This window comes from Lygodium microphyllum, chromosome 9 (genome assembly GCF_053477565.2).
Source record: "Lygodium microphyllum isolate KBCC chromosome 9, Lygodium_microphyllum_v1.1.10, whole genome shotgun sequence".
Lineage (NCBI taxonomy): Eukaryota > Viridiplantae > Streptophyta > Polypodiopsida > Schizaeales > Lygodiaceae > Lygodium > Lygodium microphyllum.
The window spans coordinates 21,922,642-21,994,730 of record NC_141143.1 but is presented as its reverse complement, the minus strand read 5'-3'; the positions used below and the strand labels follow the sequence as shown (position 1 = coordinate 21,994,730).

Genomic DNA, 72,089 nt, shown 5'->3' with positions numbered 1-72,089 from the left:
ACCAAACTCAACTAACTAAGGTGGCATACTAACTGAGCCACGAACTAGAATAGATAAGGATAGCTATCATGTAGCTATTATTCATGGGCGGTGTACCAACCGCATCTGCAACTGACACGTCGGTGACATAAATACACAACGGTCACCCTGGCGTATCACGAGTGGAGCTCGATATCTCAACAACCAGCGGGTCTTAAACCTTCATACGCGATACGACCTTTCCTCTCCTTGGCTAAGGACCTTGTCGCAACTTCTAGGGATGACTTAATAACCTGCATTAAAATGTTAGACGAAACTTTCACTACATTTGCTAGAAGCTACGAGAGGCTAGATCTAGGCCTTCTTGACGAAACGCTTGTTTCGGATGTTCGTGCATTACCATGTTCTTGGGAGAAATACGAACTTATGACCACTAAAGTCCCCAAAATTGCTGCCGAACTGATAGCAAACGACAAAATCTCGAAGGATCAAGCTACCCTCAGAAGACTTATCACTTCGTATCGTAAGCCTCCTCATTCTGCTCCTGAATAGGAGTTGCACGAGCTCATGCAGATGGCAATCTCACCTTCCACATTCTTGCAGCAGTGGTTTACGCTAAGGATCCAATGGGAGAAAAAAGGTTGTCGAATAATGACCAATGCTGAGCAACGCAGGGCAGTTAAAACTATCGAATATGACCCCACTTATGTGGCACCTATCTCGTTTAGGGTCTTGGCCATCACCCATAATCAGCATTTGGACGACCATGTGCTCGCCTACCCCTACATTGACCAATTCTTCACCGAAGAGGAATTACATGTCGCCAGTCGCCTCAATACTGGAGATCTCTTCCACGATGTTTTGACCTATATTTCCCAAGTCTCCATCCAACCATCTACTCTTGATTGTCATGCCCAGCTCAAATACAATCCAAGCTTCTATGATTGGCTATTGGCTAGGTAAGTCAACCCACGCGAAACAACGCTTACCGCGTCCTTCCTGTGCTAATCCTAGGAAGGATTCCTTGAAAGATCCCCGACGGAGGGGGGAGCAATGTGAGCAAGAGTAGAGCAAAAATGAAAAGTTATGCTATCTAGCTAGCAGATTGTTATAATTAAGTAAGTTTCTATGGAAGAATACTACAAAGTAAAACAGTAGCAATGGTCAAGCCTCTAAGCAAGTGTACCCATTTTGGGTACATATATTTTTCTCTCAAACTGAGTTTTGATTAGAAATAAGCCGATTGTTAGGCATTAATGTTGGCCTGGTGTGTTGACAGGTCACCACCATGGCAGGACAAGACAAAGGGGGCAAACTCCCATTCTCTGAAGAAGAGATGACCAAATTTGGCATCAGCATCGAGACGCGAGGATTCAGTCAATTCACTTTCAAGCACACACTGAATCTGGACGAGGCCATCCTGGAGGAACCCGCGATCAAAGACTTGGTGGACAGATGCCACCTTCACAAGTACGTGGAAAAGGTGGGGTAGGCTGTGGATTACAGCATGTGTGCGGATTTCCTGAGGAACTTCGACAAGAGCAGGAACTGTGGCACTGTCACAGTAAGGACAGGGGAGCAGGAAAGAAGAATCGAAGTGCCCCTCAATGCAACAATCATAGAAAAGGCCCTGGGGCTTGTGCCCAAGAAAGAGAGACGGCCGAGATGAGATGTTTACACCATGCTGGGGGTCAAGAAAGAAGCGATGCACACCGTGGATGGAATCAGCTTGGCTGACATCCCGGACCCAGTAGTGAAATTACAAGCGAAGATGATCCATACCCTCTTCTCGGGCCAACGGTACAATGCATTGGATCGGGTCCCACTGTTGGAAAGCATAGCAGCAGGAGTCCCTGAAGAGATAGACTAGAATGGATTCGTACAGAAAACCATTCAAAGTCCAGCTGCCCTCCTCACTACTGCGGAAGCACCAGTAGGAGGAGAATCCCGTGCCTCAACCGCACGCTCCGCAAGGAAGAAACCTGCATCAAAGGCAGCTACAATCAGTCCTGACAGCCATCATAGATGAAGCAATAAAGGATGAGGGCGTCATGGATGAGGAAGCCGTGCATCAAAGCCTGCCTCACCACGAAGGAGGGGAATCAAGCGAAAGAACAATAAGTGACAAGGGAGAGTAGGAGGTGCCGCCTCCACAAGCGAGCAAATCCAAAGAACAAAGCAAAAGTGATAGGAGACAGAAGGAGAAGAAAGAGAAATTAAGTAAGGAAGAACGGGCTGACATCAAAAGGGCTCAAAGAGAGTCTCGAAGGGCTGAGGAAGAAAGGAGGAGGAAAGAGGAGGAGGAGCTTGCCAGGATAAGAGAGGAGTCAAAGAAGGCAGAAGAGGACAGGAAACGAAGGGCGGGAGAAGAAGCCGAAGAACAGCGACTAAAGGAACTGGCCAAATTGGCGGAAGCTACACGAAGATCGGTGGAAAAGACCCATGGGGACGGAGAACTCGAACCCATAAGCCCCCGCCATAAAGCAGAAGCCAGTGCAAGTGTGGAAGCAGCTCCAGTGGTCATAGGCAAGGACAAGTCCCTCCTACATCCACTTCCTCCCTCCTTTGTGCCGACAACGGGCTGAAACTACGACTGCAACCACTGCACAACCCACACCTCCCCTCGACACGGCACAGCTCATGACCATGGTGCAGATGCTAGTGAGCAAGGTGGCCGAAATCGTGCCTGAAACTAGATTGAAAAGGCCCACCGCTGCAAATGCAGAGTCACGGCAAGACCCTAAACGACAAAGGCTGAAGGCATCGACCACCACGCCCAATACTCCCATGCCTGCCGACACTGACTATGACGCATATGTGGCCGAGTTACTAACACAACTGGACAAGGCAAAAGAATAGAAGAAGGTGGCCTTGCTGGAACTAGAGAAAGAAAAGGAGATGTCAGCGGCCCTCAAGCTAGAGGTCTCAAGGCAGGAAGCCGACAGACGGAGAGAAATAAAGGCCCTGCAAGACCAACTAGTAGAAAAAACGAAGGAAGCCCAAAACAATGAAAGCTGCCTTAGACAAAGGCTGGAGGACGAGGAGCAGAGCCTGGTGGCGAAACAAAGGAACCTAAAGCTACTGATGCAACAATACAATTATTTACAGCAAAGGGTCGCCCAAGTGGAAATGCTCTACTAGGGGGTTCAGTAAGGTGAAGCCATTGTCCCACAAGAACATGCCACGTAGCCCCAGTCGTGGCAGGAGCTAAAAGAACAGTGCAGGTGAATAAGGGAAATCGAATTCCTGAAGAATGAAGGGCCAGGAGTCTCAGTAGAGCTGAAGCAAAACAGCTACAGGATGAAGTGCAAAGATTGCAAGATGCGCTGGAGACCTCCCAGGAAGACGTAGAAGCCCTCATGGCCATGACCTTCAATCAAAAAAGGCTATTCCTCGCTGAAATCCAAAGCCAAGAGCAGCTAGTGCACGAAAAATTAGAAATCTTAGCCGAGGCGCACCACAGGCTCAGCATTGTCGATCAAGCAAGAGGGATTGCTGAAGAACAACTCGCTCAGAAATTAAGAGAAAGAAACCAGTTATGGTTTTTATCAAATGAGCAGCAACAGGTAGTAACCACCCTGGCGAGCCAGTTGGAGGAACAAAGGAAAAGGATGGAGGAGAGAGCCATGGAGTGGGAAAGGAAAAACTTTGACAGGGTAAGGGACTTAACTAAATGCATGGCGGTGGCAGAATGCAAAAGAATGCTTGCCGAAGCTAGGGTTGAGGCTGCAGAAATAACCACTAAGACCCAGCGGCAGGCCTTCCTCAACACGGTGCTCCACATGATGCAAGCTGTGTTGAGATATCGAGCTCCACTCGTGATACGCCAGGGTGACCGTTGTGTATTTATGTCACCGACTTGTCAGTTGTTGCAGACGCGGTTGGTACACCGCCCATGAATAATAGCTACATGATAGCTATCCTTATCTACTCTAGTTCGTGGCTCAGTTAGTATGCCACCTTAGTTAGTTGAGTTTGGTTTGAGACCCATATATAGGGTTCTTCTATTTCTTTGTATGAGAGTTCTTTTGGCTTACACAACTAAGAAGAGGAAAAACTGTTTTCAGCCTCCACCTCTATGTGTATTCCCCCATTGTGCAAGCAAGAAAGCTACAAGTGAGACTCCTTCCTTCTCTCCCACAATCTTGATATGGTATCAGAGCCTTGTTCGTGGTAAGGAGCTCAAGAAAGCAAGCCAAGCTCGTGGTGTTCTGGTAAGAGGAGCAGTGTTGCTTTCATTTTCTGTTTTGGGAGCAGATCTCTACAGGTAGCACAGCTGGAAAGTGCAGGAGTGCATTGTCTTAGGTTGAGATGCCCTTCCCGGTGAAGCAAGAGGGCAGTATAAGCTGCGGGCAAAGGGCTTTAGCCCTTGGCGACCTTGTTTTTTTTATTTGAGGCCATTTCGGGGCCTGTTTTGGAGGCGGAAGTTTTCTGCACGCACTCAGGAATAGGCCCAGTTTTATGCTGTGCGACCACTGTTCTACATGTCGGTGAAAAGTTACCACAGAAATTGCATCGTATGCTTATGTGCAGAGACATTGGGAGTTACAGAATCATCCTTGGTTCCTGTTTATGCAAAATCGTCACTAGGAAGTGACTGTGTGGTCAAATACCACTTTCGCCAGTTTTGCAGATTAGCCCTTGTGAGGCTGAAGTTGTGTTCTTTGCAGTGACAGAACTTTTTATAGTGTTCTGTAATGGCGTCTGACTCTCTTTCACAGATTGTCATTGAAAAGCTTGACAAGAACAACTTCCAAGCATGGAAGTTTAGAATGGCGAATTTCCTTATGGGAAAAGGATATTGGGAATTTGTTGCATGAAATGAAGAAGAACCAGTTCTTCCTGATGTTCCCAATCAACAGCAAATGTAGGCATTTAAAGCATGGCATGAGAGAGCCAGGAAAGTTATGTACTGGCTGTCTATCAATATTTCAGACTCTATGATTGTGCATATTCAGGATGCAAGTACGCCAAAGGAGGCATGGGATAGTTTGTCAAAAATGTATAGCACAAATACGCAAGCCAGGAAAATGCAGCTCAAGCAAGAGTTGCATAATGTGCAAAGAGAAAATATGAGCATCAATGACTACCACATGAAGGTGAAGAAGATTGCAGATGCACTTGCTTCCATTGGGTCGCCAGTGGAAGATGATGATTTAGTTTCCGTGACCTTGAATGGTCTAGGAAAGGATTATGCACAGTTTCGGACATCCATTTCAGTTCGTGAAAGATTTCGTGATTTTGAGGAGTTGATTGCTCTTCTAATTTCTGAGGAGCAGAGAAATGGTGGTGCATCTTCTTCAGGAGGAACTTCAAAAGAAGCTGTCTTCTACTCAAATGCTGGAAGAGGTAGAGGCAGAGATAGAGGAGGCCGATTTGGAGGCCGTGGTAGAAATCAGAATATGCAGCAAACTCAAGAAAATCAGTCCTATGGAGGAGGACGTGGTAACTCTAGAGGCAGGGGGAGCCAAAGAGGTCGTGGTGGATGGCAAAGAGGCCAAAATGCAAACAGCAATGTTGAATGCTACTACTGTGGTAAAATGGGTCATATGGCTAAAGACTGCTATAAAAAGCAGAATGACATCATGAATGGAAAATTGCAACAAGGGAATTATGCATCTTCTAGTAGACAGGGTGATGACAGAAATGAGCACTTGTTTATGGTGCAGTACATGAACAATTCTGTGACAAGTGCAGAAGAAAGCAACGATATATGGTATGTTGACTCAGGTGCATCAAACCACATGACAGGTCATGCAGAATGGATGGAGGATGCAAGGAAAATGGAAAAACCAGGATTTGTGGAGACTGGTGATGATACTGCATATCCTATTGTGCAGATTGGAAAAATTCCCTTGTCTATGCAGGATGGGAAAAAGAAATACATGTCGGATGTATTTCATGTTCCGAATATCACCAAGAATCTGGTTTCTGTTGGTCAAATGGTTGAGCAGGGCTTGCAGGTCAGATTTAATCCTCATGGATGCTTTGTTGAGGATATGAAAAATAAAGGTCGCTTGATAGCAAAAGGAAAGAAGAAGGGCAGAATGTTTATGTTGGATGCAGACATGTCTGAATTGAGTGCAGCAATGTTTGCACATGGGACAGGTGTAGTTGCAGATATTGATATCTGGCATAAACGCATTGGTCATGTTAATGTACAGCGACTTAAATCAATGCAGGCCCAAAATATTGTTGCAGGATTGCCCAAATTCAAGGTTGTAGAAATGCATAAGGTATGTGAAGCCTGTCAGTTTGGAAAACAGGCAAGGAAACCATTTCTTAGACATGTTCAAGAGAGTGAGAAGCCATTGGAATTAATCCACTCTGATGTGTGGACTACTAAAGCTGCATCTCTTGGAGGCTGTCATTATTTTGTCACTTTTATTGATGACTATAGCAGAAAAGTTTGGGTGTATTTTATGAAAAAGAAAAGTGAAGTTTTTGGGCATTTCAAAACTCTTAAAGCTATGGTTGAAAAAGAAACAGGCCTGCAAATAAAATGCCTAAGGTCAGATGGAGGGGGAGAGTACCTCTCAAATGAGTTTGCAAAGTTCTTGCAGGAGCATGGCATAAAGCAGCAATATTCATGCAGTCATACCCCACAACAAAATGGAATTGCAGAAAAGAAAAACAGGCATATTGGAGAGGTATCTCGTGCCATGCTCAATGAAAAAGACTTGCCAGATTTTTATTGGGCTGAAGCAGCTGCTACAGCAGTCTATATAATGAACAGGACTCCCACTACAACAATACATGGGATGACTCCAGAGGAGAGGTATACTGGTAGGAAACCAGATATTTCTCATTTGAAAATTTTTGGTTGCATTGCCTATGTACATGTGCCAGATGAGCTGAGATCCAAGTTGGATCCAAAAGCTGAGAAGTGCTTCTTTATTGGTTACTCTCTGCAGCAAAAAGGGTATAGATGCTATAACCCTTCTACTCGTAAGTTTATAGTGAGCAGAGATGTTGTTTTTGATGAGATGAGTAGCTGGTATAAACCAGTAAATGTGATTGATGATGTGGATGCACAAAATGGTAATGCTGCACAGAATTCACAGCAGCAGTCACAAAATATTAGTGGACCTGGAGCGTCCTCTAGCAGTGGTTCACATTCTTCGCCATGGACAGGCAGATTGAGATCAGGAGAATCTTCTCAAAGCAATGCAGATAGTGGTATGCAGGTATCACGAAAAGGAAAAGAGAAGGTAGATCAACCCATATTTGATGTGAATGCAGGTCACTCTTATGTGGATGGTGAATCCAGTGGCTCAGAACAGAGCATTGATGATGAGTTGGGTATTCCTTCTATTGTTACACCTGGAGTAAGGAAGACCAGGGATGTTTTGAGAGCACCTGGGAGTGAACCTACTTTGCGCAGGTCTACCAGAGCTAGGTATCCTGTGGATAGGCTAAAATATGATGGATTTACAGCCATTCATTATGCATATATGGTTAAAGTGATACAGGAACCAGAACCCACTTCTTTTGAGGAAGCCATGGGAAAAGAAAAATGGGAGAAAGCCATGGATGAAGAAATGGATGCCTTGGAAGCAAATGCTACATGGGAATTGGTACCTTTGGCTAAAGGTAAAAATGCAATTGGCTGTAAGTGGGTTTATAAGGTGAAGCACAATGCAGATGGTTCTGTGAATAGATACAAGGCAAGATTAGTAGTCAAGGGGTATGCACAAACATATGGCATTGACTATGAAGAAACATTCAGTCCGGTTGCAAGGATGGCAACCGTAAGAGCAGTCATTGCTATGGCTGCATCAAAGGGATGGTCTTTACATCAGATGGATATAAAGAATGCCTTCTTGCATGGTGATTTGCAAGAAGAGGTCTATATGGAGCAGCCACCAGGTTATGTGCATGTTGTTTATCCTGAGTTTGTTTGCAGGTTGAAGAAAGCCTTATATGGCTTGAAGCAAGCACCTAGAGCATGGTTTGACAAGATAGGACAGTATCTTGTCACTATTGGCTTTCAGATTTCCAAGGTAGATTTCTCACTTTATGTGAGAAAAACAGAGAAAGGTATTATGCTACTTGTCATTTATGTTGATGATTTGATTATGACACGTGACAGTGATGAAGATATCCTTCATGTGAAAATGCTATTGAAGCAGAAGTTTGAGATGAAGGATTTGGGAGAGCTGCGTTATTTCTTGGGCATTGAGGTGATCAGATCACCAAGTGGGATACAGCTCTTGCAGAGGCAGTATGGATTGGACATGCTGTCCAAATATGGGATGACAGGCTGTAAGCCTATTTCAGTTCCTTTGGAGCAGAATGTGAAGCTGAGCACAGATACAGGTGAGCTTCTAGAAGACCCTACTATGTACAGACGCATAGTAGGAAGTTTGATTTATATGACTATTACCAGGCCAGATTTGAGCTATGCTGTTGGATTGGTAAGTCAGTTTATGCAGGCTCCAAGGAAACCACATTTGGATGCGGCTAGACGCATACTTAGGTATGTGAAGTCCACATTGCAGTATGGACTATTTTATGAGACTGGGGTTCAGATACAGTTGCATGGATACACTGATGCTGATTGGGCTGGTAGTATTTCTGATAGACGATCTACCAGTGGATATGTGTTCTCTTTTGGGAGTGCTGTAGTCACTTGGAGCAGTAAGAAACAGCCTATAGTTGCCTTGTCCAGCACAGAGGCTGAGTACAGGGGTGCAGCAATGGCTGCATGTGAGGTAGCTTGGTTGCATAAGCTACTTTATGATATGCATCAGTCTACAGATGGGCCAGTTGTCATTTATTGTGACAACATGAGTAGTATACACTTGGCAAATAACCCAGTCTATCATGCTAGAACAAAGCACATTGAGGTGCATTATCACTATGTGCGGGAGAGGGTTTTACTAGGTCTTATTGATCTAGTTTATGTCAGCACAGAGGATCAGGTAGCTGACATATTCACGAAGGCATTGGGCGCAGAGAAGCTGCGCAAGTTCAGAGACCTGCTTGGTATGCAGAATTGGGATTGAGCTCGAGGGGGAGTGTTGAGATATCGAGCTCCACTCGTGATACGCCAGGGTGACCGTTGTGTATTTATGTCACAGACTTGTCAGTTGCAGACGCGGTTGGTACACCGCCCATGAATAATAGCTACATGATAGCTATCCTTATCTACTCTAGTTCGTGGCTCAGTTAGTATGCCACCTTAGTTAGTTGAGTTTGGTTTGAGACCCATATATAGGGTTCTTCTATTTCTTTGTATGAGAGTTCTTTTGGCTTACACAACTAAGAAGAGGAGAAACTGTTTTCAGCCTCCACCTCTGTGTGTATTCCCCCATTGTGCAAGCAAGAAAGCTACAAGTGAGACTCCTTCCTTCTCTCCCACAATCTTGACAAGCTGAGGGCGATGATCCAGTGGAAAAGGTAAAAAGAAAGTTGGAGCTAACCACCCGAGCTCTAAGATACGGTCTTCAAGAGCAGGAGCTTCCAACAAGTACATGAATCACCAAAGAGCAACAATTCTACTACCTACGCTGTACGGGCCTTTCCACTGCTGAGCTCAAGGAGTTAGGTTTTCATGAGCAGGAGCAGCCACCACCACCACCACCAGTCATTCCCCCTGTGATTGAGCGAAATGTCGAAGAGGTTCCGGATTTCAAGCAAGATGATGATGAAGAGCCGCAAAGGATGCCGAGTCCGCCTCAACCCGAGATCCCACAAGAGGAACCTGCAGATGTCGATCTACCCAAACATATAGTTGCAGCAAGGAGAAGGAGACAAGAGTTAGCTGAGGAGGCCCAACGCTGAGCATGCACACTTCCACGAAAACTCCTTGAGGAGCCCATGCCACTGAGGAATGATACACATCCTATAGACTGGCCCCAGAAGTTGGTCATCTGGTGCCAGCGAGAGTTACATAAGAGGCCGTTCGAGCTTTCATTTGCTTTCCCATGCTCTCTGGACCGGGCCCCGCCTCTAGGAGTCATAGCCAAGATTAAAGATCTGGCTAATGAACTTGCAAACAGATGGATGGAAGAAAGAAGCATGATAATGACTAGGTGGAGACAAGAGCCACAAGAGTACTGGGAAGACAAGGTCAATCTGGTTCCCAAATCCGTCCAAGGCTACGAGGCACAGCCGAAATGGCGAAGGAGGATTTGGGACACCAATTTTGATGCCTGGACCGCATTTTGTAGTTCACTCCCTGAAGAGCATAACCATCCCATATACATGCCCTACCCCCGTAGGCATGGAGTAGACTATGATAGGGATTTACATGGGGATTCTGACTTCCCGAAAATATATAATGTAAATGCTAGGAGCCCTGAGGAGTGCTTAGAGTTTAGGGTAGAAGACATACTTCCCTCCATAAATCGTTTTCTTGTAGACTTTTCTTCCTGCCCTGATCTAGCATTTTTGACCACTTGTAATTACCTCCGACTTATCAAATTTCTGCTACTCCAAAAACCTGCAGTAGAGGAAGCCCATCTCCCCCCACTCTTTTTTTATATTAACCTAGGAATAGATAGTAGAGCCATGACTAGGTTGATGATGCACGCTACTCTCCTCCCTGCCTTTTGTCTAGAGCTCTTAGAAAATATGAGTGACACCCGCTTTGCAAGGTGTAATCACCCCTTCTTGTCCACCACTCCTCTAAGAGCTAAAGCCGGTATTAAAGAGTACCTACAAAGTCGCGCGTTCTTATCACAATGCTTGCGACCGCCCCGTGACTAAATCGGTGCCATATACCTTGCCAAATGTACTCTCTCCAAAAAAAAAAAAAAACGAATTTACTACTAAGCAGGTTGACAGGGAGGACACTTCACATGTGCTTGCAGTCTTCCTTCACTATTATTGTGCACCACACTCACTGCATCTAGAGTCCTCTCTAGCCCCTCCCCCACTTCACACTTAGGGCACATCAACGACAGGACTTTCAGACCTGTCACCCTAAGTTTTGCACCGCACCTCCAACGCCGCACGCACTGGGTCCTCAAGTGTGGGACATTACCAAGGGCTTGCCCAAGGTTAGACCCATCTCCCAATTCCACTAGCACGGGCACCATGCACTACACAATGAGACAGACACACCCCCTAGAAAGTGCACAACTTTTCTTGCAGGTTATGTTCTTGTTTCAAGAACTGGCTGCTTGGTTGAAGAAGATCAACTACTACATCCTCCAATGACAAGGAATTTTTCCATGAGTCGGACATGACTCCATTACTGCAACTTCAGGAGCTTCGCTGCGAAGGTTTAAACCCTACCACAAGATTGAGACTTTGACTTGCCCTGCTATGCATCTTTGCCATGGTGGTCTTTGCCATATCTGACATCGCTATGGCCTCTAATAGCAAATGCATAAGAGGTGGGCTTGCATCAATATTCTTCATGTGTGCTTTCTCATCAGTAAGCAAGGCATCCTATACATCCTTGAGGTTAAGCCCATCTTCAAGAGCATCAATACTTATGGTAGTATGGAAGGTATCTTGAGACTCGAGGAAAGTAATAAGCGATAACATGACCTTGATATTTTCCTCCAAGGTAATCCCCTGCAAAGTAAGTTGGTTGGAAACGGAATGAAACTTACTCAAGTGAGAGGACATAGCAGTGCCTTCATACAAAGGTCCATGAGTTTCTTAAGCCAATAAAATTAGAAAGTAGGGATTCACTTATCACACAGAGGCCACATATCTTCTCCCATAGCTCCCAAGCACCACCCTCTATCTCAATGGTGTTAAAAATAAAATGGTTGTGATAAAGACAAGATAATGGTGGATTTGCATAGCTCATCCAGATTGGCCAAAGAGTCTATATCAAACTCCTTGAGCTTTATGCCTTTGCATTTCAAGGGTCGAATTTGCTTCCTGTGAAGCAAAGGCTACCAGATCTAGATCTTCTAATAATTGAAGTTGTTGCCATCTAACTTGTCTATATTGAAAATGACACTATCTCTAGAAGCACATGCCATGATAATTTCAAAGCAAAGAGTGAAAAGGCTATTGTAATAACAATTAAATGTCCCCAAAATTGAATACAAGAGGTAGAGTACAATCCAATGTATAGTTGTCCACAAAATAAGTGTACTAAAGTAGTGGTAACAAGTGTTTGCTCTCATAGAAATTACTCAAAACTAAAATTCATTATAGTTGTCCATAAAACTACAATAAATGAGTGTATAACTTTAGGTAAAAGACCAAAATACAAAGTTCCAACTGCCATGGATATTTGGGTAGTAACCAGGATATACAATGCAAGTAGCAATGCAAGAAAGAGCATAAACCACCAAGGTACCAAGTGCTCTCTAAGACCCAAAGATATTAGATACATGGATGTGATCCCAAGAAAAATAGTAGCAAGTATGTAAGCCAACTATCCATTAGAGATCTTCAAAAGCAATAGAGATCCACCAATCTATAACTAACTCACTACATATGAACAATGAAGCTCAAGTAGATACCTAAGCATGCATCCAAAATTGACAAACCCATCAAATAGGAGGAATTATTGGGTATAAAACTAAAAGATAAATCAGCCCACAATCATCAATGTTTGCAAGGAACCTATATATTGAAACCAACTAAGCATATATACATAGGCAAGAGACTCCCATTGTCTCTAATAAATCAAGTTCTATAATGAAATGCCAAAGTACTCCCATTGGAACAAAATCCACAATAGCAAAGAGCAATGCAAGCTCAAGAAATAAGTGTCATGGCATATGGGAACCCAAGAGATATCAAATGCACATCTGAGAGCATAAGCATAACATATATGACCAAGATGAAAATCTCCAAAGCAAGTAGCCACTACAAAAGGGTAGATATCTAAGCTCAAGATCAAAGCTTAAATCTCAATGAGAGCATATCAAAGCATGCACATCAGTGGGAAGCATCCACATATCCATATAGCATCCTCGAGTAGCATGTAGGCATCAAATACATCCAACAAAAAACAAGCTCTAATCAATCCAATAATCTTTTTTGAGTATCAATACATCATTCAAGCATTACAAACTTATCCCATAAGCATTAGTAGAGCATTAAACAATCAGATACTTACTACCCCAAATAATGAATAGTAGTTTACCTTGAATTGCAGAGCAATGCCTAATCCAAAACTCCTCAAATGATGCTGAAAGAGGAGGAAAATGAAGTTGAAAAGACCCCTAATTGAATGGTAATGATCAACAAGAGTAGCAAGATCGAAATGGTTGAGGTGGAATAGGCAAGGAATATCCCTAAAAATGTGCTAAAATTTACAAGTTGTTTTGTGATGGCTCTCTAGCTATTACTAATTTGGCTAGGAAGGCAGGGAAGTTGATTCTTACCTCAAGTGAATGAAGTCATGGCTACCATGGAAGCTATGAATGAAGCCCTCTTCTCAAGTTTTGAAGTGAATATGAATGAAGCTCCTCAAATGCCCAATTTGATACTAGTTGAAAGGTGGAAGACTAAGTAAGAGCGAGAGCACAAGTGGAAGCAAGCAAGAGCTATGGAGATGAGAGAGAGCAAAATTGTATGTGGGAACTCCAAAAGTCACAATGTGTGACTTGCCTTCCCTTATTTTACTGTCATATAAAGAATAAAAAATAAAGTGACAATGATGGGCGATCTCCACTTGTAGAGTATGTGTGTGGGCATCAACACATAGATAGCCTTTAACTTCCAATAGTAGTGGATGGATTGTTAAGGGTATGGAAGACGTGCAATTCAAGCTTGCAAGACTAGAGGAAAAGGGATGGTCTAGAGGTCCAAGAGCTTCTATTAGAGAAGGCTTTGTATAGCAATGTATTTGGTGCAATAGCACTAAGCATGAATATAGGGATTGGTAGATGTATAAAGATGCATTACACAAGATTTTGATTTTCTTAAAGATGGAAAGATCCACCTGCATAAGACACATCTACCACTCAACCCAAACTTTGGGAAGAGTGGCATGCAGAAGTTAGTTGATGATATGGTTGTAAAGAATGCACATGTTGCAATGGAAGCATCTACCTACAGTTTGCAAATTGAAAAGGATCCTAGTTGTGTATCTATGCTTGGAAAGAAAGCTAAGATTTGGATACATGCTATGCATACAACAAAAAAGGGCAAAGTTCCTAGAGCTAATTGAGATAGGAAAGAGTATTTGAGAAAAGACAACTTGGGATGCTTCAATAGATACCTTTTCTATGTATGCTTATCTTGCTAAGTATTAGAATATAGAAGTTATTGTGGAAGAAAAGAGAATCAAAGATTATGGAAATCTTGGAATATCTAAGACGACTGCTAAAGGTAGTGGTAGATCTAATTTAAATCCACCTCCACCTCCTACTAGCCCTACACCAAAGCATGATATGGAGGATTTTTCAAAAGAGAAAAAGTAAATCATGCAAAGTTGAAGGAAAAATAGCCATGATATAAGCTATAGTCAAATATAGAAGCTGCAGTTGATTTGAAAAATGTCTTAGAAGAGTTTATCTTGAATAATAAAGTGAAATTTACTCTTGGAGAAATTCTCACTATTATCAAGCCATGAAGAATTCATTGAAATTATTAAGCAATAAAGGTAACATAAGCTATGTTCCAAGCTAAAGAAAAGTTTGTGTTGGAGGGTATTCAAGCAATGCTTCATGCTAATGAAAATGCTATAATAATTTTTATGGATACTAAAAATGTCATTGTTGCTTATGGTAGAAAAGTAAGTGTAATGGCTAAAAATGCAGTGGTTTGCAACTATATGCAAAATGTTATATGACAAATACATTACATTGATGAGGCTTCATGAATGATACCTAATAGCCATTACACATGAAATCATTGGACTCATGCAACCACCACTAAAACCATAGTGGAATTGGGGGATCTAGAAATATCTTTCATTGCTCTTATTGACCGTGGCTCAGAAATCAATGTAATGGTGAGTTTATATGAGAATGGTAGATGGCCGATGGATGTACAATTCAATTGGACGATGCAAGCTAGTAACAATGCCCCTAGAGACTTATATGCAACTTGCCCCAATATAAAGATTACCATTAGAGATGTCTAGGATAACTAGCACTTCTTTGTGTAGGATTCCTCTTCCTATCCCATTATTCTCAAGTAGCCATATATCACCAACTATACACATGGAAACAAATGTATTAGATGATGGATCTACCTATTCCAAGATCAGAAGCCATATGTCAAAGGGTCGTCTACTTTTTTTACTATTTGTGTAAACCATGCAAGGAATAGCCATACACATGGTAGAGATTATCATTTATCACTAAATGTAAAAGAACTACACATTCTTGAGAGTTGGGTTTTTGACAAATACTGTTGTAAAGCGGGATGATGGGGATGTGTGATGGAAAAAGCTCTTGCATAGCATGGTAGGTACATATACTTTTTCTATAAGATTTATTAGATTTTCAACTAGAAGTTTTGTATGTTTTCAAAGAGTTAAGACCATGAAAAGGGCTGAAAAAACAATATATTTTCAAAGCAAAAGAAGATATGAAAGAAAATAGATTGTTGGAAGTTGAAGAATGCATATCTAAGATGTATGATGGGTTGTTTTATACGAACACAATGGCTAAACTTTTAGCTATGTTGAAATCTGAGTCAAAAGTTGAAAATAACATTGTATATGCATGTTCTTTGGATTTGTACTAGGGTATAGTGGAATTTGTGAGATAGGAATGTCTATGCTCAGATGACATGTTGGTCCTTACATCGTGAGACATGCATATGATAATGCCACGTATTTACTTTGTGAGTTGGATGGGATTGAGCTAAAATTATGCATAGCTAGAAAAAGGATCAAACTATTCAAGAGAAGGGGATCTGGAACTTATGAAGAGGAAGACTATGACACTGGAGTTATACAAGAAATCGCTATTGAAGAAGAAGAATAGGATAATGATGAAGATGAATAAGATGAAGCATAAGAGATGTGGCACATGCCAGAGGATGTGCAAGTTTAGAGGGAATGGATGTCATGTGATCGTAAAACTAATGAATGAATATAATAGAAAGGTCCAACTATACTAGTGTTTCACCGATATGCATACAAGGCATAATTGGGTGTCTTCATGAGATGTTCAATCACTTTGGCAACATGCCAATGAGTCTTTTGTAGGTGCTCAACATGCTAAGGAAATAAAAGTCTCTTGTAAACTTCAAACTTTAGTCATGTCATGTGAGATGCTTGATGTCTAACCTTAAGCAAAAGAGGGCTACTTTTCTTAAGTGATGTCCATGATTTTTTGTTTGTTGGAGTCATGGAAAAGAGGACTGATTTAGTTTAGATTTTCAGGCTGAATAGGATGCCATCTAGTGGGTAATGTCTTCTAGCTAAGGCGGGGTAGATGGAGAAGAAATGCAATGCTTAAAGAGCAAGCAACATAGCTTGGAAGGGCTCATTTGTTTTGGGCCACTTTATATTTGAGAACATAGATTTCTTCTTGCTAAATACTATTTGAAACATGGTAGCACTACTATTGCTCTTAGTCATGGTCATCATACAGTAATCAAAATAAAGCTTGTACATGTGAGAGAGAGAGAGAGAGAGAGAGAAGGCAAGAGTAGTTATATGACAGGAATGTTCGAAGAATAAATCTTTGAGGTCTTTTAGGCCTAATGTGTGAGAGTTTAATGCTACAATTCATTGTTATAATATGCAAAGGATTGGGGCAGCATTGTTGCTTAGATCTAAGCACTTCTTGTGACCCAAGAAAAGTGGAATAGCGATCTGATTTGATGCTTTTGACGGTCTTTGATGTCATGTTTGTGGAGATTGATGTTTGAAGGCAAAATAAGGATTCTAAAGCATTTCTAGAACAAGGATTTATAGGTCTACATGGGCTTATTATGACATCATCTATTCTTATGTCTAAATAGGCCTAAATTTGATACACAAAGATTATGTATGTTGTCTAATGAATACCATACATGTGTTTATGCATTTGGGTATGTTGAAAGTTATGAACATGATGAAATATGGTCTTTTGAATTGATGTACTTGTAAGATATGACTCATATGTATGTTCTTTGGATGCATCAATAATATATAGATTAGTTTTGAGATAAGCTCTTAAACCTCTATTCCAAATCCTCCATCTCTTCTCTTTCTCTTCATCTTCCAACAATGAAATCTTCTTTCCCTATCTTAAAATCTTCCTACCTGAGTCTCTATGGCTTTTGGCCAAGCATGCAAAATCCTCAGACAACATATGCATATGCATAAGCCTATGTGTGCATGTGGGTATACATATGCATATGCATGTACTATGTTATGCTACATGTACCTATGGGGTATGCGTATGCATATGTATAAGCCTATGCGTGCCTATGGGTATACATATGCATATGCATATACTATGTTATGTTATGTGTACTTATGGGTATGTGTATGCATAATGCATTTATTGTGTTATGTTGTGTATACATATAGGTACACATATACCATAGGCTACACATAAGCCCATACATATACATATGTCTATGTCTATACGTATACCTATGGGTATATGCATACATATGCATAACCCTAGTTGTACCAGTATGTCATGTTATGCCACTAATCCATAGAGTTGATGAAGGGCAAAAGGCTTATTTCTTCCCTTTGGCACCTTCATTGGCATCAACCAACGTAGATGCTTTGACTGCACCAAAAAGGTGTGTTGCATGCAAAGTTTCTTTTTTTGTTGCTAATTCCCCCATCCTAATCATTCTACTATGCAAGCATACTTACATGCTATGTGCTTTGCACCTATTTTTGCTATCAGCTCACATTTTATGTCTCATTACTACATAATGGAGATTCCACTAGTGATACTCGACAAAGTGTGGTTTGAAGAGAGTAGGTAAAGATAATAGTGTTTAATGTGATAGCTATTAATAATAGTTAATATGGTAATTATAAATAATCTGTATGCTATGTTAGTTGATAATTACAAATAAGATATGCTAATGAGCTTAATCTTATAAGTAATATATGCGAATTGTTAAAATAATTACCTTGTTAATAGATAGCATGTGTGCTTGTTAACAATTAGCCATGTTATGTTAGTTAATAATTAGCTCGTTAACAATTAGTGTATATGCTTGTTAATAGTTAGTAGTACTATGCTAGTTAATAGTTGGCTTGCTAAGAGCTAGCACATATCCTTATTAACAATTAGCAACATTACGCCAGCTAATAGCTAGCTTCTTAACAATTAGCATATATGCTTGTTAATTGTTAGCAATATTATGCTACTTAGCAATGTTATGCTAGGTAATAGTCTCCTATATGCTTGTTAACAATTAGCATGTATATACTTGTTAAGAGTTAGCAATGCTATGCTAGTTAATAGTTAGGAGTGTTATGTTTATTGAAAGCTAGCAATGTTTTGCTAGTTGATAGTCTCCTATATGCTAACATATTAATCGTCATCCTTATGCTTGTTAATAATCAGCAAGGTTATGCTAGTTACCAATTTCTTATAGTAATCCATATGCTTGTTAACACTTACTAGTATATTGATAGTCATCCGTATGTTAGCTAACAAGATTTATGTGTATATCATATTTGTCCTTTACTAGTTAACAATCACATGCATGTTGGTTAACAATCATATGCATGCTACTTAATTATTGACTCTATCAAGTTTAAAATCACCTTTATATTAGCATGCTAGTCAATGCACACTTGTATGCTAGCTAATAATCACATTTATACCAACACGCTAGCTAATAGGAACATGTATGCTAGCTAACATGAAATTAAATGCTAGTTAATTGTCATTTATATACCAGCTACCACATGCATTCTAGTCAATGCTAATATGAATGATAATTAGAACCTATATGCTAGCTAGTTAACACATGTATTGTAGTTAGCACTTATCTATATGTTATTAGCTAGTTAGCATTGTACAGTAGTTGATACTAACCTATATGCTAGTTGGTTAACACTTGTAAGTTAGTCAACACTAGCATAAATTGTCATTAAGGATGACATGAAAGATGTCTCAAATAGCACGCAAGGTATCATACCAACATGTAAGCAATGCTAATTATATTGGCAGATAACTTGAAACTAGGAGAATTGAGTGACCTATACTAGAGGTTCATCAATTAGATGGACTGGGTGTTTGAGGAAACTTTCCTTTCGTAATCTTTACCTACATATATCCTTCTTATTAACAAACTCCCAAAATGTGTAAACCACTTCTTTTACTTCTTCAATTATGGTATTGCTCTATTGATGCTTTTAGTATGCTACCAATGAGAATAAACCATTCCTTTCACTTTTAGTGGCTCAAACATGAGAACTTGCTAGTAGAAGGCTTGTTTAAAAACTTGTAGAACCCATTCTACCTTGTGAACAAGCATTGTTTCAATTGAGTTCATGAACATGTCTAGTGCACTTTTCTTTAAGAACAACTCATCATTGTTCATTGGCTATTTCAGAATGGCCAATGTATTGCGCACATTTGCTACTAGTGTTGCTTTGTGCTCCTTTATAAAGAAATGGTATTGTAATCCTAACACTATTGGATATTGTAGAACTTAATCAGATATTTCACACCTTAGCTAACTTCCTATACCCTCAATGTTATTAATGAGGAACTTTACTGTGTCAAACACAATTCATTGTTTTTTTGGATTCATGACACTGTCCATTTCTCTTGGCCTTATATTGCATGATAATGGCATGTGATTCCAATTGTCTCTCCCAAGGGGCATGACTTGGTGGATTTTCTTGTCTCCGAAATCCATTGTTGGTAGGTGATTAAGCAGAAGGGCATGATACCTTGCATCGTCATGTCTTTGGAATCCGCATATAGCAGGTGATTGAGGCCAAAGCATATGATTCATTGGACTTTTTTGTATTTGAAATCCATGGATGATAGGTGATTGAAGCTGAAGAATATGATTAATGAACTATCATGTCTTTGAAATCCTATAATTTACACAATGAATTGGAAACACAAAAAGAATGAGGCATATGTTGTCTTTTTTATAAAACATTGCAATGTCAACATAAAACAATACCTTCTTCTATCATTACTGAAATGCACCTCTATTGTCCACACACACACACACACACACACACGCACGCACGCACGCACGCACGCACGCACGCACGCACGCACACACACACGCACGCACGCACGCACACACGCACGCACGCGCACGCACACACACACACACACACACACACACACACACACACACACACACACACACACACACACACACACACACACACACACACACACACACACACACACACACACACACACACACACACACACACACACACACACAGGACACATGGGCCACATTAGTAACAAATTCTAATTGAAACTATCTTTAAGGAATGACATGTTGGGAAAAACATATTTTCAACATGAACCCTTGGGAAAGAAAGAAAGTGAAAATAATAAATGCTACTTAGTAATGCCCATGTACATGCTAGTTGGTAAATATTAACATGCTTGCAACATTAGCATAATATAAATCAAGAGAATTTGATATTGATATGCAACTAAGATTACCAATAGGCAATAAAACAAGCAAACAAAGCCAACCAAAGTACTTATATTGCACCATAGTAGCCAATCCAAGATTCCAACAATCAATAATAGCTCGATACATCATGACAACAAGCTACACCATATGCATGATACTAGCCAAAGCAAACATAAGCATGCTTAATCCAAGAGCAATGTAAGCTTCCACTATGCATCCAAGTGTGCCTCAATAAGTTAACTTCGTAATATAGGAGGAAGGCTACTTATTGCTTACTTAATCTATAGCCAAGTGCATGTCTAACAATCACGCAATATACATCCCTAACACCAATAATAATGTCCAATACAACGGATATTAAATCCATGTGAATAGTGGTGTAATAGTCTGTTAAGCTGTCAACCAAAAGCACATCAAGCACCATGACAATGCATGTGGTTCAATGCCAAAAACCTCTCAAAATTTACTATTTTCATTGAAATACATTAACCAATTTGCAATGCCCAAGATGGTCTTCAAAAACTTCATATGTTAATTGCACCAAGAAGGTAGGGTGGTTGCTTGCTTCCAAAATAACTTCCACAATTTGTAAAGTGAAGAGAAAACTAGTTGAAGTAGTTCAAGAATATTCACATTGGGGGTTGAGAATGCAAACACTCTAGAGTCAACCAATTGTAAAAAGTAACTAGTTCATTGGTCGAGTAATGTGAATAAAAACTTTAGTAATAAGATTTAAAACCTTAATAAAAGGGATTAATAATAGGATTATGTTCCCAATGAGTGTGTCCTTTGGCTACGAGTGATTGAGTTTGAGGCATAAAGCATGCATGCTTCTCAAATCAAACTCTAAATCTTTATTTTATTCTCTAAGGGTGGGTTCAGATACGGGCGGTGGAAGTTGATGGTTGGGGTATGCATTTCTAGGTGGAAAAGATCCAAAAGTATCCACCGCAGGCCTTAAGTTCACACGACATAGGCAGAAGAGATTTTTTAAAATGTTTCATCGCCCTTGTGTTCACATGACGGTGACAGAAGATTCAAGAAATTTTCACTTGACAGAAGTGTGCAATGTGTGAAGAAATGAAAAGTTAATATCATCTCACATTATAGATTTCAAATTACAAACGTGTTTGAAAAGCAAGATTAATCATGTCATTCATCTAGAAAGAGAGGGTACATCAGCTGCTACCAAAGAACATAATGGAAAATACATTAAGCAACACCATTTTTTTAAGGTGGAAGATGATGATGTTTGGCTTTCCAAAATGTTGTCGTCAAACGCTTGATGCACTTTTTTCCTTGCATATTCTCTATACATTGATCTTGCAATGTTGTTGCGCCGATCAGCCCCAAAGCCAAAGTCATTTGGTATAGCTCCACCACCACCTTCGTCATCTCTTTGTGCTTGCTCCATTGCATCTTCTGCTTGGACAGGATGAATTGCTTGTATCTCAACCATTGAGCTTGTTGCTATCCTTTGATCCTCTTTCATTGAGCTACCAAGTTGTAAGCTTGCCTCAGCCTCACGTACCCACTCCATGTCAAAAGAGTCACCATGGCATATGCAAATATTATGTAACACAAGACAAGCAGCTATGAGCTCTGGCACATGGTGTAGATCCATGTCACATCGCTTCAATAATATGTGAAACCTTTCCTTTAACATACCAAAAGCTCGCTCCACTAGCATTCTAGTGCTAGATTGAATGAAATTCCAATGATACTTCATGTGTGATAAGCCTTGTTTGCATCCTTTGAAGGGCACTAACATGTATGATCGGGCTGGGTGAGGACAATCTCCTACCAAACAATAGTTACCCAACTCACCCCTAGTGCATCTTTGACCTAGCTCACTTCTTGTGAAGTTTAAGGAGTCATGGATTGACCTAGCCCACCCCACATCATAGTTCCATATAGAACAATTTGCTGCAACTGTTAATTACAAGAGAATATAATGGAATCCTTTACGATTAAAGTAATCCTCATGGTTCTCCTTTAGAGCAATGATAGGAATATGTGAGCCATCAATTGCTCCAACGACATAGGGGATGAAAGGTGAGAAGGATCGAAGCTTGCACTCGAGAGCTATGGCGGGAGAGCAAGAGCAAGAAAGAGAGACAAGAAACGGGAACTCCAACAGTCACAATGTGTGATCGGGCCTTCCTTTATTCAAATTGTCACTAAAAGAATAAAGAATAAAGTGACGGTGGCGGGCGCCCGCCACCTGCAGTGTGCAGTGGTGGTGACTGTCAGTATAGTAATACACGGGCGGCTAGGCGGAGGCGCCTTTACCCCCAACAACCTCCCACTTAAAGGCGAATCTGCCCTAGTGAGGAGTGAAAAGAAAAAGAAAAAGATAATACAACATGTACACATGTACAACAAGATGAGGAAAGACGTCATCTCATCCTACGCCCATCAACCTCCTGAGGAAGGCAAAGCGCTATGTAGAGAGGCTTTTCATGAGCAGATCTGTAGGATTCTGGTCAGTCGAGATCTTGACAAGATCAACAAACTTGTCCTCAACGACCCCACGTATGAAGTGATACCTCACCTCAATGTGTTTCGTCTTTGCATGGAAGACCGGATTCTTAGCTAACTAAATAGCACTCATAGAATCCGAATGCAATGTAGGGATAGCATCAATACCAAGGTCAGCAACCAAACAACCCAACCAAATGGCCTCCTTGCAAGCCTCGATGGTTGCAACATACTCGGCCTCTGTAGTAGAAAGAGCCGTGCATTTCTACACCCTAGACATCCAAGAAACAACACCTCCAGCATAGGTGAATACATAGCTAGAAGTGGACTTCCTACTATCTACATGTCCTGCATAATCAGAGTCAGTGTACCCCACAACTCTTGTATCCTAGCTACCATAGCATATGCACATATCTGCAGTGCCCTTCAGGCACCTCATGATACCCTTCACGGCATCCCAATGCTTCTTGCCAGGTGTAGCCATATAGCGTGCCACAACACCAACTGCAAAGGCAATATCTGGAAGAGTGGCTATCATGGCATACATAAGACTACCCACTGTGGATGCATAGGGAATCTTGGCCATCTCGGCCCTCTGCTCATCTGTCTGCGGATAATCAACCTATGATACCTTCACATAAGAAGGCAATGGACAGCCAATAGGCTTTATGTCCTGCATGTGGAAGCGCTCAAGGACTTTATGAATGTACTCCCTCTGTGACAAGTAGAGGAGTCCCTGATGCCTGTCGCGTCTAATGCGCATACCAAGTATGTGAGCAGCTTGTCCTAGATCTTTCATCTCAAAGCTCTTCTTGAGCTGAGTCTTAAGAGCATCTAGCTCATCATGAGCTTTCCCTACAATCAGCATATCGTCCACACAGAGTACCAAAATCAATAAAGAACCATCACAGGCTTTCTTTGTGTAAAGACACGGATCCATAGCACTCTTGACGTAGCCATGTGACTGCATAAATGCATCAAACTTATGATACCACTTCCTAGGTGCTTGCTTCAATCCATAAAGACTTTTCTTCAATTTGCACACTAGGTGCTCCTTGCCAGGTTCTGCAAAGCCATCGAGGGCTGAAATCTATCAAATGGACGTCTGTCTCTAGTAGACCATCTCACGGCAAGCTCTGGTGCCTGCCCAGTTTCCTGTCCAACACCTTGACCATGAGCATCTGTTGCAGTTGTAGGCTGTCCAACTGACTGTGCGGGAGCTCTCGGTTCCTCCTGAAATATGACCTTGTGGATCTCAACAACTCTCTCAGGCTGCCGATGCATCTTGTTTTCATGGAAGACTACATCATGACTGCGGATGACTTTCCGCGCCTGCAGATCCCAAAGACGGTAACCCATCTCGCCTGCATCCCCATAACCAAGGAAAATGCATTTGATACTCTTAGGATCCAACTTACTTCTCTTGTCCCTGGGCACATGGCAAAATGCCTCACATCCAAAGACACGGAGATGCACATAAGAGGGAGGTTTTCTAGTCCATACCTCCTCTGCAACCTGGAAATCCAAACCACTAGAAGGTGATCTGTTTATGACATGCATAGCTGTACTAACTACCTCAGCCCAAAAGCTCTGTGGTAGGACTGCATGGCTAAGCATACTACATACACGCTCCTGGATGGTTCTATTCATCCGCTCAGCCAAACCATTCTGGGGGGGTGTAGGGGGCGGTCAACTAATGCTTAATACCCTACTCATCACATAACTACTCAAAAGCACGTGAGACATACTCACCCCCATTATCTGTTCTTAGGCATTTTAGCCTATACCCAGACTAGTTCTCAACCAATGTAAGCCATCTCTGAAACACAGCCAAGACATCGGATTTCAGCTTAATGGGATAAGCCCAAAATTTCCGTGAAAAATCATCTATGAATGTAATAAAATACTTTGCACCACCCATAAATTGACAAGGCATGGGCCCACAGACATCCGAATGTACCAATGCCAAGGGCTCACTCATGCCTGGCCTACCAGACTTCTTATGCGTAGACCTAGTCTACTTGCCATAAAGACAATGCTCACATGAGTCAAAACATGCATAATCAAAGGGTGGTAAGTACTGCAAACCAGAAAGCATTTTCATTCCCTTCAAAGACATATGGCCCAAACGGGCATGCCAAAGAACATGGGGGATAGAACCCACAGACAAAACATGATCAAGGGAAGAAGCAGATACAATCAATAGATAGAGACTGCTAGCCTTGGCACCTCTCGCAATCACAAGTTTGCCACAAGTGATCTTCCATGCAGAGTCTCCAAAAGATACATGATAACCTACATCATCAAGCTGTCCAGCTGACAGGAGATTGTGTGTCAAAGCAAATACATGGCGTACATCTTGCATAGCAAAACTGCTGCCAGAAGGAAACTGCAGCCTAGCATCACCAATGCCCACAATATCAAGAGAGCTGTCATCACCCAAGCGCACAGAACCCGAAACAGTACAGTATGAATGAAACCACTCTCGGCAAGGTGTCACATGAAAGGACGCACTTGAGTCCAAGAGCCAACACTGTGCATACGTAGAGTGTATCTCTGTCATCTCTGCGAAGCACTAGAAGAAGCTGCAAGGATATAATCATCATCAATATCCTCAGGCTGCATAACATTGATCTCTTTAATTTTAACACTGGACTTTGTAGGCACTATGTTGCGATCAGAAGACTTATCATGTGCTTTGTCTTTCCCCTTATCTTTGCGCCTTTCATTGCGCAATTCATGGCATTGTGTCCTAAAATGGCCCTTTTTCCCACAATGGTGACAAGTAACATCTGTATTCCTGCCACGGGATTTACTACGTGACTTCCCATGAGACTTGGACCGAGATATCTGAGAATCCCATCCACGGCCACTGCCACTGCCATGCTTTCCATATCCATCATTCCTGCCTCTAATTGTCATAGCATGTGACACAGAGAGGCATCCAAATTTTTACGGTTAACCTCTTCCTGCAGAAAAGCACTCTCAGTATCAAATAATTTCAAGGTAGCAGTAGAGGCACATAATGCAGTGCGGAATACATCCCATGACTCATTAAGAGTACCAAGCAATAAAAGAGGAGTGACATCCTCTGCAAAAGTGATGTCCTGCGAAGTCAAGTTCTTGAGTATAGCATGGAACTGGCTCAAGTGAGTAGACATAGTCACATTCTCCTTCATGTGCAGATCCATAAGCTGCTTCAGCCAATACATCTGACTCGCTGGACTTTTCTTGTCATAGAGATTCTTGATTTTATCCCACAACTGCCATGCACTCTGTTCTTCCTCAAATACATTGTAATGAACCTGTTCTGTGAGAGATAATACAATAGTGCACTTGCATAACTCATCAAGCTCAAGCCATTCCTCATCTGGCATAGTTGCAAGCGGATGTCCACTCAACCTCAAAGGTTTGATCTGCGATTTTTGCACCAATACCTGCAAAATCTGGTTCTTCCAATAAGAGTAATTCAACATATAACCTTTGTAAACTGAGCAAATCAGTACTCAATCCAAGCTCAAATCCATAGGCAAACCATAGGCATACATTCCCGTAAGCATAGGCACCAATCGAGCATAATCGGGCATCAAATGCCAAGATCTGTAAGCATAAAATTGAAGTAACAGGTGGCTGCCCTATTTTGGATAGATCTGGGATTGTTCAAAATAGTCAATGACTGAGCTAAATCAGCTCTAAATGCATCTCACATAAGAGGCATAACATCCACAAGTGATCCGATATCAATAAACATCAGTAGAAGCATCACATAAGCCATAGGCATATAAATACATGTTGTCTCAGACCTGAAATCTGTTGCAGAATATTCTATCATCAGAATTTGGCAAATCCAAGATCACCATCGCGTTCGGAGCATGACAAAACCTCAACTTAGACTCTTACCTTGCCTGAATCAGGTTTCGAATGCCCGAGATATGACAAAAAGAGTGATTTTTGGGCCAGATTTTGAAACAAGCGCAAAAAAAATGTGAGCTGGCTGGGGGGGTCTGCTGTCCCACGTGTCAACAATGAGGCCCAAAGGGGGCATAAATGGGGGCCAAAGAAGGCCTACACCAAGCCTCAGCAAGCCTTGATAGGCTGGAAGCAAGATCTAGGTGAAGGAAGCTCCAAGAGATGTGAGCTATGGCTGCCCACAACCTGTGAAAACCCTGTTTACCTAGACCTGTGGACTGAAGTAAAACTCTGAAATAATGAAGCAATACCTCAATGTCAATGCCCTGATGGTGCCTCAATAGGCCGAGAAAAAGCTTGGGAAGCCGGGGAGTGGCGGGAGCTCAAGAGAATGAGCTATGGATGCCGGGAAGGAGACCCAATGCGAGTGGGGAGTCAATGGGAAGCTAAGAATGCCACGAGCCAAGCTCAAGAGTCGAGAAGCCATGCTCTGATACCAGTTGAAAGGTGGGAAGGATCGAAGCTTGCACTAAAGAGTTATGGCGGGAGAGCAAGAGCAAGAAAGAGCGAGACAAGAAATGGGAACTCCAACAGTCATAATGTGTGACTGGGCCTTCCTTTATTTAAATCGTCACTAAAAGAATAAAGAATAAAGTGATGGTGATGGGCGCTTGCCACCTACAGTGTGCAGTGGCGGTGACTGTCAGTGTAGTAATACACGGGCGGCTAGGCGGAGGTGCCTTTACCCCCAACAGGGGATACCTCTCAAGGCCTCAAATTCCATGGCTAACTTCTCAAATTGAGCTGGCCACTTGATATATGCATCCCTTAAGCCCGATTTGAGGATGGTCTTACAAAAGTCTATGACTATGCCACAAGTAGTGCTCTTTACACACCCATGCAAATATGCTAAGACCTCTAATGATGTGCCAGAGGCCAATCTATGAAGAGCAAGACAAACACGTGTACTAATACTTAAAGTGGCTTGCATATTAGTAGTTTTCTTTTCCATCTGTGGAGCAAGCTTACCACACAAGTAATGAAAAGTCTCTTTGTTGATGCAAAGTCATTACTTAAACATACTTGCCGAGTAAGAACCTAGCAAGTAATGCTCAAGAAAATGTTGTGGATGTGCATAAACCCAAGCCTTTCTATGCTCATGGCCCTTCATACGATTAATTGTCTTTGCAACATTTCTTGAATGGCCCATACACTAAATTAGATGCAACCACATTTGTAACGTGGCCTCATCAATGTGCATATGGCTAGGTATAAGAAGTTCTATGATTGCCAAGGAGCACAACCATGCACAAAATAAGGCCATCTTTTTGGAGATTACCATTTTAACCTGCATGCACACATTTATGTTAGTGAGAAGAATTATTCCCTTGTATTAGGTCTTCAATACACACATATATATTAGTGAGATTAAATATTCCCTTATGTTATTTTTTATAGTAGGCATTGATAGCACAAGCTAACTATTGACAAGTTAATACGTTAATAAAGATTCAATCATTAGAAATTATTTTGACTTATTTATTAGCTTGATCAAGAAATCTAGCCATGGTAGATTGGAATTGTGCAAGGATATCTAGGCGCCTATTCTCTATAGCCTCTTGTCGAAGTGAGGTCTCGTTGAGATGATCAAGAAGTGCTCGACCAGATTCGGCCATGTTAGCCAAAGAATCTTCACATTTGGGAGTGGTATGACGAGATGAAGACAAAGATTGTTGAACTTTGCTTTGGTTTGCTTGAGAGTCTCCCTCAATAGTTGCCTCCTCCCCCATAGCACCCACATTATGGTTAGAGGTGGTAGATGCTACATGGGAGACACAATTGACGGATGCCCTATTATGATAGTATCCATCCACCACATCATACCACTTGCAAGTGCGAAGCCTATCATTTCCAAACACTAAATTATGAGCCTTATCAATCCTATATTGACCTAATACTACAGCCCACTTTTTCCGACATGCTTCAGCGTCTTTGTCAAAGTCATGGTAAGTAGAAGACAATTTGTCCACTACTTTGGCCCAAAGGTTCACACCTTGTTTTTGGGGGTTTCCAAATTCCTCATTCATGCTGCCTCGAACATGAATGAGTTGGTCGACCCAAAAATCCTGTCATTGTCATCCTCGTCGATGAGGTCACTACACCTTTCTTCTTTGTGGTACGTTTCTTCTTTGATGAAGCACGTTTTGTTACTTCATTATCGAGCTCTAGGGCCTTCTTCTTTGAAGGTTTAGCACGTGGTTTGGAGGGTTGAGAAGCCATTGGGTTCGGACTAGGATCATTCTCCATGGTTTGTGAAGTATATAAAGATGCTTGAGGAGAAGGGCTCCGTGGTTTGGGAGGTGCTTGAGGAGAAGAGCTTGATGGTTTAGGAGCCAAGTGTGGGGGGAGGGGGGGTGTTCTAAAGAAGAAGGGGGAGGTAGGCGAGGGGGATGTTAACATGGTGGTGAAGCCATTGGGGGGCATGGAGAAAGGAGAGGTTGAGAAGGGATAGTAAGTGGATTGAGAGAACATGGGTTGAGAGATAGTGTTCTCTTCACCATCAACATGGGAATCAAATTGGCATTTGTCCATATTACCTAAACATAAAAGAAAAAAGAGAGTCAATTAACAAAGAGGTAGATAAATATCTACTTATGCGTTTTGATATATGGGCTTGAAAAGTAAAGGTACCTTCATGTCACATGTGCACTTGCACTTGCACCTATGAACATAAGACGATAATTTCAAGAAGGTAAATAAAAAAAATTAAATATGCATTGGAAATTATACACGTATGGTGGCACACTTTACCTTCAAGTGACTAACGCCGAGCTTTGTAAACTCTAAGGGAAACTTCAAGAGAAAGAAGAAGAAATGTGTGACAACAAAGGAAAGGGTTTCCTTTATAGTGCTACAAAGAACGTTAGAGTATTGAAACGTTGAAGCTACTAGTTTGATTTTTTAACATTGGGATCTCTTAAATGTTAAAAATCAAGCCGTTTATGTCAAATCATTATTGTTGATACGCTAGCCCTGTCAGATTCTCAACGTTCGAGCGAGGGGGGGTCGGAAGAGATTGACATGACCTTGGGCGTGATGTGGACACATGATCGCATCTGCATGCCGTGTCATCTGAACATTGCATTACACATGGTGATTACTAGTTGGGTGGGAGATGGCAACACACGGTCTACCATCTTCGTCTGAACTGGGCCTAGGTTCTTTGATAGACAGTACAAGCAAGCCCTAATTTTCAAACAAAGTGCACTTGCGCTTCCACGGCTCCAAGTCTCGAGCTCTTCCAGAGATCCAAGTCTTGAGCTCTAGTGGATTCAAACTTGAAAATTTGGAAACTCTTCCACTAACCACAAAGCTAGGTGCGTGTGCATGAGCGTCCCCCCACCCCCCTCCCAAAACCAAACAACAACAACACACACACACACACACACACACAGAGCTTTTATTAGGTCTGTATTCACACGCAAAAGCAAAGTCAAATAATACAAGATAGAAATGAACTAACTATGATTAGTGCTTTTATTAAGTCTATATTAACATGAAAAAGCAAAGTCAAATAATACAAGATAGAAATGAACTAACTATGAGTGGCTCAGTGCAACCCAACTTAGTCTTCTAATGACACATAACATAAAATGAACGAGCTTGACATTCTACCACAATAGGCTATGTTCTCCTCATCATCAATTCGATAATTGGAAATCTTGCATGTACTTCATCAAGATTTTGAAATACTAATACCTCGATAAGCGTGCTTTACCTAAATCCAAGCAACTCTTTCAAAAATTTTGTAGATTAATTGACTCATCAACAAGACTGCAGATAGAATAGAGTATAATTCCTTTATTGAGGACGATGACTACATGGAATCTCCATTGCAACTCTTTCCGAGTAGCTTGGGCGTTCCCTCCAAGAGTATTGTTTCCCTACATGGCCTACATGGTTTCTAGATCCGGGAAAAAAATTATCACATGGGATGTATGGGTTAGTGGATTTTCGAGTAGCTCGGGCGTTCCCTCCCAACATGGCCTACATGGTTTCTAGATCCGGGGAAAATTAAAATCACATGGGATGTATGGGTTAGTGGATTTCCTCATGATGTAGCAGAGCTAGCATCACATCCACCTATCTAAATCATTGTGGTTGCTTTATCAGCCCACTGTCTCACTCGCTACACATGCTTTAGCTAGGTAGCTTTATACTTACACTACTGCTTTCTGTCAAAAAGCCCCCTCACACCTCTCTCTCTGTCGTACTTCGATGAGCACAGGCCCATTAATGCTGTAGCCTTTGTGAGCTTTCACTGAGATCGAGGAACTGGAAGACGTTCAAGTGGACATCCCACGCACAGCGCATTTTATCATGGCCTCCATTAGGTAGCCATTGGTTGCCTCTTCTACTGTTCCCTCATTCGTGCTTTGATCAAGGAGAGCCAACATAGCAAACATGGAAGCAGCCAAACACAGGCCGGGAGATGGGGATTCATCCACTTCTTCATCGGATGCTTTCTCTTTTAACTCCCCTGCTCTCACCAAACAGCTGAGCAGGGTCTCCCTCTGTGACTCGGAAGACGAGGAGCACCAGGATGAAGCCCAAGTATTCCATGAGCTGTTCGTGCCCAGCCCACTCATGCCCCTCAAGAAGCAGTTGGAACTAGACCAGGTAATAAGCCTCTAGAACCTCATGTCTGTTATATAGCAGAAGGTTTCGCAAGTTGAAAGCGTTCCTTGCTCAGAGTTCATTGGGTTCCAAGTCATGTTCTTCAGCATTGTAAAGTTATATCTCTTTGTGTTAAACTTTGCTATCCGTCCCTCCTTGTTTGCTTTGCTTGCTTCCTTTCCCAAATCATGCCATGTATCTGAATGCATTTCAGCTTGTCTATCATGCCAGCTTCTGTTCTCCTTGTCGAGAATCTCTATGTTGAATTTACTTTCAAGTACCATTAAGTTTCATCCAAAATAAAGGCATGCAATGCCCCACTCGGATAACCTGAATCATTTTTTGCACCAATTAGAAGTCTGCGCGTATACTTTGCGCCAGCTGCAAAACAGGCCAAGAATTGTTGCTCTTGCATTGCTTGTTGATGTGGCGGATTCCATAGCAAGATCACTATCCTTTGGTTAGACGTGTCCCGAAATCTTTTTTGCTCCATTATGATTAATTTAGGTTGCTGTGCAACCTTTCTATTTTGCATGTTTCGGGGAGGAACTAGGTGAAATGCAAACTTGAAAGGTTTACCTTGTGTATTACAATTCAGATTTGGCAATCACGCCAGTTAAGATAAAACTAATGTCAAATGCACATTTGGTTTATCATGCGTTTCCTTGATCTGATTTGCATGCAGAAAAGCGCCTCATAGTTATGTATGTGTCTGGTTGTACAAAATGGGCCATCTCTCTCAGGGGTTGGCTGAGTGGTGGTGCATGTGAGATTGTATTGATGCCTGACTGTACATGGCTACTGCCAGAGTGGCAATCCAAGTGGGATTGCAATCATGTCATTAAGTGCACGGCTACTGTTAAACGTGCTATGTGACACCCTACTCCTACAATGCTCTCAAGAGAATTAAGTTAAATGTCATGATAATCGGGAAATCAAATCTTCAAGGGCACAGCTACTGTTAAACATGCTATCTGAAACCAGTCAACTACGACAAAGCTCTCAAGAAAACCAGGCTAAATATCATGATAAATGGGAAGTGCATACCAGTTTACTGAAAAAGAAGTATCTTGAGTCTTCAGGCAGGATCGAACCTTGGCTCTTGTATAGCCAGGCACAGCACAAAATCAGCTTTATTCCATTCCTGTCCTCTATCAGCTCATTGATCAATTGACAATGCATTAATGACACATGAAGCTTTTTTCACTCAATAGGTGTCATTACTCCTTCTGAAGCCTTAGTTCTAGTTCAACCAATTCAGTCAGTCTTACAGTAAACGATTATGCACAGCAAAAGGGCATGGATTAGGATGAAACGCAAGATTGAATGTATCTTTGCTATCAACATGGTTCTGAATGTATCTTTGCTACCAACATGTCTTTTGTATGGGAAAATCTATGTGAAATAGTCCACAAGCGTTCGTGGTGTTTGGTGCTGAATTATTCCATGGGAAACCGTGTGAATTACTCCATTGGCGGTTGATATGTTTGGGTGTTGATATTAGAATAAGGGTTAAGCAAGAAATTGTATTGCCATATGTAAAATTGAGGGTTCATGGCCTAAAAGAACACATGTTATGCATCTATATACATCCTTCTAAATGAGCAATGGTTAAATTATAAATGACAAAAGTGCACATACATAGAATAATTGCTCTTATATGATGCCTTTATGGTCTCATTTTGCCCTTTTCCCACCTTCATTCTCATTCAATGTTGTTGACTTTCTGGCACGGTATCAGACGTCTTTGTTAGGTCTTGGCATGCTGCTCTCTGCTGTCGCAGGTCTGTCCACTGCTGTTGATATCACGTTTTTCAGCATTTTGCTGACCAAGTGATCTGCTGCTGTGCTCAATTGGCTTGATTTACAGTCTGTGTTTTCTCTCCAGCTCAAACTGCCTACGTTTTCTGATTCGACCTTGTGTTTTTAGTATTTCTTGCATCTTTAGCTGGGCAACTGTGTTTTCAGGTGTGTCTTGCAGTCAATTGGCTGTTATAATCGTTTTTAGGCTGTGTTTGGTCAGATTTTGTGTGTTACACACTATGTGAACTCATGCAAGTGCAGTCTGTGCTGTGTTTGGCAATACACTCTCTCTCTTCTTTCCTTTATATTCTCATCCTACCCTCTCCAATTGACAGCCCCGCATTGCTCTATTGATGATAAATTTCATGACCTTGACTATCTCACATGGAGTGCTATCATGAAAGCATGGTTTGTGTAGAAGCGATTATGGTATGTCATTTTAAGAGTTGTCAAGTGGCCCCAATCTCCCACTCCTCTTCCAGATGATTGGGACCCTGTTAACCATGACGAAGCTATACTCACATGGGATTATAATAATGCTTGTGTATACTTCGCTCTTCTTTGATGCATCCCTAAAGAGGTTCCTTTGGCGGTGACCTCTTGTAGAATAGCTTCAATGGTGTGGGTATTGGGGAGGTTTCCATATTGGTATGGTGGTCATGATGAGGGGTTTGCAGCTTTAGAGAGGGGTAACAAGAAAAAGCTGAAGTCCCAATGCTATCACTGTGGTAAGAAGGGACATTTGTGCAAGGATGATAAGGAGCTAGCAGTTTCGAGGAAGAACAAGGAGAAGCAAAAGAAGTGGGATATGGGCTCTTTTGATGAGTCATCCTCACCCTCCTTCGACTTTGACTTGGATCCTTCAGCCAAGGCAACGGCCAAGGCCAAGGCTTTGAAGCGGTCATCTTCTTTAGAGAAGGGAAGAGGTTGGCTGCCCCTCCTTTTGTTGCTTTCTAGTGCAAGTGATGCGGCCATCCCTCACAACTCTCTAGTGCCAAAGAGAGAGAGAGAGGGTGGTGAGGTGGGGTAGGTGAGCCTCATCTATACAAGTATACAGGTGCAAAGATAGCGAGGGACTTTTCTTCTGCATTGAGATAGGTTCTAAAATCTTAGAGTTGGGATTGACTTTTGGGTTCATGATGGGCTACTTTATGATATAGAGCTAGATTGGCTCCTAGTCTAAGCTCACATGAGGGGACACTTTGGTTGTTTGGCCAAAGGCAAGGAATCTATCGTCACATATGCTTAGAGGCATTGTTGACAGGATGATCATGTATGCTTTTGTGATGCATTGATGATAGACATAGAGAGTTGTTATGATTCTTCTTTGTTTTCAAGAGTTGGCACGATCGACATTGACATTAGGTTCTCTTTGAGGCATCTTGTTGGTGGGCTGGCCACTAATGGCTTGGATATCCATGGTTCTATTCTGATAGTCCTTATAGGCTGAAGATTGCGGCTAACAGCAAATGTTGGGTTTGGAGGAAGGTTGTGGGCTGATCACTACTGGCTGGTGGAAGGTTGGTAGCAAGTGCTTGGCCGATGATACTGTGACAGTGTGCAATGGAAGAGAACCATGAACATGGAGAGAAAGATAGCAAGAAACGAAGAAAAGAAATATGCACTGACTGAAGAAGAATGTTGAATACAAAGGAGTGGACTGGTCAATCCCTGTATGCATCCTAGGCATTAGTGAGGATACCAGATCAAGCTGAAATGATGAGAGCAACACTGAGGTGATGGAGATGGTGACGGAGATAGAGAGTATGCAACCTATTGTTCACGTTGAAGATGGAGGAGACTGTAGCCACTTGATGGAGCACCTGTATAGCAAAGGAAGAAATGATCTGCCCTAGCTCAAACATCAGCTATAAATAGCTGAAAAGCAACAAAACTAGCCGATTGTTGCTAGAATATGGCTGCTTGCATAGTTGGACTGCATTTAATGCAATCGACTAGATTAAAAAAATGCGAAAATATTGACGTGGTAGTGACAAATTGTCAGAGCTTCTATGTCTCTGTCAGACTTCGATGGAGCTCACGACCATGAGATGACAGATTGATAGACGAAAATAGATATGTTAACATCCTCTCTTAGATCTTGGGAGAGTTTGAAGACCTAACAACTGGATATGATGAAGCATAGAAGCCTTGGGCAAAGGCTTTGTGAATAGGTGTGCCGCATTGTTTGCTACAGAACAGCAGACCATTGTGAATTCGGAACCCACAATCCGCTCTTGTATATAATGATACTAAACCTCTATGTGCTTCATGCAAGCATGAAACATGGGGTTCTTGGCTAGAGCTAAGGTACTATGGCTATGCACACGTAGTTGAGTGGGACCTGTTTGTGGAAAGCCAATCTCTGCCAACGTTTGACAGAGCCAAATTGCCTCCATAGTTGTGGAACAAAAGGTGCGCTACTCAACCTTTGTAGAAGAAAGTGTCATAGTAGGCTGCTTTCTACTACTCCACGAGATAGCTCTCGAATCAAGGGAGAAAGCATAACTTGTAGTTGATCGTCTCGAATCTACATCACCTGCCCAATTTGAGTCACTCCATTCGGAAAGAGTAGCTCTCTCTCTGTAAATGATCTCGTAGGATCGAATCCCTATAAATAGTGGAGAAGATGCAAAGCAACTCTCCAGTGAGCTTGAGTAGGAGTCTTATGAAAGAAGAGAATAATGCCACCTCAAAGGAAATATCCAGCCAAGTGTGAATAAGCCAGATCAACGAGGGGACAAGGCACTTGTACTAGGTAGCATCCTGAAGGGGATCACTAGCTGCTAATAATTGTTGGGTGTAAAGCCCCTTCGGGTGTAAACTTTGGTGTGTATAATCTTACGGGTGTGAACATACCCTTTACTTGTACCCTAACATATAAATACATTTTTATTCTTTGTGTACCGTGCAACACACCGGTACACTCTTACTCAATTCTCTCAGCACTCAGCTCTATCTTTGCTCATTCCAAGCTCGCATTCTTGCAATCACTCCAGCTCAACAGATTGGTATTAGAGTCACAATGGTTCACGTAGGCCACTAGCAGTAGTCGCCAGTTGCAAGCTCGACGGGGCAGTTATAGTCATCAGACCTAGGTGACTCGTAGGCAGTGGAGACTAAGGTGACTCTTGCAATCAACACGCAGGAGCGTGACCAGGCGACAGGACAAGCACGAGGAGTTGAGAAGTAGGTGAGTAGACAGGTGACAGGCGGCATGTTGTCACATCAAACGGCACACGTGACTTGCTCGTGACCAAGACTAGTGCCTAGGACAGACGCCAACGGAGTTGAAGGCCATGTGATGGGCTGAAAGGTCCATGATTTGCACGGGACGACTGAAGGTTCATGATTGGCACGCGACGCAGGGTTGAATGGACCGATGTTCGTCAGATGGACAGCTCAACGGTCCCCAATTTTTTAAAAAAATCAGAAATTTCAGTTTGTTTTATTCCCTCTCTTCTAGATGTTTGTGCAAGCAAGCAAAGAACACAAATCTGTGCAAATCTGTTCCTCGACACATGTTTCAGTGATTCTTGATCCACAAATTGCAGACATTGAGTGCACGGGTCTCGGAAATTTTGGGGATTTTCAGATGCAAGTGAAATTTTTGCTTGATTGAGCCAATTTCTTAGAAATTGATACACTCTTGGACCTCGAAATTTGGAGCTTTTGCAGAATTCGTGAAATTTTTGCAACATTTGCCCGCACTTGATGCTCGGGAAGATGTATTGATGCAATCGGTTCAGATTTGTTAGTAAAATTTTGGGGGTTTTGCTGAAATTTGAGAATTTTGGATAAAATGATGTCTGAAATGTACATTGGAAACATTGTTGATGCAATCTTGGTGCTGTGAGCAGTGAGATTCATTCCCACTTGTGAAATATTGAAGAAATTGCAGAGAATCTTGGTTTCTTTTGTGATCAGAAGTACTTGGTCACACACGCAGCAATACATATATTGGGCAGCTTCCATTGAGTTGATGTATTGCTGAACAATCATTTTGCAGCAGTCTTAGTGATCATTTGCAGATGTGGGATTATTGCAAATGTACTTTTGGTGATACTGCTGAAGTGGGAGTCAGTTGGCACTGATGTATGCTTTGAGTATATGCTGAAATTTCAGTTATATTGCTGAAAGTCATCAGTTCTACTGCTGTACATGTACTTGGATTAAACCTTGCTCTCATTGCCTGAAAATTTGGGCTGATATTAATTGAACATTCAGCTCATTGTTTGCTGTTATGAATTGCAGTATTCTTTTTTGGGTACATTGCTGAACAATGGCTGCAAATGCTTCAAGCAGCAGTGACACTAAATCCCTTCTTACAATCAAGAGATTTGATGGCATTGGTTTCTCAAGGATTGTGATAATACTCTTTTGGAAGTCAAGCCTGCAGCTATGATAGATGAGGATTGGGCTAGACTCAACAAGAAGGCCATTGCATACATTACAATGGCCATATCTGATGATGTACTTATGGGCAATAAGTGTCTTGATACAGCTTATGCCATATGGAAAAAGTTGATGGATACTTATGAAAATACAACTCCAGTAAATCAAGTTTATCTTATGCGCAAGCTTGTAAACATGGAGTTGAATGAGTCTAAGCCCGCATTGAAGCATTTGAGTGCTTTCACAGGGATTTTGAGTCAATTACAGGACTTTGGTTTGCAGCCCTTCTGAAACCAGCCTTCCTTCTTGGAATGGGTGTGATAACCTGATTTAAGAGTTAATTACAGCAATAAATAAATGCACATAAAATGAAATACACACTTTATCATAACATTCTTGGATAGTAGACACCCGGTTGGCCCCAAAACTGGCGCCTCTTCTTGCGGTATTTCTTTAGCTTTCATTCAATTGGAAGGAGTACAACTTGAGATTCTTCAATCTCCTTCTGTTAACCAATTGCTCTTACTGTCATAAATGACCAGCAAGCCTTTTGGGTCATTTACCCCTTGATTCACCTAGGACTTCTTCTCCAATTTGACCCTTGGCTGGCCTAATGCTGCCCCAAATCAATTTGGGATGGGCTGGCTCTTGAAATCCTTTGATAATCTTCAATTATCAGCTGCTGATTTCAGTCCCTTGAGCCTTCAATCTTTGGCATGGATCCCAAGGTGGCTGGTAAACCCTAATTTTAGGGTTTACTGCAGAAATTACAGATCAGCCCACCAAAAATGGCTGAAATCTCCTCCAAATGGCTGAGAATTTCTGAGAATGGCTGAGCATAGCTGAAGGAGATGAGAGAATGCTGTAAAGAGAGAAAATTTTGAGATTTGTCGCGAAGAACTGATCAAAATCAGTCGTTGCCTTACTGTACCAGCCCCAAACAGATGCACCAACAACAATAGGAGCATTAGAGATTGTGATCTTCAGGAGAAAGTGCATCAGCTCCAATTGCCAGCTTCCCAAGGTCAAGAATATGCAATCTCCATCACCAAAATGGTCTCCAATGGCTGGGAAATGGTCCCAAAGTTGGCAGCGACAGTCCAACACCTCTTCCCAACAGCTCCAAAATAAAAAACGAGATTTCCTTGTCCCTTCAGCCCTATTTAGCCTTTTTCCCACTTGCATGGGAAAGTTTTGCCAAGTGGCAGCTTTCTTAATCCATTTTCAGCAATTTTCAGTCATTTAATTAATTTTCAGAATTAATTAATTCTGAAAATTAATTCAGTCCTTAATCCATGCTTAGAAAATTGACCTTGCCCATCCAAAAATTAATTGGCTAGGCCATTTGCAACCCAAAGTGGTCCCATGCATTAATTGACCCTTGGACAAGCATTAATCCATTAATTAATGCCTAGTCCCTAGTGTCACCATTGACACTTAATGGCCAATTAATGGTCCTAGGGGCAAATTGACACCAAAATTCACCTAGAATCTAACAAGTGTAACTTGTTACAACTTTTGCCTTTGACACCCATCTTTTTCACAGGGTCCTTCGGCCTTCAACTGTGAAAAAGTAGCTTGCACCTCACATGTGCAACACATGTGCATCTTTTAATTGCACATTTGATTAATCCTTTAATCAAATGTCAATTAAACATAAGCAAAGCATCAAATTTTCACGTCCTTGTGACACCTTCAATGATAAATTAAAGGCCATTTTCTCGTTGATGACTTTGCCTGATAGTTGGGAGTCTTTGGTTGTTTCATTGAGCAACAATTCTGCTTTAACCTTCGATGGTGTTAGGGGTTTTATTCTCAATGAGGAGATTAGAAGAAAGTCTAGTGGAGAAAACAAGTGGTTTAGCTTATCATGTTAGAGGTAGGTTAGAAAAGAAGGGTAATGCAAGAAATAAAGGCAAAAGCAGGAGTAAAAGCAAGGGCAAACAATAGGATGTCACTTGCTATCAATGTGGATGTAAAGGGCATAAAAAGCCCGATTGTTTTACGAAAAAAAAAAAGCCCGATTATTGCTACTACAAGAAAGAGTAAGAAAGAAAGAAATAGCTGTAGTGACTGGTTAGGCACAGAGATCAAGACAGACAGTCGTTATGTGCAGTGAGAGATAGAGAGAGTGAGCATGTTTTTAGATACAATAACGAGAGTACCTTTAGGTTTTTAGATAGATATATATGTGTAAGTACAAGTGCTAAGGGTGTGTTGACACCCGAGCACATTTAAAATGCACGAGGCTTTTATTTCCAACAACCTCCCATCTAAAGGCAATGTGCCTTAAGAGGAGAAAAGAATCAGCTAAGTCTAGGTATGTACAAAGCTGAAATACATATATCTATCCAACTCCCATCATTTGTCGGCAATGAGCAAACCGCTTTGTTGGAAGACCCTTCATGAGAAGGTCTGCAGGGTTATTATTTGTATGCACTTGGACAAGCTCAATGCTGTTGCTGTCAAGTACATCTCTAATGAAGTGGTACTTCACCTGTATGTGCTTTGTCTTTGAATGAAAGATAGGATTTCGTGCTAGCATGATAGCACTTTGACTATCACAATGGAGAACATGTAACTCTAAGATTCCAAGCTCTCCCACTAGACGTGAAAGCCATAAAGCCTCCTTGCATGCCTCAGTGGCAGCCACATACTCTACCTCTGTAGTAGAGAATGCAACACAGTTTTGTAGCCTGGAGATCCAAGAGACTGCTCCTCCTATGAAAGTAAACACATAATCAGAAGTGAACTTCTTGCAGTCCGCATGACCAGTATAGTCTGCATCCGTAAAGCCAACAATAGATGCCTTCTACTTTCCAAAGCAGATGCACAACTCCTTTGTGCCTTTGAGGTATCTCATAATACCTTTCACTGCATCCCAATGCTTCTTGCTAGGGGTTGTCATGTATCTGCTAACCACTCCCACTGCAAAGGCAATGTCAGGACATGTAGCAACCATAGCATACATCAAACTGCCAACAACTGAAGCATATGGTATCTTGGTCTTTTCAGCCTTCTCATCATCAGATGTAGGGCTGTCCTCTACACTAAGTTTCATATATGGAGGCAATGGAACCCCGATTGTTTTCCCTCCTTTCATATTGAAACGCTACAAAACCTTGGAGATATACTCCCGCTGAGATAGATAGAGTAACCTTGTCGACCTATCTGTGAGTATTCACATGCCAAGAATGTGATTTGCATCACCAAGATCCTTCATGTCAAAGCTACCATGAAGACTCATTCAATGAATCCAAGGCATGAGTATCTTCCGGGAAGATCGCATGCAGAAACAACCCGAAAAGACTGAGGAGGCCCGTAGGGTTGTATTCCGGGAAGAAATACCTTTTGGACAGCAAAATGTGCTCGCTGTACAGCAGCAAATACCTATTGTAAATGAACCTGTAAATGCAGGAAATGATCAGCCAGCTATTGCACATGAAAATGAGCCATTACATGTGCAGGAACAGCCAGGATAGCAAGCTGTTAATGCTGATTTGCAGGCTGAAATGCCAAGACAGCATGTTGAAAATGGAAATTTGCAGGAACAGCCAACAAACAATGATCATTGGGTTAGGAGATTGTTTAGGGCTACTAGACAACCTAACAAATTTGTTCATGGTGCAAATAATGTGGCTGATTATATCGTGTTGATGGATTGTGGTGAACCGTCTTGCTTCCAAGAAGCAATGGACAGACATGACATCAAGAAATGGTATAAAGCCATGTTGTCAGAAATGGAATCTCTTGGAAAAAATGGCACTTGGGACTTGGTGCAGTTGCCTAAAGGGCAAAAAACCCTTTCATGCAATGAGTTTACAAGATGAAGGTCACTTTTGGTTCCTCACCAAAGTACAAAGCAAGATTGGTTGCAAAGGGGTACAAGCAGGAGCATGGAATTGACTTTGATGAGATTTTCCCTCTTGTAGTCAAGATGACTACATTGAGAACCATTTTGAGCTTGGTTGCAGTTGAGGATATAGAGCTCATATAAGTGGATGTAAAGACTGCGTTTTTACATGGTGATTTGCATGAAGACATATATATATGCAACAGCTTGAAGGGTTTGTTGAACAAGGGAAAGAAAAAATGGTATGTAAACTCAAAAGGAGTTTGTATGGGTTGAAACAAGCACCAAGAGAATGGTATCATAAGTTTAATATATTTATGCAGTCCCAAGGCTTTCATAGATGCTGCGTACTATTTTCCTTTTCTCAGGATCCCACAATTTATACCCCATTTCACCCTCGTCACCATATCCTAGGAAAATGCATTTACAGGACTTTGGCTCAAGTTTGCTGCGTTTTTCTTTACGAATGTGTATAAAAGCCTTATAGCCAAACACTTTCAGATGAGCATATGAAGGTGGCTTGCTCGACCACGCTTCTTGGGGAACTCCCCTCCCCTCCCCCCCCCCCCCCCCCCCCAAAAGACTTGTTTGGTGACCGATTAATTAAGTGAACGGCTGTCATAATAGCCTTTGCCCAAAAACCATGGGTTAATGCAGCATGAGACAGCATCGTACGAACCTTATCCTGTATAGTCCGATTCATATGCTTTGCAACTCCATTTTGGGGCGGATTATGAGGGGTAGTGAGCTCCCTCTTTATCCCTTTGCTGTCACAAAATGCTTGAAAGGCCTTGGATACATATTCCCCACCATTGTCAGAGCGAAGACACTTAAGTGTCTTATTTGTCTGATTTTCAGCCAATGCCAAGAATTTTTTAAACTTGTCAAGCACTTCATCCTTGCCACGAATAGGGTAAACCCATATCTTCCGTGTAGCATCATCGACAAAGGTGACAAAATATTTATTTTTCCCTAAAGATAATCGTGGCATTTGACATACATCCGACATATTTCCCACCATTGTCAGAGCGAAGATACTTAAGTGTCTTATCTGTCTGATTTTTAGCCAATGGTAAGAATTTTTTAAACTTGTCAAGCACTTCATCCTTGCTACGAATAGGGTAAACCCATACCTCCTATGTAGCATCATCGACAAAGGTGACAAAGTATTTCTTTCCCTCTAAAGATAATCATGGCATTTGACATACATTCGAATATACTAACTCTAGAGGAGAAGATTTCAAAGCAAGAGACTTTTTATGAGACGTCTGTGCATGTTTGCCATAAATACAATGATCACAGTGCTCAAAATCAGCATAACGAAGACAAGGCAAGTAACCCAAACGAGAAAGCACTTTCATTCCTGTTTGACTCATGTGTCCCAACCGGCCATGCCACAAAGAAATGCTTGGTTGCTCGGTCACGGCAACAACATGGTCACGCACACTAGATACATGAAGTGGATACAAAGTATCACTCTTGCAATCTTTGGCAATAATCCTAGATTCCTTACAGATCTTCTATTTTCCATCACCAAGGTGGTATGAAAACCATTATCATCTAGCTGCCTTGTGCTAATCAAGCTCTTCTTGAGCTGAGGTGCATGCCGTACATGCTGAAATGTAAAGATAGAGCCATGCTGAAACTGTAACTGCACACTGCCAATACTTGCAATCTCACATGCATAGTTGTCCCCAAGATGGACAACACCATGTCGACTCCTTGTATAGGTGGAGAACTACTCACGATGAGGGGTGACATGAAAGGAAGCACCTGAATCGAGAATCTAGGTATGCATGTCATCATCTGTATTTGCAAGTAAAGCATGTGCACCAAAGTGTGAAGAGACAAAGAGTACGTTACTCCCACTGTCACTATCACGAGTGACTACATTCACCTCTTCAATTTTAACATTGCTCTTCTTAGGCTGATTGTCCTTCTTCTCTTCCTTGCTATCATCTGTCTTCTTGCCTTTTCCTTTCTCTTTCTTCCATTTGTAGCATTCACGTTTAAAGTGACCCTTCTTGCCACAATGATGGCATTCAACATCTTTGCCACGTGATTTACTGCGTCCCTTGCCATCATATTTGCCCTTTTGCTGTGATCTGCCCCTAGTATGCAAAGCACTGGAAGACTTACTGGATGCATAGTTCTGCTGATTCATCTCTTCCATAAGTAGAGCACTCTCTATATCAGCATACAAAAGGATTACATTAGAATTGCTCATAGCAGTCCTGAATGTATTGCAACTTTTTGGTAGAGTGCAAAGCATGAAAGTAGCCTTAATTTCCTCATCAATCATGAACTTCAAGGCAACCAGTTGGCTGAAAATGGAGTTAAACTCACTCAAGTGAGTAGACATTGTTGTATCCTCTTTCATACACAAGCACAAATCCATAAGCTTTTTCAGCCAATACACTTTGCTTGCAACGCTCTTTTGTGCATACAGTTCTTCCAGTCCAGTCCATATAGCATATGCAGAATCCAAACCTTCAATGTTGAACAACAAGGCTTCAAAAATCGATAGCTCTATGGTTGAGTGTGTAAGCTCATTTAACTCATCCCAATCATCCTGTTCCATGTCTGCGGGCTTTGTCCCTTTGGTTTTGATCGGCTTTGCCTGCTTCTTTTGCAACAGGATATTGTAGCACTGCTTTTGCCAAACTGCAAAGTTATGTGCACCTTCAAGCTTGTTTATGTGCATCAGATTACTGCTGTCATTGCTGCCAGCCATGATTTTCAGCCCAAATGTGACAAAAAACCAGCAAATGCAGGCCCAAACTGTCACCCAAGTGACCAAGGTACAAACAAGTACCAATCAGCAATAAATGACCACGTAGAAGCACAGATTTCAGATCTGTAATTAAATTTTCAGAAGCACCGAACATGTGCTATAGCATTATCCAATTGATTACAGCTGTTCCAGGGGGATATGCATCACATTACATGAGAAATCCCAAAATTTCAGCTGCAATTTCTGTTGTACATGTATCCATGGGCATAAAATTTGACACAAACGGTCAAAAGCTCCAAATTTTTTTTGCTCAAAGCATCATCTGCACATTTGCATTTTCTCTATCATGCATAGAACATGCCAATTTTGCCAAAATAGAGCAATTTCGGCAAAACCCCCAAATTTTACCAAGTGTTGATGTCCAAATTGCGTGGAATTCAACTTGCATGTAATAACCAAATGCTGCACAAATTTTGCCCAAACTGCAAAAGCTCGAAACTGCACGGGGTCTAATGTGCATCAATGTCGAGAAATTGGGTAAATTTCAGCCCAATTTACGCATGTACATGAAAAGCCCCAAATGTCGGGGACAAAATGTCACAAATTCCTGCAATTTCTGAGATAGATTTGCTTGTTCTGCATCAAATTCCCAAAACTTGGGAAAAGCCCCAAATTTTTGGGCCAAGATTGCACGAAAATTGAAAGCTGTGCCTCCATGCGTGAACGCCCTCGGTAGTGAAACTTCAAAAAAAAGAAATTTTGAAGAAGAAAAAAAAGTCGAACGGCGGGTCAATAAACCCGTCGTGCAGGTCGCCGCCTAGTACCTGTGTTGAGTCACATGACGCTGACGACGCTTGTTGGCCTGCTCGTGACGACGCCTGGTTGCCCAGCCCTCACGCTGCCTGCTCACGACGATGCTTGGTCGCCCAGTCCCTCACAACGCTTGGTCGCTCAGTCGCCTGGCTGAAGTCACTTGCTCATCGTCGCCTGAATCCAGTCACCGTCATGTCGCGTCAACTGCTGCCTAGTTTGTTTGTTGACTTGTCGCACGTCCTTTCGCATGGCCTGCGACACCTGCAATTCCACTTGTCGAGCGTGTCTACGACACTTTCTGGTCGCCTGTGACTTGGCGCCTGATTCAAGCTACAGCTCTCGTCAGTCGCCTGTTGACTGGCAACACGACTGCTTCTCCTGTACACAAGCGTGCCTTCGACTTGTCTTGCCTACTTGCTCGCGAACTCCGAGATGCACGAACGCCTCAACCATAGCTCACGCTTGACGTATCGAGAAGCGTGCAAAACCTAATGGCTCTGATCCTAGTTTGTAGTGATGGGTTAGGCACGGAGATCGAGACAGACAATCGTTACGTGTTGTGAGAGACAGAGAGAGTGAGCGTGTTTTTAGGTACAATAGCGAGAGAGTACCTTTAGGTTTTTAGATAGATAAATATGTGTAAGTACAAGTGCTAAGGGTGTGCTCACATCCGAGCACATTTAATAGGCACGAGGCCTTTATTCCCAACAACAGCAAGGAAAGAAAAAGAAGGATGACAAGAAAGATAATGACGGCTCTCCCTCAAAAGAAGTTGCAAAAGCAAATGTTGCATCTAGTGTGGTTATTGAAGAGCTCTCTGACATTCGAGAGATATTTGTTGCAGCCTCATGTAATGATGCAGATATTATGGCAGCAGCAAGTGATATGCACATCACTAAAAAGGAGGCGATTGATGCCTTACTTTCAGCTCATGATGGGCTGTCTTAATCATGGATAGTGGACAGCGATGTCTCTTTTCATGTCACTCCCTCTTTGGAGTCATTTTTTGAGTATACTTCAAGTTGCCTAGGCAAGGCTTACTTGGGCAACAATTATGCATGTGAAATAGAGGGTGTATGCACCATTCGCTTGGCCCTTGAAAATTGTCAAGAGCTGATTTTGCATGATGTCAGATATGTACCTGGCATAAAGAAAAGTCTACTATCAGTTGGGTAGCTTGATGCAAGAGGGTATCTTACTACCTTTGGTGGTGGATCTTGGAAGGTCCACAAGGGCTTTATGCTGATTGTTAAAGGCAGCAAAAAGAGGGACTTTGCAGTATCTGCATTGTAAAGCATTACTTGGCAAGTTTTTGGCTGTGGCTGAAGTTTATTCACAGATGGAACTTTGACACAAAAGACTTGGTCATATGAGCCAGAATGGCTTTCAAGTTCTCTCCTCTTCAGGGAGATTTGATGTAAAAGACTCTAGACTCAACTTTTGTAAATGATTGTATATATGAAAAACATGTGAAGTCTCCTTATTACTTTGGTGTTGTTAAGAAGTCCAATGCTCTTGACTTAATACACTCAAATGTGTGCACTATGCCTATTAATTCACATGGGGGTGCACAGTACTTTGTTACTTTTATTGATGATTTCAGTAGAAAGTCATGGATGTATGTATTAAAGAGCAAGAAGGAAGTGTTTGATGCTTTTAAAAGGTTTCATGCCTTTGTTACCACATAGAAAGGGCTTAAGTTAAAAGCTATAAGAACGGAAATGGGGGGGCGTATATCTCTAATGAGTTTAAAAGATTTTGTGAAATGCATTGCATTAAGAGGGAGTTGACAGCCCCTTACAGCCCTGCATCAAATGGCGTGGCTGAAAGATATAATCGCACACTTTGTGGGAGAGTCAGATGCATGCTGTCCACAGCTAATCTCCCGCAACAGTTTTGGGGAGATGCTCTTAAAATTGCAGTTTGTGTGTGCAATCGCTCTCCCAATTGTGCATTGAAAAATGGCATTCTTGAAGAGGTTTGGTCGGACAATCCTGCTTCATATGACCGTTTGCGTGTCTTTGGTTGTGATGCTTTTGTGCATATTCTTGTAAATTAGAGGACTAAACTAGACATGAAATCCATCAAGGGCATCTTCATGGGATATGGAGATGAGGGAGAGATGGAATATAGAGTTTGGCTTCCTCAAGATAGGAAGATAGTACGTAGCTGAGACGTAGTATTTAATGAGGCAAAGTTGCTGAAAATTACTACAGATGGTGACCTTGACAAGAAGAAGGTCAAGTACAGCATAAACAGCCAGCCATTCAGCAACCATTAGCTGAAGATTTTGTCTCTTTTGATATTGAAAATGAATAGCAACCTATTGTGCTACAGCCAGAAGATAATGGACAGCAAATTGATGCACTTCGTGGAATAGAACAGTGAGAAGAACATGCTGAAAATAGGTTACAGCAGCAAGAAAATGCTGAAAATCAGCCACCAGGTGATGGTGTGCACATACCTAAGGATGTAGGGCCTAGGCCCATTGCCTATCAACACAGATCATTGGGTAAGAAGGTCTACATGGGTCAGAAGGCAGCCACAGAGGTTTCAACCATCTGGATTGCATTTTATTGACTGATGAAGGTGAGCCTTTGACATTTAAAGAGGCATAGTCATGTGAAAACAAGAGAAAGTGGGAGCTTGCTATGCAGGAAGAGATGAAATCTCTATATGCAAACAACACATGGGAGCTTGTACCTTTGCCCAATGATAGGAAGGCTATTCCTAACAAATGGGTTTATAAGGTGAAATGTATTGATGGGAAGCCCAAATACAAGGCACGTCTGGTTGCTAAGGGCTATACACATAAGGAAGGCATAGACTCCCAAGATGTTTTCTCACCGGTGGTGAAGATGACTACGCTCCGTGTTTTGATTGCTCTCACTGCATCCTTGGATTTAGAGTTGGATCAAATGGATGTGAAGATTGCTTTTCTTCATGGTGATCTGGATGAAGAGCTGTACATGAAACAGCCCGAAGGTTTTACTATTCTAGGGAAAGAGCATTTAGTTTGTAAGCTGAAATGCAGCTTATATGGGCTGAAACAGGCCCCTAGACAGTGGTATAAAAAATTGGATATCTTTATACTCAACCATGGATTCAAACACAACCATGCAAATCACTGCTTATACACTAAGAAGGCTGATGATGAAAGCCTTGTTGTGCTGGTTTTATATGTGGATGACATGTTGATTGCAAGAAAGCATAAGAGTACTTTACATACTCTTAAAAGGTAGCTGAGTTCAGCCTTCTCAATGAAAGATTTGGGAGCAACTGAACGCATTATGGGCATGCACATTAAAAGAGATAGAGGACAGTACTTGTTTCTCTCACAAGACAAGTACATTAGCAAAGTACTTGACAGATTTAATATGGCTGATGCTAAGTCTCTTGGCGTGCCTTTACCACCATATACAAAGCTTAGCAAAGTTGATTGCCCAAAAGTTGATGCAACTGCTATTGCGATGAACATCATACCTTATGCATTAGCTTGTGGTTCTTTGATGTATGCCATGGTTGCAACTCGTCCAGACATTGCCCATGCAGTGGGAGTTGTTAGTAGATTCATGTCTAACCCTGGGAAACCACTTTGGGAAGCAATGAAATGTATCTTTAGATACTTAAAAGGTATACAAGACAAATGTATATGCTATGGAAAGGGTCACTAGAGCTGCAGGGGTTTTGTGATTTGGACATGGCAAGAGACCTTGACACTAGAAAGTCTACCAATGGGTATGTTTTTACTTTGGCTGGTGGAGCTATTTCTTGGTGTTCAAGGTTGCAAAAAATTGTAGCATTGAGTACTACAGAGGTTGGATATATTTCAGCCACATAAGCTTCTAAGGAACCTATTTGGCTTGGCCGTTTGATCAAGGATTGTGGCCTTTCTTCCCGTACTCCAATGCTTGGTTGTAATAGCCAGAGTACAGTATGTTTGGCTAAAAATGCCATGTTTCATATCCGTACTAAACATATAGATGTTTGGTATCATTTCATTCGACAAGTCTTGGATGATGGCCTTGTCACACTGACTAAGGTCAAAACCCAAGATAACCTTGCAGATGTTCTCACTAAAAGTCTTGCAAAGGCTCAGCATGAGCATTGCATTTGACTAGTGGGTGTTGGATAGTTTACAGGCACCACTTTGGGCCTTTAAGTGGGAGGTTGTTGGGTGTAAAGCCCCTTCAAGTGTAAACTCCTGCATGAATAAACTTACGGGTGCGAACACACCCTTTACTTATACCCTAACATATAAATACATTTTTATTCTTTGTGTACCATGCAACACATTGGTACACTCTTACTCGATTCTCGTAGCTCTCAGCTCTATCTCTGCTCATTCCAAGCTCACATTCGTGCAATCACTCCAGGTCAACAATAACTTAGACTTTGGCTCCATGGGGCAAGAAATAGACCAACACTCGGGTATGACAAACTCCGAAAGTAACTTGGAGATGTATTTGTGCTAGGATATTAAGATGCCCCATGCCATCTGATAAATCTCCAAACCAAGGAATAAGTGGAGGATCCCAAGGTTTGTCATGCCGAACTCTTGCCACAAATCTTTCCAGTACATTCAACCTCGAGTGAGTCACTCCCCATGATAATAAGGTCATCAACCTACAAATAACCAAGATACACTTGTCATTTGTAACCTTGTGATGAAGGTTGGGGTCATGGTTTGATTGATTGAAGTGACTTTGTAAGAAGAATAGATCAAGCCTCTGGTATCAAGCTCGAGGAGCTTTCTTCAAGCCATAGAGGGCCTTTTGCAACTTGTAAACATGGTTCTCCTTGTGCACAAGAAAACCAGGAGGCCATGAGACATGTCAAAAGTGGTGCAGCAATGGAAGCATAAACAACATGCTGAAAAACAAGACAAGAGAAAGAACGAATGAATAAAAACAAATATAGATGAGAACTCAAATGTATGCTCGGGAAACGGAATCCATATCGAACACGAGAGAGCAGTATACAATAGTGAGTCACTGGCTGTGTGGGCACCCTGGCATGGGCTCCCCTCTCCCTAGAAGAATCCACAAATGATGGCTGAAGTACATAAGAGGAGAAGGAGCCCCAACAATATATAGGCATAAAATGGGGGGAGCAATAAATGCAGTCGGCTAGCATTAAATGCTCCCTAGTCGTAAAAAGGGCACAAAAAATGCTAGATAAATACTACATAAAATGTTGTAGCCTCTGTAGCACAGACTCACACTTGAGCTGACTAATCTGCTAACACCCTCTCTTAGATTAGGGGTGATCTGATACAATATAATAGTACAATGATGGGATATCATAAACTATACAACATAGAACCTCCAAAAGAACCATGGATATCCAAGCAGTGGGTGGCTAGCCCACCACCAAGATGCCTCGGAGAGTATTTGATGTCGATGTCGAGTATAACAACACCACTTGAAAATAGAGAAGAATCATAGCAGCTCTCTGTGTTATGTCACCTATGTCACGCAGGACATACAAGACCAATCTGCTAAACATGTCTTTGAACATGTGACCATGGAATCCCTGCCTTCGACCAAAACCGCCAAAGTATCCCCTCACGTGGGCTCCAGATGAAAGCCTCCTGCTCTCTGTTAAGTAACCAGCCCATCATGAACCTGGATGTCAATCCGAGCTCCAAGATTTGTACCTGCCAGACTGCGCTCGATGCGTCAGGGATGTCCCTCTCTAGATCTTGTGCATCTTTATAGACATATAGATGAGGCACGGCTGCCCCATCTCACCACCCTCTCACACTCCCTCTCTGGCACTGGAGAGTCGTGAGGGATGTCCGTATCACCACCACTAGAAAGCAGTTGAGGAAGGGGCCACTAAGCCCTTCCCACGATCCGAAGAAGAGGATTCCTTCCGTGCCTTGGACTTTGCCTTGGCTGGAGGATCGAAATCGGAATCTGAGGCAGATGATGACTCGTCAGAGGAGTTTGCATCTTGCTTTGTATTCTGCTCCTTTTTCTTCCGAGAAGCTGCTAACTCTTTGCAGTCCTTCCTTAAATGACCTTTCTTACCACAATGGTAACATTGGGCCTTCGACTTCTTCATCTTTGAACCCCTCTCTGAAGCTGCAAGAGCCTCACCTGAACCTCCATAATGTGACGGAAGCCTCCCCTGTAGTCGCAAAGTAGCCTCATGCTCAAGTAGCATGGAGGACATGTGAAGAAAACTGACAGGAGTCGTAGATGTCTGCGCCTTAAAGCATTCGCCACTCCATCAAATTCTCGAGGAAGCTTGTAGAGTACGGTACCAACAAGATATGCCTTTGATAGGGCAGACTGCACAGTACGAAGCTGGTTTGGAGCTGGGTAACACGAAGTAGGAAGGATTGAATCGTATCTTTGGATTCAAACTTCAATTGCTGGAGCTGGCCATAGAGAGTAACGGCCCTCATGGTGCAAGGAGCCTCATATATCAATTGTAACTTCGACCATGCATCTAAAGGTGTCATATAGGAGGTGACCACCGGTAGGACTTCTTTGGAAATACATCGAAGCAAGGCCGAATAAGCACGGGCATCATCCGAATCCCATGTAGGCATAGCCTCCTCATGGTTGTCTTCATCAAAATCAGATGGAACAAGAGAAGGTTGTTGAGGATGTGCCACAGCTCCGTTAACCATGTACCATAACCGCTTCTGAATAAACCAAGCCTTCATCACCGCACTCCACGTGTAATAATTAGGGCCATGGAGCTTGTCATCAGTGGATGTGCATGGAGGAGCCATCTGGAGAGGATTTAGAAAGAAGTAGAGAAAAGAAGGGATTGGGAGAGGGAACTCAGCCAAACCACGAGCACAGACTGCAAAAAAAAGAGTTCACATGCAAGATAACCCAGAGACTGATCAAAATAAGCCAAAATCTACTGCACAAAGTCAAAAAATCAGTGGAAATCTGCTAGAAACAGCAAAAATGTCCTGTTCAGCGAGTCGCCCAGCCCAAAATAGTGCTGTAAACAGCAAAACGCAGGCTGCACACTGCCTAAACAGGTGTAGGGAACTGTCGCCAGCAGCCTGATGAGGAAAACACAGGCAGCAGGAGGTGTTGGACAGGCAAGCGATGCATATGCTGATCAAAACGCAGAGTATGGAAGCCAAAATCTGGTCGCAATCAGGTTGACAGCAGTTGCCAGGGCAGCAGAGGGGTAAATCAGTCCTGAAATCAGCAACAAAACACAACAGAAACACAAATCTTGAAATTTGATACCATGTCAGAAGTGGTATAGCAATGGAAGCATAAACAACATGCTGAAATAAACTGCTGAGACACAAGACAAGAGAAAGAAAGAATGAATAAACACAAATACATATGAGAACTTAGATATATGCTCGGGAAACGGAATCCATATCGAACACGAGACAACAGCATACAACAGTGAGTCACTGGTTGTGTGGGCACCTTGGCACCGGCTTCTCTCTCCCTAGAAGAATCCACAAATGATGGCTGAAGTACATAAGAGGAGGAGGAGCCCCAACAATATATAGGCATAAAATGGAGGGAGCAATAAATGCAGTCGGCCAGCATTTAATGTTGGTCGGCCAGTATTAAATGCTCCCTAGCCGTAAAAAGGGCACCAAAAAATGCCAGATAAATACTACATAAAATGTTGTAGCCTCTGCAGCACAGACTCACACCTGAGCTGACTAATCTGCTAACAGACATACATCTCCTCCTCTAAGATGCTATTCGAAAAGGTCAACTTTACGTCCATTTGATATATTGGCCAATGGTGATGAGTTGCAAGAGCCAAGATAGCTCGAATAGTGGACATCCAAGCTATAGGTGCAAAGGTCTCAAAGTGGTCCAATCTTGCGTATTGAGAAAATCCTGTGGCAAAAAGCCTAGCCTTATACTTGTCCAAGGATCCATTTGCATGATACTTGGTCTTATAGACCCACTTTACACCAATCACCTCCTCCCTCTTTGGATGTGGAACCGACTTCCAAGTTTCTGCTCAATAGAATCAAGCTCTGCATGCATAGCATTGTGCTAAACCTCATGTGCAAGAGCCTCATCAACTATGGTAGGCTCATGGTCTTGAAGAATTTGTGACATAAGGGTATAGTTCACTCAAAGTGAACTATACCGCTAGTCTTGAGTCATGGTTGATGTACGTGGGCCCAGAGGTGTCTCAAAGAAATAAGTAATCCTTGACTCCTACATGAGCCTCTAATACCACCTAGGAATGGTGATAGGCTCATCTTGCTGCGAAGGAGATCATGTAGCCTCTAGTACTTGCAATGCGCTTGTCTGTGGAAGGGACTCCTTCTCACTAAGGGAAGGTAAATCTCCCTCATTTGATGAAGAAGGCTCCCCTAGCCGAGAGTTTTCCTCAAAGGAAATGTTAGGAAAAGTCGGACTTCAGGTCGATCCTAATGGGAACAGCTAGATAAGTTCCGTTGCGGGGCAGACTCGAGAGACCCTAGTTGGCAAACCCCGTGTCATTCCTTGGGAGTGCCGGGCGGCGTCTTCTAGATATATCTCTCGATGGACTGCTAAGACTTGTCCCGCGATTGGAGAAGCGGGCCATAACGGCTCAATCCCCTAGAAGAAATTTGAGGAGATGGGAAGGGGTAGAAATACTTGATGACGAGGTAGAAAAAGGAGTTGTCAAGGATCGAAGGAGAGGGCGATGGTGTAGTAGAGGAAGGAGGGGGAGGAGTTGCAAATGAAGAATGGGTGCTAATGGGTAATCTGGAAGAAAGAGGAGGGGCTGATGTTTTGGGGGAGGGGGGTCAATTGATGACAAAGAACCACTTGCAATAGAAGAACCATCAATCGGATATTTGGAGGTCATAGCCTCATTGAAGCTCATATACCTGCACACCTTAATCTTTTGTTTCTTTGGGTTGTAGGGTCGATAGCCCCTCGTGGTCATGTTGTAGCCCACGAAGATAAGCTTCTTCAACTTGGGGTCGATTTTGCTCCCTCTTTTCTTCTTGTTCACATGGACATATGCATCGCACCCAAATATACTCAAGTGGGATATAGAAGGCTTCTTGCCAAAGAAAGTCTCATTCTTGCATGTAAGATTTTTAGAATGCAAATACGGACTACTTTCATTTTAAAGCCATATGATCATTCCTTTTAATTAATCATAGGATTGTTTCTTTTGGGGCTAAAAAGGGATTTATATGGCTTTTTTTTAATCGATGGATGATGCGGTCTGGTAACAGCTTTGAGCATCAGGATAGACTAGTGCACAGATGCCTATAGTGTCTCTTCTGTGGTATGGATGCCAGTCCTTGACAAGGCCATGTCCAAGACAAGACTAAGTGGGTATAATACCATCTGAAGGTAGAAGAATTGACCAAGTATGATGCTGTCTAGCCAAACAAGCCTTGTACTGTACAATATTTCTTAAGCGTATTCTATAGATTACGGAGAGAGAGCATATTCTAGAGACTGCAAAAGGATTGGGTAACTGAGAACAATATGGAAAGAGCATCCACAGTTTTGTTTGTGTTGTTTTTTATTTTGGTTTTTTGTTTGTTTGGGTTGGGGGAGAGCAAGTGATCTTTTGTGTATGTGGTTGAAGAAGTTTGGCATTACGCAGCATAAAGTAACTATGAGTGTTCAACTAGTGGCTTCAGGCATCCGAGTATGTGTTCTGAATTTACTGTGCAGGAGGATGAGAGTTTGCGAAGATGGAAAGAGCAGCTGCTAGGCAGTGTTCATCTTGATCAAGGTGAAGGTATTTCTCTAGACATTTAATTTCAAATACTTGTTACCTAGGAAAATGAATTGACTTCAGTTATATACAATTTCTGGTTCAGAGAGGCTGGAGCCAGAAGTGGAGGTGGTAGGCCTGAGCATCCTTGCCAAGGGCAGGCCAGAGTTGAACATACCTTTGCCTTTGCCAACCAATAGTGAAGATGTTGCCTTTTCTTTGAAAGAAGGCAGTAGCTACAACCTGAAGTTTAAATTTATAGTGCGGCATAACCTTGTTTCTGGCCTCGTGTACACTAACAGTGTATGGAAAGGTGGTATACAAGGTGCGATCTGAACCCGCAAGTCTTGTTGTCTTGGTTAAGATGTACTAGATTTGCTGGTTACCCCATTTATATCAAAACTTTCCTTTCTGTTTCAGTGGGTCTACTTAACCTCTGTATGAGCATGCATCTGATGTACTTGGAATTGGGTAGAGTCTTGAATGGCATTACTGTTTTCATGCTGTTTGATTAAGCTTATGCCCACAAAACCGAATCTTTTATTTACCACTTAACATTCTCATCATACTCAAGTGTCCCATGATACCTTCCATGCCCTGTATGGAGTCAAGGTTGCTTATCTACACATTGCATTCATTGTGTCATCAATCTGACTAGATGAAATAATTGTAGTTCAAAGTCGATTTTTGTGTTGCTAAGTGCTTACTTGATGTGTCAGTGGATCAGACACGCATAATGTTGGGATCTTTTAGTCCTAAAAAAGAACCTTACGTGCATGTGATGGATGAAGAAACCACTCCAGGAGGGATAATGGCTCGGGGAGTTTATAAAGCAAAAACAAAGGTTTGATTGAGAACCGAGATTTTGTGCATCTTTCATATATCATTTACCTAATGGAAGACCCAGCTATTTGGTGATGACATGTATGCATGCAGTTTGTGGATGATGATGGGCGAAGCTATCTGGAGGCTGAATACTCATTTCAAATTCAGAAAGACTGGTAACATGGACAAAGCCGAATGCGCCTAGCACCTGAAGCATTGTGATAATGCTTGTGTTTCGCCAGAGGGCTTTCAGTGTCAGTTATCTTTCCCATCAATCACCAGCCCCAATGGTCTACCTGCTGTTTCTGTTGTGTTAAACTCAAAATCTGTTACGGCATTTGGAGCTGTCAATATGTGGTAGTAAACAGTTCAAAGCTGTCTTTTGACTGATTTGGTTGATGGTTTTTTCCCCATTGATTGTAGAGCTTATTCTGTCAATATTTATCTCATCCCAATGCAAATTACAAGCAGATCTCTGAACTATTTTTGTCGGCAGTAACATGGCCTCAAATGTAAGACTAAAAGTCTCGTCTTCAAACCACATTTAGGACTTCTATGTACAACCTAGCAATGCAACATTTCTTACAAGGTCTCAAGATTTGTAGGCTACAAGGAGAGAGGTTCTGTCGATTGCATCAATTTTCACCTTGCTATCAGGTAAAACCCCCTTCCCATTAATCCCCTTGCAGTGAAAGTGCAATGCTTCATTGTTGTCACACATCTCATCAATTCGAGAATGTAAATCCATCCTGCTAACAAGCCTTCCCATGCGTACCCATCCTTGTAACAAGCCATTCGTACATGGATCCCAGGTACATTAGCCCGTCGTGCTACCTTTCCTCACACCTAAAAGATCCACCGGCTGAAAACTCTTCGGCGTTCCTCATCCTCATGAATGTGGTTTGCTCCACTACCTCGTGCAAGATCCTGCGTCATTCTCGGTGAGAAAGCTGCTCGTTAAGCACAGCCATAACCAAAAAAGGTTAGAAGCGTTACAATAGAACCATGACATAGTTTTCATTCACCTTATTCGTCTTCTATTTGATCAAAATTCAAGGTATCTATTTGCTCAAAATGCTTCCGTGTTTCTCTTCTATGCGAAGTATCTACTCTGAGAATTATGAGGGCTGTATTCTCCATTTTGACAGAACTTGGGAACTTTGACCAACGTAGGAGGGGGTATTTTGGTAACTTATGAAATCTGAAAAGTATTTTGAGAGTTTACACACAACATAGGGATATTTCCTACTTTTGCTACACACAAAGATGTGGCGGTGACACGATTGTAGAGCACCAGTGCTACTAGACACTCTCATTCCAATAGAGTTTTGCTCAACCATCATAATTGCTTGAGAGGAAATATAGGAAATATTCCAATAGAGTTTTGCTCAACCATCAACTTGATAATATAGGAAATATTCATTGGTTGACTAGGAGAGGTTCACAGTAGAGTAGGTTGAAAGTGTTGACTTGATTGTCTTTTAGAGCTATAAAAGGAAGACCTCTCTAAAGCTATCATCAATCTATTTTCGCTTAGGCAGGGTTCCTCCAGTTAGCCTTAAGCTCTTTACTTATAATTTATCCATATGGCAATCTAAGCTTTGTAATAGAAGTGCACGTATGGATAGAGCCATTTTTGTATTAGCTTGTTTGGAATTAAAAAAGTTTTTGCTTTTCTTTTATTTGTTGCATACTCTCTATTTTGTGCTTAGATTTTATACTTTATAAGATATTAGAGCCCAAGGGGCATTAGGGTGCAAAGAGTATGTGAGTGGCAAGGACATTAATAGCAAAGATGAGCGATGCCAACATTTTTAAACGACTCTAGCACATTAGGTAGTGGTGGTGTTGTATTGGCAATTCACACGTTGAGGATTTGTTCTTTAATCTTCAATGAAGGAAAGTTAGATGGTACAAATTACACTTTCTAAAAGTTTAAAATTATAACTATCCTTAATTAGGTAGTGGTGTTGTTGTATTGGCAATTCACACGTTGAGGATTTGTTCTTTAATCTTCAATGAAGGAAAGTTAGATGGTACAAATTACACTTTGTGAAAGTTTAAAATTATAACTATCCGTAATTTTTTTGAGCTCTTAGAGATAGTACTAGGGATTGATCCTTAACCACAATTATGTACCCATCAAAGTCAAGTTTTACGATTTCTCTAAATGTAGATATTCTATGTGCTTGGAAACAAAGGAAGGCGGATGCAATGTGTGTCTTAGTTTCAAGTTGTTTTGTACATCTTGATTTAGCATACTATTAAGATATCAGAATTAGCTAACAAGGGAGAATTTTACTGAAGAAGAGATAATAGAACTATTTATCACTACATAACACGTAGATGAGATCTCAAGCTTTGACATTTGAGAGAATTTGTGTGCTACTAATGGAGTTGTAGCTTGAAGCCCAAGAAGGAAGTAATAGTGAAATGTTGCATTCTTCACCAATACAAAAGGCAAAGGTGGTTACTCCTTCAAAAGTGACGGTGATAACAAAAATGAATAGTGGTAAGACAAGGTTTTACGGAGAGTGCTTTAATTGTAAAAGAAAGGAGATGAAATTATAAATTATCATGCTAAGAAGACATATGAGAAGAATCATGCCTTGAAATGTAAAGGAAAGGAGATATCCAATATAGCTTGAGCAAAGTTGGAGTTATTCATGGTGACAATTGATGAAGTGTGTTCCTCGGCCCAATAAGTATTTACCATTGACTTGTGGATATTGGATGATGACGCTTGTTGCCACATAACCAGTAAAAAAATGTATATAATTCCATGTAGCCTTATTATAATTGATGTTGTGACGATTCAGAATGATACAAAATGCCCTATTGAGGATACATGTGCTATTTTCTTTGTTGTTGCAAATGGTGAATTCAAAAGGCTCTCAAATGTGTTGTATGTCCCAAAGATTTAGAGAAATTTGTTATTAGTTGCTTTCATAATTAATCTTGGCCATGAAGTGAGATTCATAAAGACAAGTGTAGAAATTCTTCACAGTGCTAACAAATTTGTTGGCAAAGGAGAAATATGGAATAACTTATATGAGCTAAGTGCTCTTATAGCCATTGCTAAAGTGGACACATGTAAACTTTAGTATGAAAGGTTTGATCATATTTAATTTATAATGTTAGAGGAGATGCATAAGTAAGATATGGTTGCTCACTTACTTACAATGAGTTTGAAGTGAAAGAACCATGTAAGGCTTGTATGATATTCAAGTAATAGAGAAAGGCATTTCTATAAGAAAGCAAGAATGGAGTGAAGGCTCCTCTAGAGTTTAAGTATATTGACTTGTGCGGTAAGATATCTACACAAGCCTTGGGGGGATCTTATTATTTTATGTTAACCATTGATGACTATAGTAAAAAGATGTGGATGTATCCCCTTTGTGATAAGGCTCAAAGCTCAAAGGAGTTTGAAGACTTTTGTAAGAGCAAATGGATTAAGTGTCAACTAAAAACGTCTCATACATCTTAGTAGAATGGCATTGAATGTAGAAATTGCATCATTGTAGAAATGGCAAGGTGAATGCTCAAGGGCGATTGCGTAATTAGTATTGTGCTCAGAAGTTGTTAATACTATAGTCTATATTCTCAATCAAAGTTACATAAAGGCTCTCATAGGAAAACCTCCTCATGAGATCTATACTAGTAAGAGACCATCTCTCACACTTCAGAACTTTTGGATGTGAATGTTATGCATATGTTCCAACGAATAAGAGGAATAAGTTAAAACTAAAAAGCACCAAATGTACCTTTTGGGGTAACAATGATGATCAAAAGGCTTACAAATTATATGACCAAGAGGCAAAGAAAATCATAGCAAGCTGTGATGTGTTGTTCAAGGAGTAGCCATATAGAGCAGAGAAGGAAAAAACAAGTTCTTCCAATTTATTATCAAGCAAAGTAGTCTACTATGAACTTATTTCAAGAGCTGCCCTTATCCTTAAGGAGAAGGAAGCATCGTTTTCGGATGATGAGGAAAGAGTTCACCAACCTATCATCACACCATGAAAAAAGCAATTATCATGATGGGTGAAGTAGCTCTATGTAATCCTATGTCTATACCCATTGAGGAAATGACAAATGAGCCAAGGAGGCCTTAAAGAATAGAGCATCAAAGAAAGGCTTCTACTCACAAAGTTAATATAGCCTTCATGATTGATGTTATGAGAGAAGTGAAGGAAAATTGACTTGGAAGAAGCAGTTATAGATCTTACATGGCAAGTAGCTATGTAAGCTGAGTATGATAACATAATGAAGAACAATACTTGGGAGTTAGTGGATCAATGAGAAAAAAGGAAGGTTATTGGTATCGATGGATTTGTAAGGTAGACTCCAAGGCTAATGACAACTTAGAAAAGTAAAAAGCCAAATTGGTTGCATATGGGTTTTCACAAGTTGAAGGGTTTGATTTTCAAGAATCATTTGCTCCAATTGACAAAATGACAATTATTCGCACAATACTTGCAGCAGTGGCCACTCACAAGAAGTGGCAAATTTACCAAATGATTGTTAAGTCAGTGTTCTTGAATAAAGATCTCAAGGAGAGGTGTACGTGGCCCAACCATGTGGACTTTAGATTTCCCATTCTGGGAATAAAGTTTGTAAGTTCTTTTTAACCTTAAACTTCAATAGATGTATCTCAAATACTAACTTGTAGGTTTACATGGATGGCAAATTGTCTTTATTATCTTGTATGTGGATGACATTTTTATTACAAATGACTATGAATATATTATCCATTAGACTAGAAAGGTTTTGAGTTTTGAGTTTGAAGTGATAGACTGGGCTTGCTACACTAATGTTTGGGGATTGAAGTCCAATAAGAGCTAGGAAAGATCTTCGTTACTTAGAAAGGTATGCATGGGAGATTTTGAAAGCATTTGGCATGGTTTAGTACCACGAGATAGCTACACCTATGCAGGTCAATGTGAAGATATCCATTGAGGATGCGTAAGTACTTATAGACATTGGGAGGTATAGGAGGTTGGTTTGTAGTCTCATCTATTTGTGCAATACCAAGCCATTGAGTAGATTCTCAAACAAACCACATCAAAGTCATTGGAAAACTAGGATGCGAGTGCTTAGGTATTTGAAGGGAGCCTTTGACTATGTGACGATTTAGTTAATCACATTTGTTAGATCACTGGCTTCAATTCGTACGAAGAAAGTGTGGAAATATTGGTATTTACCATTTAACTGGCTCTTCTAATATCCTAAACAAAAATATACAATAGTTGAACAATTGATTGCCATTTTGGCAATCTAATATTTGTCAAAAAAAGTTCAAGATTGCTAATGTTAGATCTAATAGCTCGACAAAAGATGAGTAAAAAAACAATATTTTGAGCCTATCACAGATAGGAGCAGGTTAGTAGGTAATGATGAGGATAATCAAAAAGCTTTCTCATGTTGTGCTTTACAAAGAGGACTACTCAAAGAGGCTTGCCCATATCACATACTCTAGTGTGTACCCATACATAGTGGATCATTCATTGGAGATTGAATTGTAGTCACAAGGAAAAGATTTTGTCCAGCCATGTAAACCATATGCATTCCAATGTACTATAAAGAATTTCCTCAAAGGGGAATGTGAGAGCAACAAGTATTGATTAGATTTTCCATGAGTTCATGTAGGAATATAGACTAGTAGAGTTTCCCCAATGAAGACATAAATAGATAAGAATTGAACTATTAGGAGGAATGATTGGCCATAAGAAAAGCTTAAAGTGCTAGTACATTGATTTTGCCTCTAGTTGAGATCATGTAAGTCATACTAGGCAAGGGCAACAATGGAGTAGCGCTTGGCCTTGATAGGAGGAATTGTTGGTTATGCGAAAAGCTTAAAGTGCTAATACATTGATTTTGCCTCTAGGGGAGATAACATAAGACATAGTAGGCAAGAGTAACAATGGAGTAGTGCTTGGCCCATTAGCACCTTGTGTGCACTATTGATGTATCGATTCATGATGACATTCAACAACAAACATTTGTATCAAGTACTTGCTAGTTTCAAGCAAGAGATGGGCAAGGAATGTTAGCTACTACTCGCACTTGAAGTGTATATGTTTGGATGGCATGTATTTTGATGACTAGGGGAGGGCACAACCCTTGAATTTATAAATTTTAGAGAGATTTGTGCCAACTCTTCACCATACATATTCTATGGATACATTCTAGAAGCTATTCTTGTTTTCTATTGACTTGGGCAAGTGGAATACATGTTTATGAATGGCTTTTGTTAATAGTAGCATTGCTAGCAACAACATAAAGCAAAAACCCTTGGTACCACAAGTACTTATGTTAAGGTACTCAAGCTCATGTAAGTTTTTCCATGTAGGCCCTTGCAAAATACTTAATCGTGCAAGGATACTTGACGACCTCTTGAATTGGATGCACAAACATTGCCAAAATTTTGGTAGTGGAGATTCATATTTCAACATGTCCCTCTATGCACTCATGTTGAGACTAGAATATTACAAGATTTTAATGACCCTTTAACTTTGATTATCACCTTTCATTATCATGATCCTCGACCTTACATTGGAACATCCCTTCCTTGCCATTTTTCTTAAGAAATGCTTGGGAAAATGCATATATTTTTCCTTGAACTTGATTGGAGAGACATGTATGCAATTAGGATGTCCAATATTCTTCTATGAGATGGTTAAAATTATCAAAGTCATCATACCCAAGAATAGAGCGTTTGAATAAGGATGACAAGTGCTAGTCTAATAAAGTCGATAGATCAAGGCAAGAAATTTAAGAAAATAAAATGAAAATTTTCTTCTATGAGATGGTTAAAATGATCAAAGTCATCATACCCAAGAATAGAGCGTTTGAATAAGGATGACAAGTGCTAGTCTAATAAAGTCGATAGATCAAGGCAAGAAATTTAAGAAAATAATATGAAAATTTTGATTAAGTCATGGTTTTATGAAGTAGCGACTTTCAATCCATTGCCTCAACTTGTTAAGCACTTTATGCATCGAGTATTCTCCAACAAGCATAATGCCTTCATTTGAAATATGATCATGCATTAGCTTATGCATGTATTGATAATAGTAGCTTGTTCTTTCTCATGAAAGGCACATCAAAACTTGGTTTGAGTGGTAAACACCACTCTACACATACTACCAGTGCATTCTAGTTTCCATAATGACTAGGAAGATTCGAGGAACATTTGCATATTACACAAATTGAAAAAGGAACATGACTTTGATAATCAAAGAGTACATTGGTTTAGTGCCAACTCACACTCCATAGGTTCCCTCTCTTCATACCAAGAATCACCAACTATAAATTAATGAGAGAGGCAATACATGTTTTATAGACCAAAAGGCGAGATGACCTAAAAGATATAGGTGGGATTAGACTTCAAAAATTCCTTACATCAATTAGGGTTTGATAACCACTCTCAATACCCTATCTTATAGCAAATAAAAAAGGGAAAAAAACAACAAGGATGCACCATATATACTTTGATGTCATGAATCATTGGATGTGCCTTGGAACGGAAGGACTATGAAAAGGAAGTCCAATGTATTTGATCTCTCTTAATGTTAAAGTAGTCAAGTAGCCATTGTGTATCTCCTATAGCCACACAAGCTCCATGAATAGGTCATCATGACACGAAGATTTGTCTACATAGCATGAGCTTAGTACCTAGTCCAAGATTACACATCCTAGCATGAGCTTCGTGTTGGATAAACTAGTCCAAGGTTTAGAGTTAGTTCCTTTTTGGGTGACACAAGTGAGGATGTGTAGGATCACTCGAGTTGAGATTGACCATTTGGTAGAGCCATTGGTGGGTCCCAAGTGAAACAAGATGATGTAGACCTCCACCAGATTTTCCAACTCATTAAACATGACCATGATTGCCAATATATAGAGGGTATTATGAGAAAAGTGGACTAAAACATGGGACCTTAAAATTATTGTACTCTAAGAGGTGGGTCATTTGGATTGTGTAATAGAAAGGCATGATGTTGACATTCATGGAGGGTAAATTTTCTCTCAAGTCTTGGGTTTTTGATTAAAAAAGGAGTTGTTAGGGAGGGATTAATAAAATGAAAAAAAGTGCACAGTTTTTTAGTATCTCTATCCTTATATTTCCCTCCTCTTTTTGAGGCATTTTCAAATTTGTTTTTTTTCCTCCCACAAAATCATTTTAACACAAAAATTGAGTATTAAACACCTTTCCCTCTCTACTTGATTTTGATAAATTTTTAGTACTATTGAAGCTCTATAGTGAGAGTAATTAGGGTTTTGATTACTTTGCTTACCTCTATAATTTATTCTCCTTACAACTATAGATTTTAGGCAAAACATAGGTATCTATCTCTTCTCTATGTTTTTTCTTTTCTATTGTTTTTTTAGTAGGGATTGATGTCAGTTCTAACTCTTGCCTCCCCCCCCCCCCCCCCCCAAACACACACACACGAATCTTAGAGAGTCATTGAGTACTCCAAATGAAAGGTAAATGAGGTTCAATCCTGTTTGCCTCTATGTATTGTATATATGAATTGTACAGCCCCCCATTTTCACTAGGGGGCTGATACTTTACGTTGCCACACACACACACACACACACACACACACACACACACACACACACACACACACACGATTTTTTTGTTGTTTTTTAATTGGAGCTTGACATTGGTTCTAATTCTTGATGTTGTGTTCTTACATAGACAATTTTGGGAAGAGGTATAGGTGCTCATTTCACACACACACACACACGGACGGTTTTTTTGTTGTTTTTTAATTGGAGCTTGACATTGGTTCTAATTCTTGATGTTGTGTTCTTACACAGACAATTTTGGGAAGAGGTATAGGTGCTCATTTCACACACACACACACACACACACACACACACACACACACACACACACACACACACACACACACACACTCACTCTCACTCTCACTCTCACTCTCTCTCTCTCTCTCATTTTATTCTATGTCATGCAAATATGATGATCAATGTGATGGTTTCAAATTCAATCAGATTTACATCAGTGTTCATATGGATACGTGTTTTCATTTTGAAGTTTTCATATGATTGTAAAGGGGATAATATATATTGATGCTATTTTTAGTTCATATGGCATATCTATGATTACTAGTTGGCATTAAAATGCATATTGTTTAGAATTTAACATATAATTCTTTACATGCATTGTCTAGGTCATAATGCTAGAGAGAATAATGAGCACTCTCTCAATAGAAGTATGTAATAAGAAATATGAGAAAGGGAATTGGATTACTTATATATACCATTGTTTATCTTGGGTACACATGCAGCTTAAGCATGGAGGGAGCTTTTAAGGTGAAAGCATTTGTAGTTGGAGATGTATCAAATCATCGAAAGGGTAAAATTTCAGCTCATAGATAAATGAAGGTCATTCTCACCTTGTGACAAAGGTATTGATGTTACACGTATTTATACACAAACAAGTACATGTTGCACGCATAATAAGCATTTAATGAAACATTGCAAACACTAAGTCTTTATAGTACATGGAGGATGAACAAAATGATGATATTTATGTGACTAGTTTTCTTGTGTTTATAAAAGTACACCCTTCAGATTTTTGTGAGTACCAAAGTGTCAAGAGCTTTATAGGCGCTTTCAAGTATTATTAGATTGAACTTGGTTGATTAACTTTTTGAGGGGCATACGCCCAGCCATTTTGCAAAGGAGCTTTTTTCCCCCGTACAATTCCAACTATTATGCAATTTTGATATTTTGTATATGTATAGCACAAAAATTTTAGCAAACCTATTAAACTCTATGAAGCTAAGCACTAGCACACAAAATGTGCATCTAAGTTAGTTTATACCAATTGGAATTTTTGTACACATGTTCAAGGAATGTGAGGGTTTGAGACACACCAATAGCACATATGCAATAAAAAGTATGTAAAAGGATTTTTTAATAGGATTTCTAGGTAAAACTTGGATATAAAAAACTACTCATAATTCTAATACAATAGAGAGTCAAGTTATAATAAGGGAAATGGCTTTTAGGTAAAATTCTACTCTCAAAATTGAATACATTCTTATTTTTTGGTTGCTTAGCTAACTTCCACCAACCCCCCCCCCCCCCCCCCCCCCCTCCCCCGCCCCCCAAAATATATTTTTTCGTACGACAAACTTTATGCTTCGTATCCAAGTATCGTAGATGTGGATTCTCAAGGGCGAATGGTTGTATCTTGACCAAGGCACACATGATAGCACAATTTTGGATGTTATTATCATTTGTTAAAGTTGTGAACCCCAAGTGTTGCAGATGGAGAATGATTGGCTCTTGAATATAATGCATCAAGAAATTGCAATGTTAATGAAGAATTCACTTGCTAACTTCTATTTCAAATTAGATGGTATGAAGATTCGAAGTTAAGATGAGAATATGATTACCAATGAAAAGTGTGTGATCTTTGAAATTGTGAAGTCTCATGAAATATCATGACTCCACAAGTTGTAATACCAACTATTGTAATTTTTGATAATTTGACTAACAGACTATAAGTAGTTTGGAATATCCTATGCTTGCAATCTTTTGACTTGTCATATGTTCATGCACTTTATTCACAATTATTTGAATGTATATGTGCACATTTTAATTTTTGAGAAAAAATGCATGCACTCAAACAACTATTGAGAGGAGGAGATGCCTTCAATAATTTTCAAAATTTTAAACATGTAGATACATGTTTCTAAATCAAGGCAAGGGTCAAGATGCATACACCCAAATGCATACCTACAGATAGTTGTCACTTACAAGGGAGAAGAGCCTATCAACCTTGAAGAGGATTAGATTAGTGACAAAGCAAGGTTGGCTCCCATTGTGTCATGATATTTAGAAGAGCCAATCTTAGATAAACCCAATCTCGCTTCCTTTATACCTATAGAGATAGATGGAGGGTGTACAATACCTGATAGTACTGTCCAACATGCATGAATACTTGGAGATGGAGGAAGAGCTCTTCTCAAATATCATTAGAGATTTAATCATTGACATCATTGACTATGATTATGTGAAGGTGCATCTAGTAGTGGTAGGGACCAAAAGGTGTGATTGCACAAGCTTGGATATAGAGAGTGCAATCACAACTGCCCAAGAGGATATTATTGCAAGGTAAGGTAAATTAAAATATTTTTGAGGCCGAGTTCCAAGGTTTGTAGCATGATATATTTGGACCAAGGGACTTAAGGTTTCAATTACAAGGGCATTTGTCGATCCATATGCTCAAAAGAGTACTTCATTAACACATGAGAAGTTGAAGTTGTAAGATGAGATGGAGAAATTTAGTTTTCTAAGTTCTATATATTTTCACCTCACGAAACTTGACTAAGTGTGGATTAGATCTTAATAAGGTTTCTAATTAGATCTTGGTGAAAATTGAATATTGTAAGACCTTGCTGTAAATTTTGGCATCTGGGGAAACTGAATACTGCAAAGGCATGGTCCCCAGATGCTAGAATTTGGACCAAGGACTTGCAACATTTGATTTCCACCAAGGTTTGACCAACAATCTTGTCAAGACCCAATGCACCCCAGTCAAGTTTTGTTATATTTCGATAATCCGAAGTTAGTTAGTAATCATGCTTTTGTTTTGACAATGTGATCTAGGACTTACTGTACATCTACGAGTTTATTTCATGTTAAGGAGGATAAAGGCATGTGGAGGAGTGGCGCAAGGATTTAGCCTTGTAGCAGTACATTGCCAACCTTGTTAATGTTGATGTTGTCATCTTTCACAAGAAATGCTCACCTCGAGGGGATGCGACAATAACAAAAATTCGAGCATTGATGACATTTGCACTCTTCCATGCAATACATACAATGTTTAACATAGAGAAGGTGGTGCTCGTGAATCACTTAAAGCTTTTGTACATGTTCGATCAAGCGCATGGTGGAGCAATCTACATGCTCACTACATTAGGTAAGCTTGCCAAGATGTCCGACCCTCTTTTCTTGTAGGAAGAGTTGAAGGTTAAGTGTCTCATATTTGAGTCAAAGAAAGAACTTCTGTTTGAGTTTGAAGTCCCTTCGTCTACACCAACAAAGAAATCAAAGAAACATTGAATTTCTTCTTTTGCATATCTGTAAATGCATTTTGTATCTATCATCACTAGTAACTTTCGCATATTGTGTCTTTTTTTGTTGATACAATCTACTTTGCTTTGTATCAATACTTCCAAATTTATTGAATGAATGTGTGGTACGTGTGCATGTGATGATAATGTGTGGTATGTTTATATACAAGATAGTATAATGCCACTCAATTGTATAAACACATGGTACACTTGTATGTGAAAACTAAACCCTAAAATGATTACATGCTACTTGTTTATACACCAATGTAACATGAATCTATTAAATACATATACGTTACATCTAATGCAATTGTGTATAGTATGTGTGCGTATGGCAATGTGTGTTGCATGTACACATTAAAGAAATTTAAATTTGTTAAACACGTGTATTAATGGCTATGCATAGTAATTAAAGAAACACAACAATTAAATTTACCTAAAATAAAGACAACAAATATATAAATATGCTAGACATATATGTTTATCATTGTTCGAAATTTGTACAAGGCATTGGCTTTTAAGATATTTACAATGCATGGCCATACATAGCAAAATCTCATGTATGTGAGAATCCTAGGAGCGGGATTCCTTGCCCTAACAAAGGCAAAAACTGTGAAGTTCATATCCTTGCCAGTCACACTGACCCACTTTGTATGAATAAAAGTTAGTTGTGTATTATCAAAGAGGTCAATGAGGTACTCCTCTATACTATTGTTTATGGGGCCTCCATGGTTGCAGCAATGCACTTCCATGGCAGTGAGGTATTAGTCATTTGGTCTCAAAATCTTTATGGCAAGCTCATGAGCTGCAAGTCCTGCAAGATCTCTCAAACGACCTTTTGGAAAAGGAAACATCATGCACCATCCAAAACATAGTTAGGCAAGGCAATATATCCATGTGGGATGCCACACTAATGTAACCACTATGGACACATCAACACATAACACATTGGACATCTAAGTTGATGGGGAAGCTAGGCAATGTATAGACCAACTTCTCATGCTAGTCATGCACAATCTCTTGAAACACAACTATGAACCATACATGCAACATAGGCAGATGCATGCAATGATAGGTCGGTCACATAGTGCATCTGACTAAGGAACTTGAGAAAAACTATGAGATTTAATTCACAAGTATTTCCATAAAAAATGAGGGGGAATATGGACTCAAAAAGGGCCTCGTAAGAAATTGATTAGGAATCCTTAGTCTTGGAGCAGTCCCTCTTCAATGGTTATCATTGCATGTCTTTTTGTTCCTTGGTTCCCTTACATTCCTCGGCTCCACCCACTTTTTGTAGTGGACCCTACCTAAAAAGGAGGGGAGGGGGGTCTCCCTTTCTTTTCACCCGACGAGTAACTAGCCTTTTTCATCCTCTAAGATGGGACTGCCACTCTTTCAAAAGTGCCACATTAGCAACTCGAATTTATTTTTTCTTAAAAAATAATAATTTAATTTTTTAAATAAAAATAGATTTCTTTTTCTCAAAACATACCTAATCATATTGCAAGTTGAAATACTCATTTTTAAGATACTTTTTTGCAATAAGTGTCTTCCAAATAAGTTCTTTTTCCAAGATAGGATCATCACTCTTCCAAAAGTCCCACATCAACAATTTAGATTTTTTTGCCTCAAAGAATATATTTTAAAAAAATCACAAAAATATATATTTTTTCTCAAAAGATAACCAATCATATTACAAGTTGAAATACTCATTTTTTATATAATTTTTTACATTAAAGGCCCTTCAAACTAGTTTTTATTTTTTGATACTCACACGTGGTACTTGGGAGCCTGTAGAGGTAGTTATATACCCACTTTATGCTCCATTACTTCTCTTAAGTGTGACACCATCAAAGTGGACTAATAATGATTCCAAAAAGTGACTCTTTTTTCTCCCCCCTCAAAACATGGCCTTTTCCATCTCTAATAGTGCCTAACCATATTATATATGCATCTAAGCATTTTTCATGCTCTCTTTTGCTCCTTTAACCCTTCTAAATAAAAATTATACAAAAATTTTAACACATCTTGTTTTCTCTAATGCCTTGGATTTTCTAATGGAACCACTTAGGGACATAAGCAATCATAAGAGGAAGGTGGATTTGCATGTTCTTGTATTGCAAAGTCCCCTTATAGCAAGCATAGCCTATATGCAACAATCGGTTCCTAATATCGTTTAGAGGGAAAGAAAGATTTTGATATTCAAATAGATGGTTCCTTGTATCCTAATAACCCTAGCATTTAGCTAAATCTACCTTTCAATTCCACTTTTTCATTGTTCACTTTTATTGGAGATGGTGAAAATGGTTTACTAGGTTATTGCAAATACTTAGATAAAAATATTTATATGTATCAATATGATGATCAATCAATATTATATAGCACTAATAAATCTTTGTTACAATCCCAAGGTTCTTTAAATAATTGCAAAAGTCCTAGAAGATCAATAAATCAAACTGTAGAAGCTTAAAGAAGAATTGAAGCAATGTAAATACAAGGTGCAAGAGATGGCAAAGGATATGAGAAGAAATTCAATATTGGAGAGGAGGAGAATGCTTCATTGAAATCACTTTTGGAGTAAATGGAGAAGGACGAGAACATTATAGAAGCAAAGTTGCAAAGGTGTAAGAAAATTCCCATAGGTTATAACAAGGAAAGGAAATGTTGCGATTACTACCAATGCTATCACTATCCTTGAATGGTAGAGTAGGAAAAAGATGTGTGCAAGCACTAAGGTTTGCCATTTTCTATTGAAAGACAATCTAAATCTACTATATTACTTGAAAATATCTCTTTTTTTAAAGGAACCTCTTTGATAATGTTGGAGGCCAAGGTGAGGGTCAGCAAATGGAGCTCTAAAGGCATTCTTAAAACACAAACATCTGGTTGGAATTTTGAGAGACCCTCAATATCAAGCCCTCCACCTTGTTGCTTTAAATGAGGTTTTTATGGATGTTCTTTATAGTTTTTCTATGGAAGAAGTTCAAATAGCATGTGATACAACTAGGGCTAGTTGATAAGGCTATGAGACCATATACAATATGATAGTAAATGCATTGACTCACAATAAAATAAAACGCATGATTTTACCTCATCCATTTTGGCTTAGAGACGTAAGACAAGCACGAAATATATCCATTGTTGATTCAGTAGGAGAATATTTTTTTAATCACTGACAAAATGGAAGTGGAGAAAACTAAAGTTGGAAATATTTCTTAAGACTATGATAACTTTAACAATATGTTTGTTGACTTGGTTATTAAGCTGCAATGTGCCATGGCTTGTTTCTACAAGATGCAATGCTCAAAATGTATTGACCTCTCCTAATATAACATTAAGAATTCAATATAGTACACTTGTTTCTACTAAGTTCATATAAACTATAATTGCAAGGTTTTATTTCAACCTTGGAGTTTATTATCAAGATTTGATGAATGCTAAATTGTGAAGGGACACAAGTTGGACAAGGTGGGTCTTACATTGATGAATTATGGCATGACGTATGCAAAAGATAGCATACTTGTCCAACCATTTAGTATGTAGTTAGAAAGGGAAATTTGGTGGCTCTAGCAAAAGCCAAAGTGCTCAAGGAGACCCATGATTTGCTTGCTTGGATCTTCCAACAAACTCCACATCATCCAGATATAATTTTCATGCAAACAAGTGGTGAGAAGCTCTATAGGGAAGACATTGAAGAATTCAACATTAATTGGCGATTGGGTTGTGATCTCAAGGCTTTAAAATATATGTTCAATTATGATACTAAGGCATTAGCAACATTGCCTTGTCCATTTGTGTGAAAATAAAAATTTCTTTTGAGGCCATGGATAATGTTTCATGGAAGGGAGGAGCACTAGCTTGCAATAGAAAGGTGCAACTGAATAGATCACATCTTGATTAGAATTGGAAAGGCATATTTTCAATTAACATTGAGAATGTCCATTTTTGCAAATTGCTTTGCCTCATACCCATATTTGAAAAGCTGTTAAAGTTACATATCAATTATGTATACACAATGAAACTTCTCTCCAAACGTGAGAAGCTATTGAGAAAGTTGAGGAGTATTAAATTCATCATGTGTACATGGAAGCAAGGTTAAGAAAAAAAAGAACAAAAAAACATCAAGCCTAACTTATGAGATATCACATAAAATATTAATAAGTGGGACAAAGTTGAAGAGATTCTTGAGCAATTTGGCTAGCAAGCCATCAAAGTAAAAGTGGAGCTATGGAAAGATTGATGCAAATGTAATACAGATTTAGAAAGAGACCTACTCTTAAGAATGCTCGTTGGAATTTTTTTAGTAAGCTAGGGTGTAATGCTAGAATCGTCAATAGAT

At 40.5% G+C, this 72,089-nt stretch overlaps 3 protein-coding genes across 5 annotated transcripts; 1 reads left to right on the top strand and 2 right to left on the bottom strand.

The window, feature by feature from the left end:
- Positions 1–21,604: 21,604 nt before the first annotated feature.
- LOC148030858 (uncharacterized) lies at positions 21,605–22,219 on the bottom strand. The gene has a single exon (XM_087685854.1). The coding sequence runs from the start codon at positions 22,217–22,219 to the stop codon at positions 21,605–21,607; it is 615 nt and encodes a 204-aa protein (XP_087541980.1).
- Positions 22,220–28,373: 6,154 nt separating this feature from the next.
- On the bottom strand, positions 28,374–29,430 carry LOC148030857 (uncharacterized). The gene is given in 2 exon segments (XM_087685853.1): positions 28,374–28,974; positions 28,976–29,430. Coding segments are annotated over 2 exon segments (1,056 nt in total).
- A 1,548-nt stretch (positions 29,431–30,978) lies between these two features.
- LOC148030856 (rho GDP-dissociation inhibitor 1-like) lies at positions 30,979–57,366 on the top strand. 3 transcript variants are annotated; one of them, XR_015691819.1, is made up of 6 exons: positions 30,979–31,518; positions 54,761–54,821; positions 54,910–55,128; positions 55,523–55,647; positions 55,740–56,285; positions 56,441–57,250. XR_015691819.1 is itself a non-coding variant. In XM_087684394.1 (5 exons), the coding sequence occupies exons 1-5, from the start codon at positions 31,303–31,305 to the stop codon at positions 55,806–55,808; spliced, it is 696 nt and encodes a 231-aa protein (XP_087540520.1). In that variant the 5' UTR covers positions 30,979–31,302; the 3' UTR covers positions 55,809–57,366. The 3 variants fall into 3 exon arrangements, 1 of the variants encoding a protein (XP_087540520.1); XR_015691818.1 differs by having other exon boundaries at positions 54,761–54,827; positions 56,441–57,249; XM_087684394.1 differs by having other exon boundaries at positions 54,761–54,827; positions 55,740–57,366.
- Positions 57,367–72,089: the final 14,723 nt, after the last annotated feature.

What these genes read in the sequence shown, in the direction of transcription:
- LOC148030858 (XM_087685854.1), bottom strand. Translation starts at nt 22,219, where the DNA reads ATGTTAGTGCCCTTCAAAGGATGCAAACAAGGCTTATCACACATGAAG.
- LOC148030856 (XM_087684394.1), top strand. Translation starts at nt 31,303, where the DNA reads ATGGAAGCAGCCAAACACAGGCCGGGAGATGGGGATTCATCCACTTCT. An exon ending in AGCAGTTGGAACTAGACCAG is followed by an intron (nt 31,519 to 54,760) that starts GTAATAAGCCTC and finishes TTTACTGTGCAG; the next exon opens with GAGGATGAGAGTTTGCGAAG. An exon ending in TCATCTTGATCAAGGTGAAG is followed by an intron (nt 54,828 to 54,909) that starts GTATTTCTCTAG and finishes TTTCTGGTTCAG; the next exon opens with AGAGGCTGGAGCCAGAAGTG.